Below are 72089 nucleotides of genomic sequence, written 5' to 3' on the forward strand. Positions count from 1 at the left end.
ACACTAATAGTGGAACTGTGAGAGTTGGAAAATTTATTTGACCCAAATGGGTATCCAGAAATGAAAACACACAAAATAGAAACTATGTCTAGGTACATTTTTTTTGGTGACACAGGATTGCCCTTATACCTCTGGATGCTCCTGCATTAGACACCCAAGGTAGATTGAAAAGTGACCCTGTCACTTTATGGATGGTAGAGGAAATCTCAAATGGGAAACCTTGGCTATTGATATCCAAGTTGAGTCCTCTATCAGCCATCATTTCCACTTAACCAAGTACTCTTCATACTTCCTATTTTTGGTACTCCTGCTCATACGACTATCCATAATCTCTGCTATCTCCTCCTTCTTAGAAACAAGAATTGGACATGGCTCGAGCATCAAACCCTCATCTGCACCATCATCATGATACTATGTTAAGTCTACAATGTTGAAGATAGGAGAAATGTGAATTCCATCTACCAACTCCACCTCATATGCATTTCCTGAGTTATGTTTCTTCAAAATTTTGCAAGGGCCAAATTTCTTCATCTTCAGCTTGTTGTAAGTACCTATTAGAAATATTTCCTTCCTTAAGTGTACCATGACTAGATCCCCTACTTAGAACTCCTTATGTCTTCTCCTTTGATCAGTCATAGCTTTATATTGTTGATTCATCTTGATAATGTGTGCCTGGACCTCCTCATGTAGGCACTTGATATGTTCAGCAAATTCTTCTGCTTCAACACTTGTCCTCTCCCCTTGCTCCATCTTCCTGAATTCTAGTGCAGTCCTTGGGCTACTTCCATATATAATTTGGAATGGTGATTTACCTATGCTCCTATTTATTGAGTTATTGTAAGAAAATTCTGTATGTGGTAGAATCAAATCCCATCCCTTGGGCTTATCCCCAACTAAACATCTCAGCAAATTGCCCAGACTTCTATTTACCACTTCTATCTGACCGTTAGTTTGCGGGTGATGTGTGGAACTAAATTTGAAGTCCGTTCTCAACTTCTTCAAAAATGTCCTCTAGAAATACCTCACAAATTTAGTATCTTTGTCAGAAACTATACTCCTTGGGAGACCATGTAGTCTCACCACCTCTCTGAAAAACAAGTCTACAATATGGATAGCATCATGAGTTTTGTGGCAAGGAATGAAATGTGCCATTTTGGAGAACCTATCAATCACCACAAATATTGAGTCATTACCCCTTTGTGTCCTCGTCAATCCAAGAACAAAATTCATACTTATGTCCTCCCATGGCTTTGATGGAATGGACAATGGATAATATAGTCCAGTATTGTGACTAAATCCCTTGTCCACTTGACAAACCTGACAACTTCGTACAAACTTCTTCACATCCTATGATATTTGACGCCAAAAATAATGTTCTTTAAGAATGGCAATGGTCTTATCTTGACCAAAATGTCCTGCCATCCCTCCACTGTGTTTCTCCTTAATTAGATTTTTCATCATAGAACTCCTTGGAATACAAAATTGACTTCCCTTGAACAACATACCATCCTGAATCTAATAGTCTAGCCACTTGGTTCTGTCTACAACAATAGGTTCTTTACAAGCTTTCCATGCTTTAACAAAATCAGGATCCTCAAGGTATAGATTCTTGAGTTCATCAAACCCAACTACTTCAACCTGCATTATTATAAGCAAAAACTACCTCTTACTTAATGCATTTGCAACCCTATTAGACTTTCCACTTCTATGCTTCAACACAAATGTAAAGCTCTGCAAGAACTCTACCCACTTCATATGCCTCTGGTTCAATTTACCTTGGCTATTTAGGTACTGTAATGCCTGATGATCAGTATACAAAACAAATTCCTTTGGAAATAAATAATGTCTCCATTTCTTTAAGGCCTAAACTATTGCATAGACCTCTTGATCATAAACAAAATACTTCTTCTTCGCATCATTCAAATTTTCACTAAAATATGCAATAGGCTTACCTTCTTGGCTCAATACAGCTCCAATAGCACTGCCACTAGCATCACAATCTACTTGGAACACCTTTTTAAAATCTAGAAGTTCCAATACGGGTTGTTCTATCACCTTCTTCTTCAACAATTCAAAACTTCTTGCAGCTACCACAGTCCATTTGAATTCTTTTCTATCCCCTCTTATTGTGTCAGTCAAGAGTGCACATATGCCACTGAAATTTTTAATGAACTTCCTATAGAAACTAACTAGACCATGAAATGATCTTACCTCAGTAGTAGACCTTGGAGTAGGCCATTACAAGATGGCTTTTACCTTTTTTGGATCCATTTTGAGACCTTCAGGAGATATAACAAACCCTAAGTAGACTAACCCCCTTTTTGCAAAGATACACTTCTTCAGATTAATTAATAGTTTCTCTTCCCTTAACCTTTCAAGGACACTACAAATATGCAATAAATGTTCTTCCAAAGTCTTGCTGAAAATTAAAATATCATCCAAATAGACAATAAAATTTTTTCCCAAGAACTTCTTAAGTAGCTCATTCATAAGCTGCATGAAGGTGCTTGGTGCTTTTGTCAATCCAAAGGGCATGACTAGCCACTCATAAAGACCCCTCTTGGTCTTGAAGGTAATTTTCCACTCATCTCCTTCTTTTATGTGTATCTAGTGATAGCGACTTTTGAGATCTATCTTTATGAAGTACTGAAGTCCACTCAAACAGTCCATAAGATCATCCATTTTTGGCAAAGGAAATCGATACTTGATGGCTATCCTATTGATAGCTCGAGAGTCTATACACATTCTCCACTCTCCATCCTTCTTTGGTGCTAGTACTATAGGTACTACACATGGACTTAGGCTCTCTCGAATCAAACCCTTCCTCAATAGCTCCTGAAACTATCTGTTTAGCTCCTCAGTTTTAGTAGGAGTCATCCTTTGAGCAGCCTTGTTAGGAAAACTAGCTCCTAAGATTAAATCTATCTGATGACTGATTTGCCTTACTAGTGGTAATCCTTCTGGAACATTATCAAAGATGATATCTCCAAACTCACTTAATAAATATAAAACTTCGAGTAGTATTTCACTACTACCTTCCTTATCTTTTCTAGGAATCAAAGCATACCACATACATTGACGTTTCATGCCATCTAAAAACTTTCTTCCATCAACAAGAAAAATCCTAGCACTACTGCATACCTTTTCACCTTCCTTTGTCATGGGCTTTAGTTTGTGGCAAACTCCATCTTTTGTTAGTGAGTATGTGTTTGCATGACTATCATGTACTGCATGCCTGTCAAACTACCATGATCTTCCCAAAAATAGATGGTAGACATCCATTGGAATAATATCACAGAGTACTTCATCATGGTAACGACCAATTTTGAACTTCACTAAACATTTTTCACTTACCAAAACCTTATTATCATCCTTCACCCAAGCGATCTGATAGGGCTGGGGTTGTTTCTCCCTCTTGAGCTTCAACTTAGAGACCATCTCTTCTGATACCAAGTTGTTAGTGCTACCACCATCAATGATCAGATCTCAACATTTATCCTCACACTTGCACCTAGTACAAAATAAACTCCTCCTTTGTCCTAGTTCAATATCACCACTTAGTAGGACCCTTTCATTAACTAAGGTCTCTCCTCTTTCTGTATCCTTTGAATATGATGACTGTGCATCCTCATCCACATGAGCAACCCTAGCTTGGCCCTTAGTTCTCCTATCTATCCTTCCTTGTCATTGAGGGCATTCGAAGGCTCTATGACCTTGTTCATTGCAATGGAAATAGGTACCATGAAAGCCTCCTCTTCTTGAACCTTGTACACGTCCTCTACCTCTTCCTCTCTAATCACCAAAGTTTTGATCACAAGAGCGGTTGAAATCCTCATTCCTCTGGTTCCTACTAGTACCCACATCTTCATTTTTCTTTTGGGTCTCATTTTGACCTCCTGATGACCTACCACTACCCCTTCTTCCTTGACTGTGCCCTCTTTGTCTCCCTTCAAACCTTTTGTTTAGCTTCTCTTCAACTCGTAGGGCAAACTGGTATGCCTCTTCAACGCTGGTCATTCTTACCAGACTTAATTCCTCCTGGATGCTAGGTCGTAACCCACTAATATAATGAGAAAACTTATCCTTATTTGCTTCTGCATGACCTAATCTAATCAGAAGTCAGTAAAACTCCTCGGTATATTCCTAGACTGATTTTCCTGGTTGCTTTAAGCCATGCATCTTCTTAAACAAATCAAGCTCATAGTCAATAGGAATGAATTGCTTCTTTAGTTTGTCCACCACGCGATCCCACCTTGTGATCTTATCCTTTTCTCTTCTATTTCTTTCCAATTGAACCTCTTGCCACCAGATTTTGGAATGGCCTTTCAGTTTGGCCTTTACAAACTTAACCCTATCTAGGTCCCTAATATCCTCATACTCAAAGTACTCCTCCAGTACATTGATCTAGTCGATCAACTCATCTGGTTTTAGATTTCCTAAAAATACACCCACATCAATTGTAGGTCTTTTTCAAAACTTAGTAATTTCTCTAAAAAGCCTCTCCTTTTCCTAATTCAGAACTTCCCCTTCAACTTCCCATTCCAGTTCAATTTCTTCTTCTTCATTGTCATCCTCACTTTCATTGCCTGCAGCAACATTTGTACCTCTACGTAGCTCCTCTTGCAATGCTTGAAACTACCTTTGGAGGGCTCTAACCTCCCCAAGATTAATAGCTTTGGCCCTTCCACCATGCTCTTTTTGTGGGGAAATCTTCTTAACTCAAACCCACAACCACAAAGTCCTGGTGCAAACTACCTCACAATCGGCGCTCTGTCTACACACTAAGGAAACCCTGCTCTGATACCACTTGATGGAGACACAAACCAAGTACAAAATGGACACAACTAGAAAGGGAAAACTTTATTAACTATGAAAATATGCTAATACACTTAGTATAGAGAAAATAGACTCCAAAACATGCCCTATGGGCTTACAATAGTATAAATCAAGAGATAATTTCTTCTCCCAGTACCTTCTCTCAAACTCCACTCCGAACTACCTTTTACAATGCCAAAAATGTCCTTAAATAGACCCCAAATGGTTAAGGATTAGGAATATAGTCTAGAAAGTGTTAGTTGGCATCCACCACCAAAATGGAAGGCTCCAGAAGTCACTTTAGAAGTCAGTGCAAAATTAGAAGATTCCAAAAACGGTAGCCGAACTTTCGGGAGGCATAACTTTTGAACCGTAGCTTCGATTGACAAACCGTTTACATTTTCAGAAAGCTCTCAAAGTTCTCTATAGCCCTATGGATAAGGTTTTCTTGTCCCCCCATCTCTTGTCCCTATTTGAGGTCATTTGATGCACCTAACCTAACTTTGAAGCATTCTTAGGAGGTCTCTAGAAACTGAAAAACTACAATAACTTTCAAATCGTGTAGCCTTTTGACCTAATTCTTTTTCTGGAATGCTCTAAATTACAATTATAGTCATCTAACCAATTTAAACCTTATAATTCACAAAAATTATAGCTCAATTACATACTCCTATTTTTTTGACATTTACACGTATCCCAAGGTGCTTAAATACTCTAACCTAGAACACTAATAGTGGAACTGTGAGAGTTGGAACCTTTATTTGACCCAAATGGTTATCCAAAAATGAAAAAACACAAAACATAAACTATGTCTAGGTAAATTTTTTTTGGTGACACAGGATTGCCCTTATACCTCTGGATGCTCCTACATCAGACACCCAGGGTAGATTGAAAAGTGACCCTATCACTTTATGGATGGTAGAGGAAATCCCAAATGGAAAACTTTAGCTGCTGATATCCAAGTTGAGTCCTCTATTGGTCATCCTTTCCACTTAACCAAGTACTCTTCATACTTCTTATTTCTGGTACTCTTGCCCATACAGCTATCTAGAATCTCTTCTATCTCCTCCTTCTTAGAAATAGGAATTGGACATGGCTCAAGCATCAAACCCTCATCTGCACCATCATCATGATACTCTATTAAGTCTGCAATGTTGAAGATAGGAGAAATGTGAATTCCATCTAGCAACTCCACCTCATATACATTTCCTGAGTCATGTTTCTTCAGAATTTTGTAGGGGCCAAATTTATTCATCTTTAGCTTGTTGTAAGTACCTGCTAGACATCTTTCCTTCCTCAAGTGTACCATGACTAGATCCCCTACTTGGAACTCCTTATGTCTTCTCCTTTGATCAGCCGTAGATTTATATTGTTGATTCATCTTGATAATGTGTGCCTCGACCTCCTCATGTAGGTGCTTGATATGTTCAGCAAATTCTTTTGATTCAGCACTTGTCCTCTCCCCTTGTTCCATCTTCCTCAATTCTGGTACAGTCCTTGGGCTACTTCCATTTACAATTTGGAAAGGTGATTTAGCTATGCTCCTATTTATTGAGTTATTGTAAGAAAATTATACTTGTGGTGGAATCAAATCCCATCCCTTGGGCTTATCCCCAACTAAACATCTCAGCAAATTGCCTAGACTTCTATTTACCACTTCTGTCTGGCCGTCAATTTGTGGGTGATGTGTGGAACTGAATTTCAAGTCCATTCTCAACTTCTTCCACAATATCCTCCAAAAATACCCCACAAATTTAGTATCTCTATTAGAAACTATACTCCTTGGGAGACCATGTAGTCTCACCACTTATCTGAAAAACAAGTCTGCAATATGGACAACATCATGAGTTTTGTGGCAAGGAATGAAATGTGCCATTTTGGAGAACCTATCAACCACCAAAAATAATGAGTCATTACCCCTTTGTGTCCTCAAAAATCCAAGAACAAAATTGATACTTATGTCCTCCCATGGCTTTGATGGAATGGGAAATGGCTGATATAGTCCAGTATTGTGACTAAATCCCTTGGCCGCTTGACAAACCTGACAACTTTGTACAAACTTGTTCACATCCTATGATGTTTGAGGAAAAAAATAATGTTCTCTAAGAATGGAAATGATCTTATCTTGACCAAAATGTCCTACCATCCCTCCACTGTGTTTCTCCTTAATCAATTTTTCCCTCGTGGAACTCCTTCTCATGCACAATTTACTGCCCTTGAACAACATACCATCCTAAATCAAATTGTCTAGCTACTTGGTTCTGTCTATAGCAACAGGTTCTTTACAAGCATTCCATGCTTCAACAAAATTAGGATCCTCAGGGTATATTTTCTTGAGTTCATCAAACCCAACTACTTCAACCTGCATTACTGTAAGCAACAACTGCCTCCTACTTAATGCATTTGCAATAACTTTCAAATCATGCAGCCTTTTGACCTGATTCTTTTTTTGGAATGTTCTAAATTACAATTACAATCATCTGACCAATTTACAACTTCTAATTTACCAAAATTATGGCTCAATTACATACTCCTATTTTTTGACATTTACATGTATCCCAAGGTGCTTAAATACTCTAACCTAGAGCACTAATAGTGGAACTGTGAGAGTTGGAGCCTTTATTTGACCCAAATGGGTATCCATAAATGAAAACACACAAAACATAAACTATGTCTAGGTACATTTTTTTTGGTGACATAGGATTGCCCTTATACCTTTGGATGCTCTTGCATCACTTTCTCCTTTAAACAAAACCTTTCATCTTTGTGAAAATTCAATTACCTTTCATATATAGCTACCCCCCCTCTTTCATCTTACATATCCCTATATGGGCATTATCCTTGTTCATTTTATTATCCTCCTATGGTGTCTTATTAATTTATTTTTTGATTCTCCCTTATCATATTTTTTCTCCACCTTTTTGTCTTTTCTAGATAGTCTCCTCCTTTTTGTTTCAATTTATACCTTATATTCTCCCCCTTTTTTCATCAATGAAAAAGATAGCTCACAACCTATCATATATTTATTTGAATTTTGACTTGGATCTCTCCATTTAATCTTCCAATGACTTCTTTAGATATGAAAATGTGGTTAAATTCGCATTCAAATCTAACCCTAGTTCTTCTATTGAATCCAATTAACTCATATATGGTAGACTAAGTAGTCTTATTGAATTATAAGCACTTTGTTATGCTTTCTCCAATATAGGGGATAAATAGGATTGTAGCTCCAACAATTTTTTTATCCTTTTCTTTCTTCATCTTGCATTAGCTTGATCTTTAAAGTAACCACCTTTACCTTTGAGTAGTATTCCAATGTTGAACTTGATACTTGAGAAAATTATTTAATTGATGGCTATATCTCCATTTTGTTGCATCTTTTTCAATATTGTCTTTGCATCATTGATATTGTTAGTTAATGTGGACATGTCCTTGTCTATTACATCCATTAGCATTTTTGTTTTATTTATCTCATAATTGTCTTTTGTAATTTTTAGTGTATTTGTTTCAAATTATGGTACCTTCTTTGCAATGGTTTTAATTGGCATGTCCATATGATAAATTATGCTTGCATTTAGATCATATAAAATTTTTAGAATTAACTCTCCAAGAATATCTCTTGTAGCTTCCATTATCCTACCTTTCTTCTTCCCAGCTTTCAATCTATCCTTTTTTTCCTTTCTCTTCAACTTCTCAAAATAGGATAAGTACACCAAAATGGTGTGCAAAAAGGGGGCATAAGTGGACACCTTTTTTCAAAAATCAGGTAAACTTGATCTTGGAAGAGCCATTCTAGGGCCATGCACTCAAAATGATAAAATGTGTAAAACATAAATAAATTAGTACTTTGAATCTAGTTTCTAAACTACTAAGATTTTTAAAAAATTTTTAAGACTAAGAGGGTTAAACCTTGCATGCATAGAAAATTGTTCCTATTATTTGTTGAAAAACATAACATAGTTTTTTTTTGCAAAAACCTTTAGTAGGATGAAAGGTAAGAGTGATATCTAGAATTTGTGTATTTTTTCATAATTTTTTGACAAGTATTTTTTTCTGTATGATTTCTTCAAGTGACCCCATCCTAAAATTCTATTACCTCTTCATGTGTTGGGCATAACTTGCATCAAAATAATGTAAAATCAACAAAAAAGTTTAAAAGTGTATGGAAGCAAGTTTAGAATAATAATATATAGTTTATTTTCTATTTGGGTAAGTAGATAAAAAATTATTTTAAAAATGGTAGAAGTTTGTCTGAGAGGACTTTCAAGGCACTGATAAAGAGAAATTAACTTCATAATGCTAATGTTATCCAAAAAATTATATGGTTAGAAAGCTAAGAAAATTGTGATATGATGGTGATAGTTTTAGATATACCCACTTTACCATTTGTAAACCTAATGAAGCCATATATGAGAATTGATCTTAGAAGATGAAAAAATGTCTAAAGAAATGAAAATGGAGAGAAAACATCAACCCAAGCCTTCGAGTTGTTTAAAAGGACTATTACCAAGCCTAAAAGCAATTGCGCTTTTGTTTTAACAAAATACATTAACGTTATACATAGTCAAACTAAATATTCATACTAGCCATAACACAATCTCTTAATAAGTAAAAAAGTGACCACATTATGGCTTGTTAATGAGCTAAGCCCTTTTTGAAATTTGATGAAAAGTATACATAACACGATCATGTTATGTGTAATTTTGACCTTTTTTTCATGGTGTCCAACTTTTTCCACACCATCGTGGTGTACACAGCCAATACTCACAAAGCTCCTTATGTTCAACTTTGTAATGTCAACATTCTCAAGTGTTTCATCTTCTTCATTTTCTTCTTCTTTATCTATAAAAGCCTTGGCAATAGGTCTTCTCCTCTTCCTTTCACTTGTAGCATTGAAACTTAGTTCCCTCTTCCTTGTTACTGAACGCTATACAACCTTTATACTTTGTTCAGTAACTTATTAGATCAATTTCCTCATAGAGTATATTCTCAATAATTATTGTATCATCACCAATTCATTATGCCTCTTTTTTGACCTTTTATTGTGTAAATCTATCATCATTAACTTCTAATGGTATGTCAGGTTAAGGTAGTATATGTTTATCAAATTGAGTCTCGACTATTTCATCCAATTTCTCTTTCTCTTTATCAAGTTCTTCATGTGTAGGAATCATTTATTTATATGATAACAAGTTGATTCACACCTCTTACAACCTACACAGTCTTCTATTCTTGGAGCTCATAGTTTCATCATGCACACCTTAAGTATCTCCAATAGTATTATTGAAACTATGATCTTTATACTGAAGTCTTGACTACATGCTTCTAACACTATTTTAATTTCTTCACAACTCAATTGAGAAGTTATTTCCACAAGTTTTTTTTCCATAATGTCCTTATTTAGCTTCAATATTGTTCTCCATATTGCATCAATCAACTATTAAAGATCTTTGGGTATTGATCTATGAATTTCACTTGGTGTCTTTTTTAAATCATGCATATATTTAATAATTTCTTACTCTATTCATTTAGCCTCCCATTATTTATTATGTCCTTCACAAAAAAAAAATATATCAGTATATGTGGTCTTACCACTCTCCTTGGCTTTGTCAAGCTCATCTTCACTAGTGGCCTTTGTACCTATCTCTACATCTATGTCTTGTTCATCCTCACTAACCTATTTTTCTTACACCTTTTTGTATTTCCTAGTCCTTGGGGGACCATGAGTCTTCTTTTACCCTTTCTATGATTATTCCTTTTAGTTGAAGGTGTATCTTTCTCTTCTTCTTCAGTAATCAACTCAATAGAGGTTATTTTATTAGGTTATTTACTTGTGCCCATTGATGTACTAGGTTTTTCACTTTCAAATATATGAGATAACATGCTCATCATCATATGAGAATTTCTTTGTATAACTAGTTTTTTCATCTCCATTTTGATTTTAATGAATCCTTCCTCACAAGTTCCAAATCTATGAGTTGCGACATATGGTCTAGATAATAGCTGATTAGCATATGTTCTTATTATCTTTTCATCATCTTCATATCCAATCTATGGTAACTGAAGTTTCCTAGGTTGAACTATTTTTTATACAATGTATTAGTGTTAACCAAAACATATATATCTTCCCTGTATTCCTCATAAATTTGTGCTATCACATGTTTGTGTTTAGATCATTAAGCCATTCATTTTCTTGGAAAGAAATTTTTTAGATAAAAAAAATGTACATACCAAAATGGCTCCAAAACTGATCATTTATCTTTTTTCTCTTCTAAGCTTGTCCTTGTTTGCAATTGATTCCTCATCATCTCATTCAGATCATAGACTAAATCCTACTTTATCATTCTAAATATCTCATGTATTACTCTACTAGGCATGTTATTCAGTCTACTAGATTGATAAACCATATAACCAAGTACCATAGATAAAAATATCATCATCAATGATACTAATCTTCATATCTCTCGACTTGGATTTGGCTTCAAGGTTATGTGTGTAACTAAGCTTCTACCTTTGTTTCTAGTGAATGGTAATTCACTATTTGTGTAAAATGTCATAACTACATGTTTGATTTCTTCATTATCACATGTGGTATGTCTAATCACAATATTTCTTCATGAAATCTGCTCAACACATATCTAGCCTATTCTTGTTGGATTTTTTTGGAATATCAATTGCATAACTAAAACCTTTCACTTCCAAATGTTTGTGCACATTCTTCAACCTATTGTTGTATACAATTATCCATACACATTAATTATCTCTTCTACTCCTAGTTCTTGAATATTACAATAGATATATGAACAACTATCTTCCATCAACAGTACTCCAATTGGTATCAAGGATAAGGCACATGCCATATTGTTGTACACTAAAAACTAGTTGTGGCTTCTTAATAGCATCAATAATAATAGGGGTATCCACTATGTGTCCATTTTTCACTATGATTGTGAACTTATTTTTTCACTATTCATGCCTTTGCAAATGAATCCTCCTTGTAACTTTCAATTTTTTTTAAAATAAAAAAATTATCACAATATTTGTAACAAATAACTTCTCAAGAGTATTTTCAAGATAGTAGTCTGATAAATGAACTCATTTTTCCCTTAATTAAAATTGAAAATACTCATTGCACCTCTTCCAATGGTTAAAAGTACTTTCCCATCAATTAAAGCTAGTAGCTATTACAACATTTATCTTAGAAAAGTTGAATTTTTTAGAATATTAAGAATAACTATGAGGGGGCATGAATCAATTATCCAAGATCTAGATGTACTAATTGAACAAATAAACTCTTAATCAACTTTAGATCTTATTATTCCATAGTTCGGTCTCTACAGTCAACTTTTAGTAACATCAATTAGTTGTCCACTATCCTAAATATAAAAGACTTGTTGAATGTAAACATTTATTAGTAAAACACCATGAATAACATCCACACAAGCTTCGCACTAGGATTTAATGTGGAAACCCAATTTAGGAAAAGCCACCAGCAACATGTCACTAATTTTCACTCTTTTGAAGTGAGCTCTATTAGGAGTCAAACCCTATTAAAGGTTACAAATTAAACTATTAAATGTGACCTTATAAAAGGATTTAATCACCCTATTAGGAGTGGCCTTTTTATAGGACTTTAGAACATTCCATTAGAATGTCATCCTACTAAAGGATTTACATATGATTTTTAGGTCAACCTTGATTAAAGAATTTTAAATATTGTTTACAATGGTTAGAAAGTAACAATATGTTTTGATATGTTAAGTGCAACTCACTTTACATGTACAGATCTCAATTTAGCTCATAAACTGATTAACTATATAGCCTCCATTGTCATCTCAGTCTTTGATTTTCTTGGAAACCCTTCAAGAAATCACTCTTTACTTTTCTTCTCAACCTTCTACTTAGATTCACTAGTCAAAAACATCAAAAAATACTACAACTTTCAAAAACACTCTACAATTGTTGAAAGTTTTCCCTTGTACCTCTTTAAATAAGTAATTTTGATCTTTTTCTGCTTAAACATCACTGTTGATCTTAGGGCTTATGATTAGATTCATCCCATAAAATGAATGGATTCTAAGATTGTTCCTCAACCAACACTGCATTCTAGCACTTGGTCATCACTAAGTTGGTCACTACTAATTATTGCTCTACACAACATTGTCACTTAGTCGATTCTAATTCTCAGTTAACACTAGTTGTGCTCGGCTTGTTTTGACACTTAGTTGAGACTAATATCACTCAACATATACTTCATGTTCTTTTATCTTCTTCTTTGTTGCTTGGTCAAGCCTATGCTTTTGATATGTCTATGATCATACCTTGAAGACTTGAGCATTATTGTCTTCTCCTTTAGTAATATGATTTAAATAGCCACTTTATCTTGTAAAAGTTCAAATAATCAAATATCTATTTATAGTTTATTCTTCATAACTCAACCTATCCTCTATAGATATTTTTGTTATGAACAACTTCTCAAATCCTCTTCATCAATAAAATAGATATGATACTTAGATAATATAGAAAACTATCTCACCAATAGGTTTGACATCAATGACAACATAACAATTATTCCAACAACCTCCCTCTTTGGCATTGATGGTAACACCTCACATTACCATCCAATCCAAAACTTTTCCTATCTTTAGCAACACCCTCAATGTATTAGATCTTCATTAATATCTTTAGTTTCATTCTAATTCTCATCTCTATAACTTTGTTATGTATGAACCCCCTCTTCGTAATATCTCCCTCTTACTTAGATATTTGTACTAGATTTCACTGTCTCCCTCTTTCATTTTGATATTCTTCTAAATAATCTTTCTCTCTGTTGGATAACCTTTTTTTTGGTAACTAGATAATCTCCCCCTCTTTGACAATAATTCCAAAGACACCTTCAACTCATGCATATTTTCATGTAGATACCTTTATGTTTTTCCTATGTTCATCTTCTATTATCTTTCATGATTGATTCATCATTATGTTCTTCTTCTTCACTACTTAGGAAAATCCTAAAGTAGAACTATCTACATTAATTTGTAAGATACTCTAATCAATACATTTGATGCAAAACACAATCTTTTCTTAAGTAGCTTTGCCTTGGGGGATCACCCCTAATTTACATCTAAGATATTGATGAGCATCTTTGGATAAATCTTTAGTGAATATGTTAGTTGTTTTCTCTTTAGTGTTCACACATTTCAAGTTTACTTCTATCTTGAACTAGCTCTCTCAAGTGATGATACTTAATAGCAATGTGCTTTGTCTTTGTGTGCATTACAGGGTTCTTTGTTATATTAATAGTAGTACTATTATCACAATAGATAACAATTGGATCAGTAATTTCTTCCTTCATTCCTTTCAACAATTGCTTGATCCATATGATAATTGAACAATTTACTATTGTTGTCACATGCTCATCTTCATCTATTGATGGGGAAATGCAATTTTGTTTCTTGCTTGTCCATGAACTTAGTCTCTTTCCTAGAAGTAATGCACCTCCACTTGTGCTTTTTTTGTCATCAACATTTCCTTCCCAATTACAATCAGTAAATACATTTAATTTAGACCTATCATTCTTCTTGTAATACATAGTCTTTTGTTCCTTTCAGATATATCAGTATTCTTTTTACTACCATCATATAGATTTCCTTAGGACTTGCAAAAGATATTGAAACTATCCCAACTTCTAATGGAATAATAGGTCCTCTATAAACAACATACTATAGTTTTCCAATGATTGATTTGTATAATTCCTAGTTCACATAAGTAGAATCATCATTCTTAGATAATTTGTGTCCAGTAACCATAGGTGTACTAATTGGTCTAGTACCTTCCATTCCAAAAAAAATTAGTATCTCCTTGATATATTTGGATTGAGTGATGAAGATACCTTGCTTCATTTTATATACTTATAAGCCAACAAATAATTTGATCTCACCAAATGTTGGGTAAAATTGAGGTTCAACTTGATGGTATATGATCAAATCAACAATACCCTAAAAATGTTAATTCGAGATTCGTAAACTTGTGAGAGATATAATGGTTGTTTGTACAAGGGGTGAAGATAATAAATCAAGAGGTTTATGAATGCAATTGCTACTTGCTAATAAATTGAATTGTCTAAATTACCACACATCTAAGATTACTTTTTCAAATGGATTCTAATCTAAAGTTCACACCTTTGAACAATTAAACACAATGTCTTTATGAATACTATGAAGGCTATTAACACACTTCTAAACAAATACTATTAACACTCCTCTAATCAACTAATCACAATGTCTTTAACAAATACTATTAATAATTCACACTATCATTATGAATACTATAGTTTTGTTTGATCAAAAGTTGATTTAATTAAGACTTGTAATCTGCTTAGATTGCGATAGAAGATTCAGTGGTGGTAGGAGGTTGTTTACAACAAGCTGGTTCAAAATACAGAGTGTGACAGGAAGTATGATAAGTGGTGATAGAGAGTATTATGAGTGGTGACAGGAAGTTATGAGTATTATGAGTATTATGGTTTGATAGATGAATGCATGTGATAAGAAGAATGTAGCAAATAGTATTATGAGTACTAAGGTTCAATACATAGATGGATACAGTAGCGAGAATGTAATATATAGTAATCTATAATAGATTTATATAGTAATAGAATAATGATATATATCAGATAATTTCTTCATAAGACTGTCGCAGCCAATTACTCCATCAAACAATTGAATCCTTGATCAATCAACAAGCTTTTTATAGATTTGATTAACAAACATACATATGGAAAACTTCTTATAAATGCACACAGTCAAATATGAAAAGAACACATGAAATTGATAGTACTAAAATACTTACAAAGAAAACTATAGTAATCTCACCAAGTTTTCGAAGAGGGGGCCCTTCCTCTGGTTCACAAGGTGAGCATTATTCTAAAAACTAGCTGCTACTGAAATGCCATGCTCTTAATATTAAAACTTCAGAGATAAAATAAATAGATTATTTTCATATATCATGTCTATCATGTCTTTTGATTCACATTTTCTTATATAGTCTAAAATGTTTAACCATATTGGTAACTGAACTAGGATGGTTGGTGGCCTACTCCCTAAACATAGATAACAATTTGTTTTGGCTACTAGCCACACATAATAGTTTACAAGACAACCTGGCTACGATAACACAAGGTCAAAACTGATCTATTTAACCATCCTGAACTACTTGCCTAAAATAATATAGCAAAACTACAATTTCAAAACTGTTCCTCCAACTAAATGATTGACCCCATATTCCCGCATCCTTAGTTCCTATAGCAGAATGAATCAAAATGTATCAATATTTATGCATTAAGCATCCACTCTTCAAGAAATATTTCAAACCTTAAGACTTTATTAAATGCATTATATTCTTTAGTAATTAATGGCATAATAGGTGTTAGGATAGACTTAAGACAAGGCAAAAATGTATAAAGAATATACAAAAACAAAGCAATTTGCACACACATCGTTCCCCCCAACTTAAAGGTTTTACATGTCCTCATGCAAATGAGGTGATTGGCTAGATCTAATAGGTTTGACATTCATTATCTTTGTATTCTCTTCAATTCTAGCTGCATCTATAACTCCATTTTCCTGAGAAACAAGTGCTCATAATTGCAACTAAAGCTATTGATTGGATTGTTGGAGTTGAGTGACAATCTACCATAATTATGAATTAGAGAAAAGTGGCATACCCTATTCTATGGCAGGAACTTCATGAAGTTCACCCATTCCTATAGCAATTGGATTATAATCACTCTAAACTATAAGAGTGACAGGAGGTGTATCACTACTGACATTAATCATTGCAAGGGTAGACTCATGAAGAAGATGCTCACTTTGTGTATCTTGGTAAAGAACCATTTCAGTGCTAGTGGTTAGTTGTTCCTTCATTACATCCTTATTTTGTTGAATACATCTCTCATGAGAAATAGGGCATACCTCTTCAGTTATTTGATGAACATCTTCTGGTGGGTTTTCAAGATTCTCTTGTTGGTTTCCTATAATGTACTCTTCTTCATTAGTCTAAGTATTCATGTTACATGGTAGAGTCTCTTCCCCAATTTCTTCACCAATTTCCTCACCCAACTAAGTAATTTCACATTCTTTCATTTCCTCCTCATCTCTTTGTGCAGGGGTTTCTTCTTCTTCTAGAATCAAATGATCAGCAAGGTCTTCTTTTTGTTGTTTTTGGTTTTTATTTCTATGTCATTGGCTTCTCAACCTCCTTAAGAGCTAGGCATTTTTTTTATGTGGTTCTTTTATACCCAAAATTTCCATGTCAGACATAGATTCTACTATTTCTACTAATCCTTGCAACCTATTAGGGGTATGTTTCTTCTATCGAGTGACCATAGGATGTGGGCTAGGCTTTTGTGTGTCACTACCCATTTTATTTTTGGGATTTAGGGATTTTTCTTTTAGTAGACTGAGAGGTTTCAAAAATCACTTCTTAGAAGGGCTGGATTTGAGGGTATTATAAGTGGCAAGAAGTTAAGGGTCTTCAATATGGGTTTGGTTAATGAATGCGTCCCATTCTAGAATAGGTTGAGCCAAATGAAGATTATGATTAATAATGAGCTTACTTAACCCATGGTGATCCAAGGAATCAACATGCCCCTGATTATACTAGTCACAAGACCACTTCAGGGAGAAAAAGAGGTAATATGGAAGATTAACGAGAACACCATATCATAAATGCAACATGAGGTAGAAATGGTGGACAAATACATACTTGTAACATCCTTCACAGGTGATATAATGGATTAAAAACTTTGCAACAACATCCCATGGTTTTGGAAGTGACTTTTGTGCTACCCCTTGCCCTTGGACATTCTCAACTAATTATCCTCATTGAAGAAACTAATTTTGTGGGGTTTTAAATCTGTAACCCTTGAGGATGGATTAGGAAAGAAATGGTCACCAATTTGGGGTAGACCAGTTACCTATGCAATACTCTACAAATTCACAGGAAATTGTAGTCCTCAAACTATAGCATGGGTTCCCTAAAATCCCATGGCAAACTCTACGACTATGGTTGCATAAAAAACACAAAACTATTCAAAGAAATTCATCCACCCAGCATGAGAAAAAATCTTCAAGGCTTTCTCATTGGCTTTTAACTTATCCAGGGATTCTGGTTCAAAGTGAAGATGTTTTCCCCCCATGATGACAAGTGACAGAATTTTGAATAAGCTTAGCATAGTAGGAAATAAGCAAAAAGCTATGGTGAAAATGATAGGAAGTATGAAATAGGTTTAGCAATAGAGAAATGAGGGTAATATCATCAAAAAAATAGTAATAATGGCGAGGTAAGCAAAATTAATTCTTAACAACAAGAGGGCTCATGTAGAAGTGACCTGGCGTAGAACGCTTAACAATGGAAAGGAGTATGTAATTAATGGCATGGAAATAATGACCCAATAAGGAATTATGTGTAAATGAGAACGTGGTATAAAACCCCACAACTTAAGCAGTTGATCCATCTTGATCATGCCTGTAGACACCTAAATTTGATTACACCGCTTTGGTAATCCTATTTAGCTATCTCTAAAGGCATCATTAATTAAATTCCTATTTATTTAATCCTTTGCCATCCCCTAGCTGATTAATTTAATTAATCATCTATAGTCCTAATTGATAAATCAAATAACTTATCATTTATCAATTAAATCCTATTCTTCTATCTAATTCCAAAATCCCCATTTATTAAATAAAGCTATTTAATAAATCTATCCCTCAAATCTAATAAACCCCTAACCTATTCCTAAATCCTCTATTTAGCCTAATCCACCCCATCCACCCATACTAACTAAGCTTAGTCACTAACTCACCCAACCTCATTAAATGCCATCCACTTGCAAATCTCTAACAAGCCTAATCTAATCCTAAACTATCTCTAATCCCCCCCTAACATTGTCACATTCCCTAAGCAAGCTTAACACTTTCCTAAGCCAAGCAAAGTCAACAATCTCAACTCCCTCCAAAATATCCCAACCACTAAGCCTTCAATGCTCTTACAAAGCCATAAAGACTCTTACAAGCCCATTCATTGCTCTTACAAGCCATTTATGAAGGGTCTTTATGAAGATATTATCCCTTGAGCCTCCTTTTTTGACTCATCCTTTCCCTTTCCTCCATCCACTCACCCTGTGACATGTGTCACTCCCTAGTTGGTGCTAAACAAGCACAATCCATGTGCTCCCCTTTGAGTTCATCCTAGCCCTCCTTAAGCTCTCATCTCTCCTTGTATCCTAGCCCTCCATCCCTCAAGCCCTTAGCCTATAAATTAGATCCCCTCCCAAGCCATATCATCACAACCTTGAAGCTAAAAATATAATGCTAGTTTGAGAAACAAAGCCTTAACCATACCCTTATAATGCCAAATTGAGAGCTCACAAAGCTACCAATTTTCTATTACCCATCCATTTCCATTGAAGCTAGTTTTGAGAAGCCTTGAGCATACATCCCAAATCCTATCAAATAGACTCATTCCCGAAACAAGAAAGACCTCTTTGAGACAACCTCTTAATGGTTCATATTCTCAATTGAGGGCTTCTCTTAGTCTCTCTTAAAGTTTATATTAATCTTTGTTAGTTAATGCTTTGTTTTCTTTAAATAGATTAGTATTTCTTGCTAACATATTAGTATACACAATGCCAAGTAATTATCAAAGAAATAAAATAAATAGAGTAAAGCATAAGGTAAGAGAATACTTCCTGACATGGCGACAATGAGGAAGGAAGATCTGAAGTCATCAGCAAATCCAAGGAGATCATCTCAGTAAGGAAAGTGTCGCCAACCCTAAGGAGAGAGACAACAAGCACGTGGGAAGTAAATAAAATCCACCAAAAAAATCTGCAAATAAATGACCACCAAAGAAAAGAGACACATGGCAATATAGGCCTCCAAAAGGGTTAGAGTGACAGGAGGGTCACGAGGAAGGGACGCCAAGAGAATGGCGATAAGAACAAAGAAACCTCCTATCACAACCAATAGAATGAATTGGTGGAAGTTTATTTGCAGAGCTCTCTCTTTTTTTCTTTTTCTTTTAATTAATTAATTAATTTATGTATGACACTAGACTGTCAACAAATTAGTTTTCAAGCAAGTGTCACCTGGAAGTGCTAGTGAACCAGTTTTCACTACCAGGAAGTCTAACAATTACAAGTCATTGGATTACCCATTTTTCAACAAGTAGTTGGCAAAAAATGCCAGAGAACTTTTTTTCATTGTTGGATCATTTTTATTTATTTTTAAATTTATGTATGACACTACATGGCCAACAAATTGGTTTTCAATCAAGTGTCGCCTAGAAGTGCTGGCAAACTAGTTGTCACTACCAGGAAGTCTAACAACTACAAGTTACTTGATTACCCAATTTTCAACAAGTAGTTGGCCAACAATGCCAGAGAATTGGTTTTCATTTTTGAATCCTTTTTTAAAAATAATTTATATATAATGATATAGATACATTCTATCAATGTTGAAGGAGACCAAAGAAAACCATGGTGAGTTCCTTGGTAATCTCTAGAAAGAAAGCACCCTTCGAGAGAGGCTTCTTATATAGCTTCAATTGATGACCATTAATGAGGGGCTTGCGACATTCAAAGTCCATAGTGTAGAGCTTGACTGCACCATTTTCATATACATGTTCAATTTTGTAAGGTCTAAGCCATCTTGTATGAAACTTACCTTTAAAGTCTTGGAATCGGGAATCGTACAAAAGTGCCCAATCACCAGGCTAGAAAGAATGCTGACGAATGTGTTTGTCGTGTCACAGTGCTTGTTGATTTTGAATAAGTTTAGTATGAAGGAGTTCTTCCTAACATAACTCATCAAGGGAGTGGAGTTGTGTTAGGAATTCCTTTTCAGCATCAGAGAGACTCAATCTGAGTTCAAGTGCAATTCAAAGAGTTTTACTCGCTAACTCAATGGGAAGTACAAACTTCTTACCATAAACCAATTCATAAGGGGTCAAACTAGTGTTGGTCTTCCAGATAGTATGATAGGCCCAAACAACTTCAGTAAGTCATGTGGCCCAATCATGCTTATGAAGTGCAACAGTTTTGGTAAGAATATTCTCCAGTTCTTGATTAGTGACCTCAACTTGTCCATTTGCTTGAGGATGATAAGGTGACAATTTCCTATGTAAAATCTCATATTCTTTGATTAATGTAGCAATGAGGTTTGAAGTGAATTGAGGTCCTTGATCAGTAGTAATCTCACGTGGAACACCAAAGCAAGTGAAGATTTCAGAATATAGGAATTCAACAACTTTGGTATCTCTAGCATGCTTAAGTGCGACCACTTCAACCCTCTTTGTGACATAATTTTTACAAACACGAATATATTCCTTATTTTTGGAAGGTGGGTTAATTTGCCCAATGAAATTGAGACCCCATTTTTCAAAGGGTTCAATAGAGAGTTGAGAGTAAAGTGGCATTTCATCTTATTGTGTAGGATGAACCATACATTAGCACTGGTCACAATGTTGAACATAAAACTTGCAGTCCTTATGGAGCATAGGCCAATAATATCCTGTAGTCAAAATCTTTTAAGAAATTTGTTGAGTAGAAAAGTGTCCAACACAAGGTTCAGTATGACAAGCATGGAGAATATAAAAGGCATATTTCTTAGGAATACATCGACGCATGATGTTATCAATGCCAATATAAAATAGGAGACCACTGATTCAAATATATTGTCTATTGAGGCCTACCAACTTACAACGCTCATGAGGAGAGAAGTGTGGTGGAAACTTGCATGTTACCAAATAGTTGGTAATTTTAGCATACCATGGACTTTTGGCAGAAATCGCAAAAAGGTGTTCATCAGGGAACAAGTCATCAACAGGAGAAACTTCATTGTTAGACTATGGTAACTAGGACAAGAAATCTACAACCACATTTTCTTGACTAGGCTTATCAAGTATAGTGACATTAAATTCTTGTAATAAAAGCATCCACCTAATAACCATACCAGTTACTATAGGTTTATTCATCAAAAAATGAATTGTTGAATGATTAGTATGAACAAACACCTTATAACCAATGATATTGTGCCAAAACTTATTAATAACATAAACAACAACTAAAAATTCTTTTTTAGTTATCATGTAGTTTACCTTGACATGAGTGAAATTTTTGTTGATGTAGTAGATTGAATAGAAGAGCTTGTCCTCCTTTTGTCCAAGTAATACCCCCATTGAGAAGTCAGAAGCATCAGTCTGAATATGGAATGGTAATCCCAATTAGGACCTCTAAGAACAAGAGTAGTTACCAGCTTGGTCATTATGGTTTCAAAGGATTCTTCACATTCAGGGGTCCAAGTGAAAACAACATCTTTAGCTAACAAAGAAAACAAAGGAGAAGAAATCTTACTGAAGTTTTGAATAAATCTCCTGTAATATCTAACATGACCAAGGAAACTCCAAACATCTTTTTGTGTCAAAGGTGTGGGAAGGTCTTGAATTATTTGGATCTTTTAAGGATCAACTTGTATACCTTTGGATGAGATTAAATGTCCTAAAACAAATCCCTCTATCATCAACATATGACATTTCTCATGGCTTAAAGACAAATTAGTGTCGATACATTTCTTAAGCACTTTTTATAAGTTATCCTTAGCTTCATCAAAGGTATTTCCATGAATAGTAAAATCATCCATATAAACTTCTACACAATCATTAACTAGATGCTTAATACTACGTGTTGGAATGTCACAGGGGCATTACATAACCCAAAAGGAAGAACATTGTATGTAAAGGTTCCCCATGGACAAGTAAAGGTAATTTTTTCCTAATCTTCTGGTACAATGTGGATTTGATTGTACCCACTAAAGCCATCCAAGAAGGAGAAGAATTGCTTCCTGCAAGAGTATCCAAGACTTGAACAATAAAGGGTAATGGAAAATGATCCTTCTTAGTATCCTTATTTAAAGCTTGATAATCAACACAAATACACCACTTACCATTTTTCTTTGGTATGACAACCAAAGCAGATACCCACCTATTGTCCAAAATTGGATAAATGAAACCAACATTCAAGAGATTTTGGAGTTCTTCTTTGACAATATCATGCAGGGCAGGATTGAGTCTACATTGCAGTTGTCAAATTGGACGACTTCCTTCTTCAATGTAAATGTGATGGATACAAATATTAGGATGAATACCTCGCATGTCTTGATACTCCCATGCAAATGCATCTTTATGTTCTTTAAGCATACTTATAAGATCTTTAACCTGAGCTGGTGTTAACTGTGGGTTAATATTAAGGGCATTCTCAATTATGATCTCCATAGGTGGTGAAATAGGAACACTAGGGAGGGGTCTTGATGATGTTTTTGGTTTTTCCAAGGACAATAATGGACTATACAAATATTGATGTGGCTGAACCTGATGTAATGTGAGGAAGTGTTGAATGGATCAAGGATTGCCAACTAAAGGAAAATTCCCAAAAGGACAATCAACAGTCACATGAGAGGGGAAAACCATGGTTTCTAGGATATCATTAGACTCATAAATATTATGAAGAAAGTTTACTAAAATGGCCTCATCAGTCGGGTCTTCAAAATATTGTACTTGCCTAATGGTAAGGACTGGAGCATAATTGTCTGAATCACTGCTAACCCAAGTTGGGTCTTGATGCAGGAGCATCCAGAGGTATAAAGGCAATCCCGTGTCACCCAAAAAAATATACTTAGACTTAGTTTTTTTTTCATGTGTTTTCATTTTTGGATACCCATTTGGGTCAAATAAAGGTTCCAACTCTCACAGTTCCACTATCAATGTTCGTCTAAATCCTGAAAAAATAGGAGTATGTAATTGAGCCATCATTTTGGTGAACTAGGAGCTGTAAATTGGCTAGATGAATGTAATTTTAATTTAGAGCATTCTAGAAAAAGAATAAGGTCAAAAGGCCCCACGGTTTGAAAGTTATTGCAATTTTTTGGGTTGTGGAGACCTCCTAAGAATGCTTCAAAGTTAGGTTAGGGGCATTAAATGGCCTCAAAAAGGGCTAAAAAATGGGGAATGAGTGAAGCTGGTCCATAGGGATATAGAGCACTTTGAGAGATTTCTAAAAATGTAAATGGTTCATCAATCGGAGCTATGGTTCAAAAGTTATGCCTCCTAGAAGTTCGATTACCATTTCTAGATTCTTCTAGATTTGTGTTGACTTCTAACGTAGCTTCTGGAACCTTCTATTTGGTCAGTGGATGCCTACTAGCACTTTCTAGAATGTACTCCTAGTCCTTAACCCTCCGAGGTCTATTTAAAGAGATTTTTGGCATTGTAAAAGGCAGTTCAGAGTGGAGTTTGAGAGGAGGTACTGAAAGGAGAAATTATCTCCACATTTATGCTATTGTAAGCCCTTAGGGCATGTTTTGAACTTTATTTTCTTTGTACTGAATGTACTGGCTTATTTTTCAGTTAATACAATTTCCCTTTTCTATTGTGTCCATTCTCTTCTTGGGTTGTGTCCCCATCAAGTGGTATCAGAGCTGGTTTTCCTGAGTGTGTAGACAGAGCACCATCTGTGAGGTAGTTTGCACCAGGACTATGTGGTTGTGGGTTTGAGTTAAGAAGATGCCTCCATGAAGAGAGTGTGGTAGAAGGGATAGAGCTATTAATCTTGAGGAGGTTAGAGCCCTCCAAAGACAAGTACAAGCATTGCAGAAGGAGCTCCGTAGAGGAGCAACTGTGGCCGCAGGTGATGAAAGTGAAGATGACAATGAAGAAGATGAAATTGGACCAGAACGAGAATTTGATGAGGAAGTTCTGAATCATGCTAAGGAAAGGATTTTTAGGGCCATTACTAAGTTTGGTAAAAGACCTACAATTGAAGTGGGTGTATTTTTAGGAAATCTGAAACCAGATGAGTTGATCGATTGGATCAATGAAATGGAAGAATACTTTGAGTATGAGGATATCAGGGACCCAGATAGGGTTAAGTTTGCAAAGGCCAAACTGAAAGGCCATGCCAAAATATGGTGGCAAGAGATTCAATTGGAAAGAAACAGAAGAGGAAAGGATAAGATCACAAGATGGGATCGCATGGTGGACAAATTGAAGAAGCAGTTCATTCCAGTGGACTACGAGCTTGATTTGTTTAAGAAGATGCATGGGTTAAAGCAAGTAGGAAGATTAGTCCAATAATATACAGAGGAATTTTACCGACTCTTGATTAGAGCGGGGAATGTAGAAGAAAATAAGGAGAAGATTGCTCGTTATATCAGTGGGTTGTGACCTAGCATCTAGGAGGAATTAAGTCTGGTAAGAATGACCAGCATTGAAGAGGCATACCAGTTTTCCCTATGAGTTGAAGAGAAGCTGAATAAAAGGTTTGAAGGAAGACAAAGAGGGTGTGGTCAAGGAGGAAGGGGAAGCGGTAGATCATCTAGAGGCCACAATGAAACCCAAATGAAAAATGAAGATGTGGCTACTAGCAGGAACCAGAGGAATGAGGGTTTCAACCGCTCCCATGATCAAGACTTTGGAAATCAGAGAGGAAGAGGTAGAGGACGTGGACAAGGAAGAGGAGGCTTCCGTGGTACCTATTTCCATTGCAATGAAAAGGTCATCATGCCTTTAAATTCCCTCAATGACAAGGAAGGACAGATAGGAGAGCTGAGGGCCAAGCTAGGGTTTCTCATGATGATGAGGATGCACAATCATCACATTCAGAGGATGCAGAAAGAGGAGAGACCTAGGTAAATGAAAGAGTCCTACTAAGTGGTGAGATTGAACCAGGACAACGGAGGAGTTTGTTTCGTACCAGATGCAAGTGTGAGGATAAATTTTGTGACATGATCATTGATGGTGGTAGCACTGATAACTTGGTATCAGAAGAGATGGTCTCTAAGTTGAAGCTCAAGAGGGAGAAACATCCCCAGCCCTATCAGATTGCTTTGGTAAAAGATGATCATAAGGTCTTGGTAAGTGAACAATGTTTAGTGAAATTCAAAATTGGGAGTTACCATGATGAAGTTCTCTGTGATGTTATTTCGATGGATGTTTGCCATCTATTGTTGGGCAGACCATGGTAGTTTGATAAACATGTAGTACAGGATGGGCATACAAACACATACTCTTTGACAAAGGATGGAGTTCGCCACAAATTGAAGCCCATGAAAAAGGAAGGTGAAAAGGTATGTAGCAGTGCTAGGATTTGTCTTGTTGATAGAAGGATGTTTTTAGATGGCATGAAACATCAGCATATGTGCTATGCTTTGATTCCTAGGAAAGATAAAGAAGGTAGTAGTGAAATACCACTTGAAGTTTCAGATTTACTAGGGGAATTTGGAGATATTATCTCTGATAATGTTCCAGATGGATTGCCACCAGTAAGGCAAATCAGTCATTAGATAGATCTGATTCCAGGAGCTAGTTTTCCTAACAAGGCTACTCACAGGATGACTCCTACTAAAACAAAGGAGCTAAATAGACAGGTTCAGGAGCTATTGAGGAAGGGCTTGATTCGAGAGAGACTGAGTCCCTGTGCAGTACCTACAGTACTTGCACCAAAGAAGGATGGAGAGTGGAGGATGTGTACAGATTCTTGAGCTATAAATAGGATAACCATCAAGTACCAGTTTCCTTTGCCAAGGATGGATGATCTTATGGACTGCTTGAGTGGAGCTCAGTACTTCACAAAGATAGATCTGAAGAGTGGTTATCACCAGATATGAATTCGAGAAGGAGATGAGTGGAAAATAGCCTTCAAGACCAAGGAGAGTCTTTATGAGTGGTTAGTCATGCCCTTTGGATTGACGAACACCCCAAGCACCTTCATGCGGCTCATGAATGAGGTACTTAAGAAGTTCTTGGGAAAATTTGTTATTGTTTATTTGGATGATATTTTAATTTTCAGCAAGACTTTGGAAGAAAATTTATTGCATATTCATCGTGTCTATTTGGGGTTTTTTATATCACCTAAAGGTCTCAAAATGGATCCAAAGAAGGTAAAAGCCATCTTGGAATGGCCTACTCCAAGGTTTGCTACTGAGGTAAGATCATTTCATGGTCTGGTTAGTCTTTACAAGAAGTTTATTAAGAATTTCAGTGGCATATGTGGACCCCTAATTGATACAATAAGAGGGGATAGAAAAGAGTTCAAATGGACTGCACCAGCTGCGAGAAGTTTTGAATTGCCGAAGAAGAAGGTGACAGAACAGCCTGTGTTGGCACTTCCAGATTTTAGAAAAGTGTTCCAGGTGGATTGTGATGCTAGTGGAAGTGCTATTGGGGCTGTATTAAGCCAAGAAGGTAAGCCTATTGGATATTTTAGTGAAAAATTGAATGATGCAAAGAAGAAGTATTCTGTTTATGATCAAGAGTTCTATTCAATAGTTCAGGCCTTAAAGAAATGGAGGCATTATTTATTGCCAAAGGAATTTGTTTTGTATACTGATCATTAGGCATTATAGTACCTAAATAGCCAAGGTAAATTGAATCAGAGGCATATGAAGTGGGTAGAGTTCTTGCAAAGCTATACATTTGTGTTGAAGCATAGAAGTGGAAAATCTAACAGGGTTGCAGATGCACTAAGTAGGAGACAATTGTTGCTTACAGTAATGCAGGTTGAAGTAGTTGGGTTTGATGAACTCAAGGAATTTTACCCCAAGGATCCTAATTTTTCTGAAGCATGGAAAGCATGTAAAGAACTTGTTGCTGTAGATAGAACCAAGTGGTTAGACTATTTGATTCAGGATGGCATATTGTTCAAGGGTAGTCAATTATGCATTCCAAGGAGTTCCATGAGGAAAAATATGATTAAGGAGAAACACAGTGGAGGGATGGTAGGAATTTTTTGTCAAGATAAGACCATTACCATTCTTAGAGAACATTATTTTTGGCCTCAAATTTCACAGGATGTGAAGAAGTTTATACAGAGTTGCTAGGTTTGTCAAGTTGCCAAGGGTTTTAGTCACAATACTGGCCTATATCAGCCATTTTTGGTTCCATCAAGTCCATGGGAGGACATAAGTATGGATTTTGTTCTTGGATTGCCAAGAACACAAAGGGGTAATGACTCAGTATTCATGGTGGTTGATAGGTTCTCCAAAATGACACATTTCATTCCATGCCACAAAACTCATGATGCTGTCCATATTGCAGACTTATTTTTCAAAGATGTGGTAAGACTACATGGTCTTCCAAGGAGTATAGTTTCTGACAGAGATACTAAATTTGTGGGGTATTTATGGAAGACATTGTGGAAGAAGTTGAGAATAGACCTAAAATTCAGGTCCACGCATCACCGGCAGACTGACGGCCAAACAGAAGTGGTAAATAGAAGTTTGGGCAATTTTTTGAGATGTTTAGTTGGGGATAAGCCCAAGGGATGGGATTTGATTCTACCAAAAGTAGAGTTTGCTTACAATAACTCTATAAATAGGAGTACTGGAAAATCACCATTCCAAATTATATATGGGAATAGCCTAAGGACTACACCAGAATTGAGGAAGATAGAACAAGGGGAGAGGACAAGTGCTGAAGCTGAGGAATTCGCTGAACATATCAAGCATCTACATGAGGAGGTTCAAGCACACATTACCAAGATGAATCAAGAGTATAAAGCTAGGGCTGATCAAAGGAGAAGACATAAGGAATTCCAAGTAGGGGATCTAGTCATGGTGCACTTACGAAAAGAAAGATTTCCAGCCGGTACTTACAACAAGCTGAAAATGAAGAAATTTGGCCCCTACAAAATTTTGAAGAAACATGACTCAGGAAATGCATATTAAGTAGAGTTTCCAAATGGTGTTCACATTTCTCCCATTTTCAACGTTACAGATTTAACAAAGTATCATGATGATGGTGCAGATGAGGAGCTGGTGTTAGAGCCATGTCCAATTCTTGCTTCTAAGAAGGAGGAGATAGAAGACATTCTAGATCATCATGTGGGTAGGAGTACCAAAAATAGGCAATATGAAGAGTATTTGGTCAAATGGAAAGGACGACCGATCAAGGACTCAACTTGGATTTCACTAGTTGAGGTTTCCCATTTGGGATTTCCTCTACCATTCATAAAGTGACAGGGTCACTTTTCAATCTATCCTGGGTGTCTGATGTAGGAGAATCTAGAGGTATAAGGGAAATCCTGTGTCATCCAAAAAAATATACTTAGACTTAGTTTCTATTTCATGTGTTTTCATTTTTGGATACCCATTTGGGTCAAATAAAGGTTCCAACTCTCACAGTTCCACTATCAGCATTTGTCTAAATCTTGAAAAAATAGGAGTATGTAATTGAGCCATCATTTTGGTGAACTAGGAGGTGTAAATTGGCTAGATGAATGTAATTTTAATTTAGAGCATTCCAAAAAAAGAATCAGGTCAAAAGGCCCCACGGTTTGAATGTTATTGCAATTTTTTGAGTTGTGGAGACCTCCTAAGAATGCTTCAAAGTCAAGTTCGGGGTATTAAATGACCTCAAAAAGGGTTGAAAAATGGGGGATGAATGAAGCTGGTCCATAGGGCTATAGAGTGCTTTGAGAGCTTTTCAAAAATGTAAACGGTTTGTCAATCAGAGCTACGGTTCAAAAGTTATGCCTCTCGAAAGTTCAGTTACCATTTCTAGATTCTTCTAGATTTGCGTCGGCTTCTAACGCAACTTTTGGAACCTTCTATTTGGTTGGTGGATGCCTACTAGCACTTTCTAAAATGTATTCCTATTCCTTAACCCTCCGGGGTCTATTTAAGGAGATTTATGGCATTGTAAAAGGCAGTTCGGAGTGGAGTTTGAGAGGAGGTACTGAAAGGAGAAATTATCTCCACATTTATGCTATTGTAAGCCCTTAGGGCATGTTTTGAAGTTTATTTTCTTTGTACTGAATGTACTAGCTTATTTTTTAGTTAATACAATTTCCCTTTTCTGTTGTGTCCATTCTGTTCTTGGGTTGTGTCCCCATCAGGTCCTCGGTGTCCAATAATGGTTGAGCAGGAGGATATAAGGTCAATTCTCTTTTTTTCTCACTATTAGAAATAATCATGTCACTTGACTGACAATTAATGTGGGCATTGGTTGCTGCTAACTAATGTCTTCTAAGAATGAGATGATATCCTCCCAACTTAGCTTTAGGCTTCAGGATCATAAAATTGGTTGGATAATGATGCAGGAGCATCCATAGGTATAAGGGCAATCCTATGTCACCCAAAAAAAAAGTACTTAGACTTAGTTTCTATTTCATGTGTTTTTATTTCTGGATACCCATTTGGGTCAAATAAAGGTTCCAACTCTCACAGTTCCACTATCAGTGTTCTAGGATAGAGTATTTGAACACCTTGGGATACATGTAAATGCTAGAAAATAAGGATTATATAATTGAGCCATAATTTTGGTGAATTAGAGGGTGTAAATTGGTTAGATGATTTTAATTGTAATTTAGAGAATTCTAGAAAAAGAATCAAGTCAAAAGGCCCCACGGTTTGAAAGTTATCATGATTTTTAAATTTTTGGAGACTTCCTAAGAATTCTTCAAAGTCAAGTTTGGGGCATTAAATGACCTTGAACATGGCCTAAAATGAGGGATGAGCAAAGCTTGTCCATAGGGCTATAGAGCACTTCAAAAGCTTTCTGAAAATGTAAACAGTTCGTCAATCAAAGCTACGGTTCAAAAGTTATGCCTCTCGAAAGTTCGATTATCATTTTTGGATTCTTCTAGTTTTGCACCAACTTCTAACGTGGCTTCTGGAGCCTTTTATTTGGTCGATGGATGCCAACTAGCACTTTCTATAATGTATTCCTAATCCTTAACAAATTGGGGTTTATTTAAGAACATTTCTGGCATTGTAAAAGTTAGTTCGGAGTGGAGTTTAAGAGAAGGTACTAGGAGAAGAAATTATCTCCAGATTTATGCTATTGTAAGCCCATAGGGCATGTTTTGGAATCTATTTCTCTGCACTAAGTTTACTAGCATATTTTCATAATTAATAAAATTTCCCCTTTCCTATTGTGTCATTCTATACTTGGGTTGTGTCCCCATCAGATAATCCCAACTATCAATGGCAAGAATGACATCTTCTATAACCACTTCTCGTCTAACTAAAGAGTGATCAGCCATATGAAGCACTGTAGGAGTAGGTCTAAGTCCCTCTAAGGATAATTTTATTTTTGATTCATTTGTAATAAAATTTATAGCAGCACCTAAATCCACAAGTGTATTAGGAATAACAATTGTACCGATACTTACCTGGATGATAGGACTACTAGGATCTGCATATTTTGGAATGTTGATAGTTCCCAACATTAATTATACTAGTTTTTCAATAACTTGAATAGTTTTTGGATCCTTCTTTTTCTAGTGTCAGGTACATAATTCTCGTATTGTCTTGTTGTATACTGTCACATCCTTGAGAGCCTACAAAAGAGGAATTTTGATGTTAACATTGCATAATTCATTTAAAATGTCAAACTTAGAATGTGTTGGTTCTTTAAGCTCTAGCTTATGAATGAATTGATTGGGAGAGGGGGGTTCTTTTTTAGACTCCTCTTTAGGTTCATCTAGGACCTTTGTAATAGTAGGTCCTTTAAGAGCTTTCTTAGATATGAGGTGTACACCATCCAATTCAACCATATTAACAGGATAGGTGGGCAAATTAGTCACCTCACTATGATAGATTGGTTGAGGAGGTTTATTATTAGGATTTGGATTTGGTTGAGTAGGTATGGATGTGGGTTTAGGTGGTGGATTTGAAGACAAATTTGAAGAAGATGGAGAAATGGGAGGAAGAAATTGTTGAGGTTGTTGATAGGGGCTTATTATTGGTGGTGGAGGAAAGGAATATTGTGGAAGGTAGGGTTACATATAAGGTTGTCAAGGTAGATACAATGATTATGGAGGTGGATATAAAGGTTGTGGTCTCCATGTTTGATGCCATGGTTGCATATTAGGTTGAAAAATTTGGGGCCATTGTGGATAAGGTTGAGGTTGTTGATAACCTCCATACCATGGACCTTGGTTAGGGAATTACATAGGTGATCTAAAAAGTATTCATTAGATAATCCTCTAGGTAAAAACTAGAATTATGGAGCCATATAATAAACTCGTTCTTCAACATATTCCATAGGAATCATCCTTTTAGGAAGAGGTCATAGCATTGAAGTCTTACTAGCTTCCTTGAGTGATGCTACATGAGTTCAATTATAAGGGAAATCTTCCAGTCCATGCTTCTTACGAAAAGTTGGACAATATACTACCAAGGCCTTTTGGGCTTCCTCATCTTTCCTACAAGAATACAATGTGTCAATTTGTTTACCCATATGATTTAATAAGTTAGTTTTAAGATCTTCAAGTAAATTACCAATTTCATGCTTAGAAATACCCGATGTATTACCAATAGTGGAAAAATTACTTGAATTTTCATGAATAGATCGATGAGACTGTGAATAATTCTTGCATATATTGAAAATGTATTCAAAGGAAATTTTAGAAATATTGCCTTTTCCAATAAAATTTAAGGTGTCCATGGTTTCATCCTGAATCTCTCTTAAGAAAACCATCTTGATAGTTTTTGAAGTTAAATCAGCATGTCTTGAATGTTGTAAGCTAAAGGTAAACTATTCCAAGAAATCTTCAATTGACTCTTCTTCTCATTGAGTTATGCAAAAGATTTCATTGCATACTTCCTTGGTCTTACAGTACTCTTGATATTTTGATAGAAAAGCATCTTTCATTTGGTTCTATGTTCTAATGTCCCTAAGACTCATAAACCATTGTAATGCATCACTTTGATAATCATAGCTATTATAAAGGACATCAAATTCAAATAGGAACATATCAAGATCTTCAGAGGTTGATCCTCTAAATACGGGAAGTGTAGAGTGAGGGATGTTTTTAATAGGGGCATCATCTATAAGAGGTTGAATAGGGAACTCAAAGGTCATATTATGTTGCACAATTTTGTTCGTATTGTTTCCAACATTATTTCCTCCTAAATTGTTGTCTTTGACATTGTTAGCCGTGACTTCTTCCAAAACTTATTTTGCCCAAGGTGTAAAATATGTTTTAAAGGGTTGTTCCTAAGGTTCTAGAGGCTTACTACACCTAATTTTGTATGACTTTGCAAACTGTTCAGCAATTTTGGAGGGTGTAGTAGGAGAGGTGAATTGAGAAGATGGCTGGATTTTAACTTCATTGCTTGGTTTGATTTCAATAGTTGATGGATTTTTCTCTTTTTGTGGTTTTTGATTCTTTGAGCTACCTACAGATTCCTTCTTAACAAATCTACCTTGACTATCGCTAAGCCTATTCATGCACCTAAGCAAGGTTGACAATTGTTCAAGACTTCTCAAGGGCTCACTATTCCTATCTTGACTTATTATAGTTTCATGCCTTTAATATCTCTCCTTGGCAACAATACCAAAAATGTTGGGTAAAACTGAGGTTCAACTTGATGGTATATGATCGAATCAATAATACCCTAAAAATGTAAATTCAGGATTTGTAAACTCATGAGATATATAATGGTTATTTGCATAAGGGGTGAAGATAATAAATCAAGAGGTTTATGAATGCAATTACTACTTGTTAATAAATTGAACTATTTAAATTGCCACACATCTAAGATTACTTTTGCAAATGGATTCTAATCTAAAGTTCACACCTTTGAACAATTAAACACAATGTCTTTATGAATGCTATTAACAAACTTATAAAAAAATACTATTAGCATTCCTCTAATCAACTAATCACAATGTCTTTAAAAAATATTATTAATACTTCACACTATCTTTATGAATACTATAGTTTTGTCTGATCAAAAGTTGGTTTAATTAAGAGTTGTAATTTGCTTAGACTGCCATAGAAGATTTGGTGGTAGTAGGAGGTTGTTTACAAAAAATTGGTTCTGAATATAGGGTGCAGTAGGAAGTATGATAAGTGGTGACAGAGAGTATTACGAGTGGCGACAGAAAGTTGTGAGTATTATGAGTATTATGGTTCGATAGCTGAATGGATGTGGTAGGAAGAATGCAACAAACAATATTATGAGTACTAAGGTTCAATACATAGATGGATGTGGTAGGGAGAATGCAATATAAAATAATCTATAATAGATTTACACTATAACAAAATAATGATATATATCAGATAATTTCTTCATAAGACTGTTGCAACCAATTACTCTATCAAACAATTGAATCCTTGATCAATCAACAAGATTTTTATAGATTTGATTAACAAACATACATATGGAAAACTTCTTATAAATGCACACAGTAAAATCTAAAAATAACTCAAAAAATTGATAATACTGAAATACTTATGAAGCAAACTACAGTAATCTCACCAAGTTTCCCAAGAGGGGGCCCTTCCTCTAGTTCACAAGGTGAGAGTTATTCTAAAAACCAGCTGCTACTAAAACACCATGCTCTTAATATTGAAACTTCAGAGATAATATAAACAGAGTATTTTCATATATCATGTATGTTGTTTCTTTTGATTCACATTTGCTTATATAGTCTAAAATGTTTAATCATATTGGTAACTAAACTAGGATGGCTAGTGGCCTACTCCCTAAACATAGATAATGATTTGTTTTGGCCATTGGCCACACATAATAGTTTACAAAACAACCTAGCTAAGATAACATATGGTCAAAATTGATCTTAGCCATCCTGAACTACTTGCCTAAAATAATATAGCAAAACTACAATTTCAAAACTATTCCTCCAACTAAATGGCCAACTCCATATTCTTGCATCCTTAGTTCCTGTAGTAGAATGAATCAAAATGTATTAATATTTATGCATTAAACATCCACTCTTCAAGAAATATTTCAAACCTTAAAAGACTTTATTAAATGCATTATATTATTTATTAATTAATGGCATAACAGGGGTTAGGACAGGCTTAAGACAAGGAAAAAATGTATAAAGAATATACAAGAACAAAGCAGTTTGCACACCCATCACCAAACATTGACATTTCAAATTCATTCTACATTTCATCAAAAAAAGATTTGCATAATGCTTCCTTCCCTCCAAATATAATATGATAAAAAAAATAGATCACAATACATCATTGTTCTTGCCCGTCTTCAATTATAGATTGTTGTTATCATTAGTTCTTACAAAACCAATCTTCACCAAGTAGTTATGCAGTCTTTCATACTATTCTCTAGGAGATTTTTTCAAACCATATAATTTTTTTTGCATCTTGCACACCATATTTTTCTTTCTAGGATCCACAAATTCTTTAGGGTTCTCTATGCATACTTCTTCTTCAAGTATCCCATTCAGAAATGTAGATTTGACATCCATTTGATATACTTTAAATCCTTTATAAGAAGAATATGCAAGTTTTATTCTAACTCTTTCTAGTCTTGCCATAGGGGAAATGTATCCCCATAATCAACACCTTCTTCTTGTGCATATCCTTTATATACCAATCTACTCTTATTCCTTGTGATCTCACCATTTTTGTTCAGCTTGTTCCTAAATACCCACTTTATTCTAATACCATTTTTATCTTTAGGTCTAGGTACTAGTGTCGATGTTTTGTTCTTTTCAGTTTTCTCAATTTCTTCATTCAGTGCTTGTATCCAATATTCATTTTCCAAATCATCTTTCAAAAATTTGGGCTCAAACTCACAAAGTAAGCATCTATTACTTTTGACTATTTTTCATGTCATTACACCAGATTCTTTATCTCTAATGATTTGTTCAGGTGCATGATGTCTTCTCACATATTTTTCTAGTGCATTCTCTTTTCTTTACTATTCTTCAACAAGTTTATCTTGAAAAATGATTTCGAGCTCATTGTCTCTCTCTGGCTTAGGTTCTTATTCATGTTCTACATGCTTGACATTGTCTTCTTGATGTTTAGCTTCCTCAATCTATTACTTGACATCATTGCTTTTGTTGCTTGACACCCATAGTATATTGCTTGAGAAATAGCTATTGCAACTTAACACTCCCAATCTGTTGTTGATCTGCATCTTTGATTTTTTGTTCAAGTGGGGTGCTAGGAGTACTATCATTCACATATATGAATGAACTACAATCTTTAGGTTTTTTATTGAATTCAACTTCATTATTTTCTATATACTCATCAACTTTCTCATTTGTACTTTTCACAACTTTGTTAGTGTTATACGTCAAACACTTAAAAGCTTTGCTCTTAGTGGAGTATCCTAGGAATATGCTGTCATGACTTTTAGCATCAAGTTTTATGTTTCTATTAGCTTTAAGTATATATCATTTTCTTCTAAAGACTTTGAAATGCTTAACATTAGGTACATAACCATATCATAATTCAAAAAGCGTAGCATTTGTACCTTTCTTGTCTTTCACTTTGTTCAGGATATAAATAGTTTTACTTCTAGCTTCTCACTAGTATTTCTATGATACATTTTTCTCCATCATCAATGTTCTAGAACAATCCATGATTGGTCTATTTCTTCTTTCAACTATCCCATTTTGAGGAGGGGTCTTAGGTACTGACATCTATCCTTTTATTCTTCTATCATTGTAGAATATGTTGAACTCATTGGAAATGAACTCTCTACCTCTGTTAGACAACAAGTACTTCAAACTCTTACCTATCTCCTTTTCAGCTCTAGCCAAGTACAACTTAAATGATTAAAAAGAATTAGATTTTTCTTTAATAAAAATTGCAGTCATCAAAAAATAGAATGAAATATTTGTCTCCACAATAGCTTTGAACACCAATAGGTCCACATAAGTGAGTATGAACTAGTTTGAAAACATCATTTGATGAGTATGTCTTGATCTTGAAAGTAGACTTTTTATTTTTCCCAATTGACATTGTTTACACATAGCATTATCAGGTTTCTTTACTCTTGGAAAACCTCTAACTCTTTTCATTTTACTAATGCTAACCAAATTGTCAAAATTTACATGACATAAACTCTTGTGCTACAACCAAATATCTTCATGTTTTGCAAATAAACATGTCTCATCAGATAAATCCTCATAGAACAAGTTACCTCTTGTTTGATCTCCACTTCCAATTAGTTTACCATCAACATCAAATATTTTGGCCTTTCTATGATGGAATTAAACTGTATAACCTGATTTGTTTAATTGTAAAACACTCAACATATTATAGTTAAGTCCTTCAACACAATAAACATTTCCATATTTGATTGTATCAGTCAATTGTTTTGATCCTTTACCTTTCACAATATATGGAACATCATTACTAAATTTAACATAGCTACCCTTGTATGGTCCAATATTATGAAACATACTTCTATCACCAATCATGGGATTTGAAGAGCCACTGTCAATTATCCATCCATCACTTTTATTCACAAAAGAGCTTAAGGTAATTTCCCCATCTTCATCAGAATCTTCTTTTGTAGTAGCATAAACTACTTCTTCATAATTACTTTTAGATTCAGTGCTAGTTTCTTCTTCAACAATAAAAAAAAAATTCTTACCTTTTCCTTGTAGTTCTTGTTCTTCTTGTTGTCTCAGTCATCTCTTCTTCCTTTGTACATGATTTCCTTTGTCTCATCCTTGTCTTCTTTTTTAGGACATGTAGAATCAATATGACTAACTTTATTACATGAAAAACATATTATAGGAAGATTACCTTTGTATTTTCCTTTTCCTCTTCCAAGTCCTCTAGCCATCTATGCCTCAAGTTCATCAAGTTCACCATCAAAAGTATCATTGTCACTTTTCACATGTTTTCCTTTTCCTTTCTTGCTAAGAACTAATTGTGATATAAAAGAAAATTCAATAGTATTAGGAGTGTAATTATCAAAATTAGGTCATTACTTGGTGTACATCTCAATTCTTATATTGCAAAAACCCTAATAGCATAGATAGGAAATAGAGTTATCAATACCATGTTGATTACTGTCTCTTCCTCAATATTTCCATTTACACCTTGAATAGTATTGACAATCTCTTTTATTATTACACAACACTGAACTATGTTCTCACATTTTGTAATTCTCATTTCATCAAATTTTTCTCTCAAACTTTCTGATTTGGCTCTCAAGACATTTCATCTCATCCATATATGGTCTTCGGTTTATCCCACATTTCCTTTGCATTCTTGAACTCTTTTATGTCATCAAACTCACCATAGCTTAGGATTGAATTAATCTCCAACATTGCCTAATTTTGTTCTTTCTTTTCTTTTAGTTGTTGAGAGATCAGAGGGACTATTGTTATTGTCACATATGCATTGTCCAAAAACTCTAAAGGGAAATCACCAATACCAGCTATATGTAGCCTCATCAATATTTTCCATTGAGGAAAATTCTCTTTATTCAACTTTGGTACCTCCTTTTTGTACATCATGATCTTTAGCATTGAATACCTTCAAACTTTTCTATAAGCATTAGTGCTCTAATATCAATTGTAAGAATATTTTGAATAGTTGAGATGGGAGGGGGGTGAATTAGTTATCCAAGGTCTAGATGTACCAATTCAAGAAACAAATAGTTAATCAACTTTAGATATTATCATTCCATAGCTCAGCCCTATAGTCAACTTTTAGTAACATTAACTAGTCATCCACTATGCTAAATATAAAAAACTTTTTGAATCTAAGCATTAACTAGCAAAACACCATAAATAACATCCAAATAATTTTGGCACTAGAATTTTGTGTGGAAACCCAATTTTGGAAAAACTACCAGCAAAATGTCAGTTATTTTCACTCTTTTGAAGTGAGCTCTATTAGGGCCAACCCTATTAAAGGTTACAAAACACACTGTTAAATGTGACCTTGTTAAAGGATTTAATAACCCTATTAGGAGTGGCCTTGTTATAGGACTTTAGAAAATTCCATTAGAGTATCACCCTACTAAAGGATTTACATATAACTATTAGTTAAAACTTGGTTAAAGAATTTTAAATATAGTTTACAATGGTTAGAAAGCAACAAAAGCTTTTGATCTATTATGTAAAACTCACTTTGATCGGCTTGTTCTGGCACTCAGTTGACACTAGAATCATACATCATATACTTCAAGTTCTTTTATATTCTTCTTTATTTCTTGGTCAAACCTACATATTTGATATGTCTATGATCATATCTTCAAGAATTGAGCATTACTATCTTCTCCTTTTGCAACATGATTTATAAAATCACTTTATCTTGTCAAAGTCCAACTAATCAAGTGTCCATTTATAGTTTCCTCTTCATAACTCAGCCTATCCTCTAGATACTTTTTTTATGAACAACTTCTCAAATAATCTTCATCAATCAAATAGATATGATACTTATATTATATAGAAAATTTTCTCACCAATAGGTTTGACATCAATGACAACATAATAATTGTTCCAATCATAGTTTCTAGCATAAGTGTCTATCTTTTATTTCTATCTCTTTGTAATTTCTCACCACTTATTCATTTTGACTTTTCAAGGCCTATTCAGCTCATTATATCTCTATATGAAAATTTAAATGACTTTCCATACCTTAAGGGGATCAATTAAGAATATTATTTTAAGTACTCCCCCTAATTTGACACTTAGTTTTATGATGAAGAGTCCACCACAGTTGAGGTTGATGGCTTCTAATCCTATGTCTTGACCTCTTCCTTTCCATATTATATCTTTTATCACATCTTTTTCATCTCAATGCATACTATTTCTACATCAACAACTTTCTTCCCTTTGTTCTCCTCTATCCGGTTGGATGACTAATTATTCATAGCCTAGTCTTTTTTGCAAATGACCAATCTTGTGACACATAAAACATGCCATACAAACTGACCTCCATGGTCCTATATTACTTATCATTTTTATCATTCAAAAATTAATTTTCATATGTCCATAATATCGACATACTAAAAAAGTGACATCAAATTGTCATTCTCTAGCTAGTGTGATCACCAATTCGACTAAGGACCAAGAAAATTTTGTTCTTGACTTGCAATCTTTAACTTTATGACTGTAATTTTTTTATACACAATGGTAACCATAAATTCTAATTCCACTTAACTTTCTTCTTATGTTGGATCTACATTCATAATCTATGTGAGCATACTTTGCACAATTATAGGAATGACTATTCAAAGCTTGAGGCTTAGTAGTCATCATGTTAATAAGTAAATACAACACACAACTAAGAGGTAGGATGGAAAATTAGTTTTTGCAAATTAAACTTAAATCCAAACTTACTAAATTCCAAATTCCAACTCCAACAACTAAAAAATGATGCATAAGAGAAAACCATACATTATAAAACAATGATTTTGTTGACAAGGGAAACCCTTGATCAAATGAGAAAGCCTAATGGGGATAGCATCCACAAGGTAGTTTATTAATGTATATGTTCCTTGTGATAGGGCATGACCCTCTTAGGAGAAAAATACAATGCATTTAGTGCAATAGTCCTTGTTAGAGGAAACATTCTTGTTAGGAGACCTTGAACCCTTGTTAGAATGTTCTAACCTTGTTAAAGCTTAATAAAAAAACAATAGAACCACTATACACATTTCTCTATCAAATAAAAAGATCAATATTTAAGATTAAAAATCCAAGTTAATTGAACTAACAAGTTTGCAACTTACTTGCAAAAATAGTTTCTTTAAAGCCCAACACAATCGACCAAATTAATCTCTACTCTTCTATGATCATCTAGCATGAAGGCTCACATCCATAATACCCATAATGATAACACAACAATCTCTCAACCAAGAAAAAAAAGTTTCCTTTTATAACATCACATTTAATTAATTAGGTCAGCCTATTAAGGATTCTCCAACGTACATTTAATTACATATGACCTATAATCACTGAAAAATGGTATAGTAAACTATAAGCCCCCTTTTCAACATTTTTAATTTCTATGTTAGATGATATCTAATGCTTAGTAAATTTTGTATAATTATTTCATCTTTTATCTTTGATCAAGTCATGAATTTAATCATTTAATTCTTTTTAACCTATGATTTGACCACTTTATCCTAAGTTTTTATTTAATTAGAATAACATGCTTCCTTTTAATTCAATAAATACCCTTTATCCTATGTGTGCACATGAAAAAGAAATTTCATAATTAAAAAATATAAGAAATTTATACTTTTTATCTATACATTGAATGCACAATTTCCAAGGAAATGAAATCTCTTTTCCCTCTTACTCTCCTCCATTCATTTTTTTCCTCTTAAACACGATCATTGATTTTTCCTCTTGAGAATGTTGTACACCAAAGTCAACTTGAGAATAATTCTCCACCCTTGATTTTCAATCTTTATCTCTCACATTCCTTTTCTCTTTAAAAGGAGGATCTATCCTCACTCTCTCATAATATTATATTTTCATGTTACTATCATGCTATAGGTCTCATTCTAGAGCTATTGGATCACTTGAGCACTCTTGTTGCATTATCATTTAGTTTATACTTGCATACTAGTTTACTTTCATTCTAGCCTAAATCTTGCATGTTAGCTTAGTTTCATTTTTGCATTAGCTTACATCACCTAGTTTAATTAAGAGGAAAATAATATTTCTCATCTTTTTAGCTTATCTTCTTTATTGTTATTGCATTTGCATCTTATATTATCTTGTACTCTCATCTCATTTCATTTGCACTGGCATGCTTACTTGATTCTTGGGTACTAACACTCTTGCTCTAATCTTTAAATCTTCTATTCTAGGGTGTATCTTGCAAGGGTCTCTTGTTGAGATTTATTTGAAGCCCTATTTATCCTATTTAGATTCTTTTACATCATAGATAGGAAGCTCTAAGTTACCATTCAAGGTTCCTAATTAATTAGATCCCTTGGATAGAATGTTTGAGAGAAGTTTGTCAAATTTTTGGAATACAAGACCACACTAAGGCATACACACTTTCATAAGCATCTTTAAAATCAATACATTAAGGTTTCCACATGTTATAATACAATTTTTATAATTTACAATGATAATGCACACATTTCCTCAACATAGTTAGCTCCCAATAAAATGTACTACATGGTTCACCTTCATGACCTTTACAAATAGGGCTAAATGAACATTTCTTTTACCATGATCCAATCTCATTGATTTTAATTCCACCTCACTAGTAATATATAACATATGTTATATCATCTATCTCTAGCACAATTTCCTACACATTCATCACTCATCACCAAATAACTTGTCACTTTTAAAGAATTCAACATTACATCTAGCAAATAGAGGTATGATATCTATATTCATTTGTGAACACAATCCTAATCTTAGATATCTTAACCTATTACACTCAAAATTTATTGTTCTCATAATTACCTTGTGGTATATAAAATATCTATCTATTATGAACACATAAACATATGTTATCATCAATGATTAAACTTGTCATTAATATAACACAAACATGTTGATCTTAGATTGTCATTTACTTAGTTCATGTCAAACTAGTAATACATGTCAAGTACAACATATAAATATTAGACCATGATGAGTTGTAATGAGTGTTGAGTCACTCATGTACCAAGTCACTTAGGTACCAAGTAGATAAACCATGCTGAGTGATTCAAGTGCCGAGTGAATAGTAGATGCCAAGTAGTTTAGGCGTCAAGTCAAAAGCAGAATTATAGTATATGCCAAGCATCAGTAACTACATATGTTGAGTAACATAGATTGGACATATTTATTTGTTATGGAACAAACAACTATGTAAACTATTTTTTAGCCAACCTAAGGATAGTTTTCGATCTTTTAGAGATAAGGATGAATCTACATGCAAATTCCCTATGCAATTACATTTGGCCAATCAGAAAATGGGAAGAATTAAGTGGTAAAATGGATGAATCTTAGCATACCTAACCCTAAGCCACGTCATTCTTCTTAAGGAAGACAAATCCCTAAATTTTTAAGAGAGTTTAGAGCATTTTAAATGGGTGAATGATCAAATTGGAGGAGTGAACAAGAAAATTTGTAGAGCATTCAAGGTGACCTAGCAATAAGAGTGAATTGAAAAATAAGTTAAGTGAAGAATAGAGGATAGAGGATACAACATTGATACACGAGATCATGAAGGATTAATTAGATATTGGATAGAGGTGATCTCTTATCAAGCAAGTGCTAACTACAAGATCTATGCTAAGACATTTTGATAGGTGATTTCAGTTAAATCTCCTAGGTAGAGTAGTCCTAATAGGCTTTAGAAAATCCTTTAACAGGGTGGCATTCCAAGTGAATGACCTAAAGTCCTTTAACTAGCCACACTTCTAACAGGGTGTTGTCCTCTAACAAGGTGGGACTTAATAGTCTTTGTAAGCCTTTACCAGGGTAGGCCTTTCATGGGGTAGATCATGATTCATGTTCAAACCATTGTAACCTTAACTGGCTACATTTTATTGTTGCAGCAGTGAAGATTTGTGGGTGTCATCCACACCTCAGTTTTACCTTCTTATTTGGAGGGTTTCTAGGTAATCATATCTATTGTCAAGTGTGTGTGTTTGAATACTTACATGTTTTAGATCCATTTACTTTACATGTTATTTTAGTTTATATATTGAATGTAGCTAATGAATGGTGAAAGTTTTATGGGTCCAGGTTTAAACTCTTGATTCACACCACCCCTGCCTTCCCTCTCCCGCCCCCCAAAAGTTTATCTTTCCCACTTTTAATTCCAAAAATTGGTATCAGATCCAAGTTATTTGAAAGAGAAGCTTTACAACTTAGAGGAAAGATCTTGAAATGAAAGTCTACAAATTGGGAAGGACTATTGAGAACCAAGAGAATGAAATATATCTTATACTACATAACCTAAATGAAGCTAGAGATGCTTTGAAGAGTTCCTTGAGGAGAAGGAAAGAAATTACTATAGTAGAAAATGACACACAATACAAAGAGATCAATACTACAAAGCTATTTTCAGATGGTAACTCTAGTGAATTTGATGCAGTAGTTGCAAATCTAATGGAGAAGAACAAAATCCAAGCTAAAGAAATCAGAAATCTCAAGTTGGAGTAAGAATCACAAGCTATACTACTATGTGAGGTGATTGAATAAAAGAAGAAAGCTATGGAAGCCATGATTGAAGAAGACAAAAAAATTAGAAGAAAAGTCTATAGTGCTAATTAGAATCTCAAGCATGCAATTGCATACCTTGAGCCAAATGATGAATGCTCATCATGAGTTGAATGTCAAGGACATTGAGATAACTACAATGAAGTTGCAAAATGACCTAAAAAGAGAAAAGGAATTTGTTTAAAGTTTCAACAAGCCAAATGAAGTCGTCAGATACTTCGAGAAATTACTGAGATCCCTTAGATCCAATAGAGATGCATCAGGATTGGGCTACACAAGAACTAAAGAAGAAGAATCATCCAAGGTTGCTGAAGAAAGGAACAAAAAAGGTAAGAATTCCAAACCTACTTTTCATAATTTTAGAAAGAAAGGACATAGTGCTAATGTGTGCAAGAACAAAAATAAAAATCATAATGCTAAGTCTAAGAACATGGTTCACTATCATAAGTGCAATAAATAAGGTCATAAAGCACATGAATGCAAAACCAAGACCATGCATGAACACAAATTTAAAGGATATTGCCACAACTATCAGAAATATGAACATAGAGCCTTTGAATCTAGATCCAAGTCCATGTTGTCATCAAACATGCCAAAAAAGGTAAGAAGCTATGGAAACTCTTATAATTGGGATTACAATACATGAGCTATCACTATTATTAGGAATATGGACATATTCCTGAGAATTGTATTAGGAATCACTTTAGTGAAATCTACAAAAGGTGGTTGAGTCAAACCATATGCTTTAGCTATTTAAAGACTAGTCATATTAGTAAGCATTGTCCAACTAGGTCAAAGGCACCAAGTTGTGAATTTGATAAAGGAAAAGGAAAGGCAGATGTTGAACATATCAAGAATGAGATGAATAAGACATGGAAGAAGAAAGATGGTTTCATACATCAAATGGAGAAGGGACCACTTCACCCAATGGGTCAAGTGATCACACCTCATCAAACTAATCAAGAAAGAGGTATGTGGCAGTGATACTTAAAGTATTATATCATACATCAATTCTAAAAGAACTTAGAAATGAAAGGACTACATTAGCATGAATGAAGATGCAAGATGTTGTTGAAAATTCAAGATTATACTTTAAGTTTTCATGTTGTTGTCGAGCATGAAAAGTTTTTAATGGATGCCAAGTGGAATACTAGTTAGTGTCATGCTACTAGGCTAGCTAGTTGATACTAAGTCTATAGTAGTTGTCGTGTAATGGTAATATCTATAGATGTTGAATGATTCTAAAATCAAGTTGATGTTGAGTTTACAGTTGTACAAGCATTAAGCATTAATTACAAGGGTTTTTTTTGAAGGGTATATGATCATTTTCACTCATTTTACATCATTTTGAATTCAAGAAAGAGAAAATAGAGTAGAAGGCAATTAGAATTTTGTTTGAAGTGATTGCAAGGATCTCAGCAATGATTTTGCTCAAGTTCTTTAAATTTTTAAAAGGTATTTATCATAAGCCAAGCTACGCAGTTTGCATTTACAAAAACCCTAGTTTGTCACAATGGAATCTGGCTCAAGAAATGTTGAAAGGAAAGAGGCCTTGAAAGTCCAATTAGTTAGTAACAAGATGAAATAGCTAGATTTCAAAGAAATTCTAGATGTTTCTTACAAACAATATCCTTTAGGCACGTTGTCCATGATTCCCTAAAAAGTCATTATGGTTCAAGATGTCAGAAAATGCTACAATTGTAAGATAGGAGGAATAGATGGCATGGAAATTGTAGACACCTAAATTTGATTACACAGCTTTGGAAATCCTATTTAGCTATCTCTAAAGGCCTCATTAATTAAATTTCTATTTAATTAATCCTTTGCCATCCCCTAGCTGATTAATTTAATTAATCATCTATCGTTCTAATTGATAAATCAAATAATCAATTATTTATCAATTAAACCCTATTTTCCTATCTAATTCCAAAAACCTCATTTATTAAATAAATCTATTTGATAAATAAATTTCTCAAATCTAATAACCCTCAACCTACCCTTAATCCCTCATTTAGCCTAATCCACCCCATTCACCCATACTAACTAAGCTTAGCCACTAACTCACCCACCCTCATCAATACCATCCACTTGCACATCTCTAACATCCCTAATCTAATCCTAACCCAAGCCTAACCCATCCCCTAGTCATTTGCACATTCCTAAGCAAGCTTAAAACTTTCCTAAACCAAGCCAAAGTCTCCCCTCAAAATACTCCAACCACCAAGCCATGAATGCTCTTACAAAGCCATAAATTGCTCTTATAAGCTCATTAAACTTTGAGCCTCCTTTGTTGACTCATCTATGCCCTTTCCTCCACCCACTCTCCTTGTGACAAGTGTCCACTCCCTATTGGTGCTAAAAAAGCACAATCCATGTGCTCCCCTTTAAGTGCATCCTAGCCCTCCCTCACCATCTTGCCATTCTTGCATCTTAGCCCTCCATCTCTCAAGCCTCTTGCCTATAAATTGGATCCCCTCCCAAGCCATTTCATCACAGTCTTTAAGCTAAAGTTACCATGTTAGTTTGAGAAGCCAAATCCATACTTTTACATATACCCACACCAAAAATTCCAAATCCACCTCCATTGAAGCATCTTGAAGCTTAAGCATACATCCCAAATCCATATCAAAGGACACCTCTACAAATCAAGTGATCATCCTCATTGAGAGAGCCTATCCATGGCTCATATTCTCATTTGAGGACCTCACTTTGTCTCATCTAAAGTTTATATTAGTTTTGTTAGTAAATGTTTAAAAAAAAAAGAAGATTAGTGTTTCTTGCTAACATATTAGTGTATACATTTTGGCATGCACGGTGTATATATTAGTGTCTGAGGAAAGCTATATCCTACAAGGATCTATTAGAGAGTACCTAAGCTAAGGGATCGGGATGAGGGATGTAGCGGGCAAGTTGAACTAGGAAAGATAACACTTGGGTGATAGGAGATCGAGCAAAAGGATGCAGTGAAAAAGTTAACCAAAGGATGTAACAAGTGGACAAAGGGGTTGTGCAAATTGTGGGGGTGAGTGGGGAATGTTTTGGAAGGTTGGGATGACCAAGAGGGGTGGGCAGGGCATCGGGGTGGGCTATAAGGGGTGAGGAGGGGACTAGAAGGGGTCATTTGCAGTCAGATTAAGGAGGAGATATTGCTAATTAGGAGCTCTACAGTAGAGAGTATGATGGCAAGTATTGGATGACCAGAGCATTGAGCGGACATAGTGCAACGAGTACGAGTACAAGGGACACCCGATCAATCGGTAGGGTCTAAAACCTCTTTGTGATTGTTGTTTATGCTTTTGGTAGATTATTCCCCTGAAGGCAGAAATGTGATCCCGTAGGCATGGGTCCAACAGGATTAGCGAGATTGCAATCTTGCGAAAAGGAGCATCGGGTGGGATGATGCAGGGGTTTAAACAAGAATTTGCGAAAAAGCGATCCAAAGATGGGAAGTCATGCGAGAATGGGATAGAGTCAGCGAGATTGCATCCTTGCGAAGAGTAATGTGATTCATGTAATGGGGACACGTCCCCACAGATTAAGGTCATTGCATAGCGAGAAAGTGGGAGAAAGGGGCATAGCGTAGGAATGCAATCCCATGAGATCAAGGATTGGCGGGATCGACAGTTGGGGAGAGCATTGGGTTCCTGACATTGTTACAGGTGTGGGCATGGGAGCATATTGCTGTGCTTATGCCATTAGGACACAGGGATAGGCAGTTAGAGGAGCCAGTGTCATACAGCTGGGCGAAGCCTTTGACATATCACCACATGGATTCAGTAGATTACTAGAGAGTGCGGATTGATGAGATAGTGGCAATAGTGTGGAGGCCATACATGGGCCTAGGATGAAGGGCAGAGGAGGGAGAGTAGCTCCCCTACACCATTTCTCCATGTTTTGTGTTCGAGAGATGGGAGCACATTGCAGAGCAATACAGGCCAAACAGGGCACTACGGCAATTCGGGTGGTAGCAGGTGGCAGTAGGAGATCCACACTGGTATCAGTGGGTTACACATGAGCTGGTGTCAATGTATAGGTCATCCCTATGGAGGGATGGGTTGTTGAGGGCATGGCAAGACTCGGAGCCGTAGCAATGGGATTAGTTTGACGAGGCAGCAGATGTGGGCTCCACACAGGAGTACCGAGATACTTTTGTGAGGCCAAGATCAATGGGGAGAGCACAGGGAATGAGGGAAGTAGAAATGGCAGGGGAGCTAGCTTGAGCAGCCCGAAAGGGGTGGTATGTGGCAAGGGGGTTGCGGCAGCATGCAGCAGCGGTTGCATAGGAGAAGGAGCCCACCCATCAAAGGAGGAGGGTGGTGGGGGAGGAGAGGAGAGCTAAGCTAGAGAGGAGAGCAGAGGAGAGGGGAGCCCAGCCAGAGAGAGGACAAAAGGAGGCATAGGAGTGATAGAGGGTAGCAGGGGGAGAGGCAAGAGGATCGTCAATTGGGGGAAGAGATGACAGATTGGCAGGCCGGTACGCATCGCTAGAGCAGGCACACGCAATGATAAGACAGCTGCTTCGTGACACTCAGCAGGAGAGAGATTAGCTCCAGGTAGAGTGAGATCAGTTTAGATAGGATTAGGATATAGCCTATGGGCAGGCAGATAGGGAAGGTGTGGAGGTGGGGAGGCTACAGACAGAGGTGGGCTGGTTGGAGGGGAGGTTGGATGCCATGACGATGGAGCGGTAGGGGGTGCAGGTGAGACTAGATGCCCTCTAGCAGGAGCGAGATAGGCTGGTGGTGGAGGTGGCTACCTTATGGGCATAGGTGGAAGTGGGAGGGTAATTGGATGAGCTATGAAGACTATGGGTAGAGATGGAGGAGTTGAGGGAGAGGGTTGGGTTCTACTAGGGGAGGTACCATGCTACAGTGCCAACATCATAGATTGACCATTATAGGTGGCCGACTCTGTCAAGCATAGTAGGTACCCACACAAGGATGTAGGGACGAGGGGAGAGTGGATGGAGCACTAGGGGTGAGAGTGTAGGTAGGTCCCAGTGCATAGGGCATAGTCAGAGGGTAGGGCCGAGCCGGCAGCATGGGATGGGAGAGGAGGCAGAGAGCTCTAGGATAGGGGGAGGACTGATGGGGCCACCACCTCCACCACCACCAGCACCAAGGGCTAGGAGAGGGGCACAAGAGGAGACTGATGATGCAAGGATGATGGGTTGACCATCGATGAGTAGGAATCTTTTTGGGATACTAAGTACTCCAGATATATATAGGCTGTTTTGAGACACGTGGATATTTTATACAGGCTCAGACCTGTTTGTATTATATGGACATTGTATACTGATGGAATTTTATTCTTTCATTGATTATATAGATCTGACAATTCTAGTGGTATATGTGTAATGGACTAGTGATGTTATGTATAGTGGTTGATAGTGATTTTTTGATGGTATTACTGATGATTGGTGATGCAGGATGTGATATGTGTTATGCTTTTATGATTGTGCTGACAGTTTGTGATGCAAGATGTCATTTTTGATGACATTGTATACATGATATAATATGATTTTGATCTGATTCAACTATGATAGTGCAGATATGATGTGATGTGATTTTGATCTATAATATCACAAATGTGATGTGATTTGATGTGATCCTTGATGATATGATTTTATTTATGATATTGTAGATGTGATGATGATGATATTTTCTGTATGATAGATATCATGTAGTATGATAGGTTTTTGATATGATCCTGATGATGTGATGTTGCTTTATGATAGATGTGATGTGATTCTCGGGAAATTGATTGCTTTGGAGAGTATTTGATATGATGTTGTATGATGATAAGTACAAACTATAAAATAGGTGACAAATGTAAAATGAATCAATAACTAAAGGATAATCAACAGATTTATGATATAGAAAAATGAATATAATGTCATGACATTTTATCACAAACTAAAGATGGATAAAAGATTAAAACAAATGAATTGACAAAATAAAAGATGAAAATAAAAAATGAAGTACAACTTTAATGATGAACCTCAATGCTAAAATGAAACCTAACCTAATGATAAATGACTATAATGCTAAAATGAATCACAATCTAATGATGAGTGACTACGCTAAATGATTGATAGTCTAATGATGAATGACAATGCTAAAATGAACCATAATCTAATGATGAATGACTATGCTAAAATGAACCATAAGAGAGAATAGTGAATTTATGATATGCTAAAAAGAACACAAACTAAAAGATACACCTAAGATTTATGATAAGCATGCGAGAATATCATAAAAGACCGAATGCAATGATATTTTGTGATATGATAAAGGATACACGCTATGATAATGCAACATGCGAGATTCTAGGAGATGCAAGACAAAAAATTATGGTGGAATAAGATAACCAATGTTTTGACTTATGATAGCATTCTATGATATGAAAAGTGTTCATAGGAGATACTGACTCTAAGGAGAATAATGTTGGAAAAAGAGTGACCTACAAACTCGCAGGCAGGAGGATAACAAAGATTTTACAGCTAGGATAGTAACTTATGATAGGGATCATATTATGATGAGAATGAATAAGAATTGATGTTCAAGTCTTAGAATCAAATGATTCTAAGGATGTAAAAAGTGATAGTTCAAGGGAGAGGGGTGATGATAAGGAGGAAGATACCCAGGGGTTTCTAACAAATAAAAGTGATGCATAGGGGAAGCTTGAGCATGGGGTACTTCGCGAGGAAGTACCACTATGTAGTGTAAACACTTTAGTTGATATAGGATTGTTAGGGATCTGCCAAGGTTACTAAGAACATCATGGCCTTTTCCCCACAAGTCCATAGGACTGACTCAAACAGACACACAAGGATTGCCCCAGCATCAGACATGAGTCTCAGAGAGATCATTGTTGGAACCATCAAATCCACCACCTCAAATCCCAGAGGAACCACGATCATCCATAGATATTGAGGCTTTCATGAACCAACCTGGTCATGCTACCATCATAAATGCCATCATAGATCGCAACAAGGAAACCATCATGAAAAATTTCTTACGAGACAATGTTGGTGTCTTTGAGTTTGGACGTCCATCGCCTATCAACATAACAAATCCTACTCACCCATTGTTTGGATGGCAACCACCTCAGGTGGAACCAGTAGACCCGAATATCCCCTTGACCCAAGTTCTGGTCCCCATTCCAAAAAACAATCATCCCATTCTCACTCAACCATTGGCACATACTACATCTCAACCAACCTCAAGTATGCCATTTGCATATGTTTCCACCACTCATTTTTCCGCTCCACCAAATCCTCCATTTGCATCTAGCAGCACTACCTTTTTGCTTCCATCCCATATCCCATCTAGTCTATTTGCTACTCAAATACCACCATTAGGGTCCAATTCCTCATCTTCCATCCCACTAAACATCACTATCAACCCCTTCGTAACTAGCTAAAGATCTTCAACCACTTTTCCTTTGGGACCTTGGAATGTTGCTGCAACACAAACACCTATCATTAGTCTTCCCCTTGGCACTATAGTCATGTTCATACCTTTGACACTATCATCCACTACTTCACATAGCTATTCACTCCCACCCCTCACCAACTATTTCTCCATGCCACCTCTAGGCAATAGCCCAAATCCACCACCACTGTAGTTCCCTACGATAAGAACTTTGCCACAAACTAACTACCTTGTGCCTACTCCAAATCAGTTCTACTCTCAAGCAAGTGCACAACCCACATATATTGGGCATGGTATGTATTCCCAGAGCATAGCACAAGCATTATTTGCATTACCACCATTTCAGCCACAATCTTCACATTAGCAGTATGCCCAAGCACCCACACAAAACTATCTCATAGGGCAACAACCTCATAGTTATCTACCACACCAACCTCAACAGATGCAACAGTATGCACAACCCACATTCCAACAAACCATAGCATCCACTTTGCTAGTTATGAAAACTATTTTTCAACAGATGTCATATGGTCATCAGAGTTCTCCATATCACACTTCAAATTCTAGCATGTATCCTACACTGGGGGCACCTACTCCTCCACCTATAAAGTTTAAATGGGAAGAGATGAAGAATGCTCTCAAGGCCCTCAAGGATGGGACAGACACCAAAACTTTCAAACTTGAAAATGATTTCCCATACCCTTTTGATAAGGCTATCACCCTGACTCCATTTCCTAAACATTTCAAGATCCCCAAGTTTGAAAAATTTAGGGGGAAGAGTGATCCAGTCACTCATGTTAAGGAATTCTATATGCATTTTCAGGAGGTAGCTTATAATGATGTGTTCCTCATGCGGCTCTTTCCCAAGAGCTTAGTAGGACCAACCTTGGAATGGTTCTATCATATCCCTCAAGGTACTATTAAAACATTTGCAAAACTTTCTGAGGCCTTTGTTTCTCAGTATACCCATCTCATCAAAATAGAATTATCTAAAGTAGACCTCATCCACACTAAAAAAAAGGGAGGGGAAAGTCTTACAGAGTACTTGCAACCCTGGCAGATCCTCACAACAAGGATCTCTTGTACCATCCCTGAGTGCCATCTTGTCAAGATGTTCATAAACAATGCACACCCTAGCCTTTCTCATCATATGGTTATGAACTATTTGCAAACATACAAGGACATCAAAGAAAAATGAATGAGCCTCAAGCAAGGCCTCATTAAGGATGGTGTCATCAGATTATACAAAGAAAACACCTAGGACCATGGTTCAAGCAATGACGAAACCCGATATTGGAACAAAAACAAGAATACAGTGATAGATGGTGCCACTAACACTTGATAGGTCCATATTGTTGGGGTGGCTACCAATGTTCCCACCACATTTTGCCAACAACAAACTTATCAACAACAACCTCATGCATATCACCAGCCACCTATGTAAACTCATCAACAAATACCTATTCCTCATGATCAAACTAATGCTATCACACTAGCGGCAGGTAGTAAACCCCGTGTTCATAGGAAACCATGAACATACACCCCATTGGGGGAACCTCTTGATAAAATCTTCAAAAAATTGGCCAAAGATAACCTTGTTTAGTATCCACAAATGCAACCCTTGGAACCTAATCAGTCTAGAGCATCTTGGTACAAAGATAATGAATATTGAAAATTCCATCGTGTCAAAGGGTACACTACCCTTAAATGTATGCAACTTAAGGATTATGTATAGGACCTTATTGAACGAAAAGAGATCATAGGGGGGGCACAACCCTCACCTAAAGCAGGATTAATGATGTATCAAAATGCTTTCCCTCCTCATAACACCAACCCAGGAAAGGCACCTACAAACCCTCATATCAACAAACCTAACAATGCTTTAGGTAAACAAGGTGACAACCAAGACACATCTTAGAATTATACCTCAGCATACTAAGACTATGGTAGCTTAATTGGTTGCATATCCCAAGTTGAACCCTCTGTCAATGTCATCAATATCAAAGGCCCAGACACCCAGTGTGCAGTTGTTACCTATTGAACACGGCTCAATATAGCTCATCCACCTGTGTCCACACAAATCAGACCACCATCAGCACAACCACCTCCATCTCGAGCATCCCCATCAGAATCACCTTCACTAGGGCCATAGTATAACATCTTGAAACACCTTGGAAACATGCCAGCCCAGGTCTCCATCTTGGATCTCTTACAGACAAGCCCACTTTATCAAGAGATCTTTGACAACACTCTACATGAGTCACACATCCCCTCTGACATAAATGCCACTGAGATTCACAGCTTGGTTGGCCATCTTTCAGCCTCCTATGCCTTATCTTTCAAAACCACTGATATCCCAACAGTTGAACCCGATTACATCCTCCCACTTCACATCACTATTATGGTTTCTGACTTTGCAGTTAAATGTGTCATGATAGATAATGGATCAGCTCTAAACCTATGTACTCTAAAGTTCATCAAGCAAGCAGGATATACTGAAGTAGACATCATCAATGAGGTGATCACCATCAAGGCATATGAAAACTTGGAGCCTACTACTGAAGGAACCATCTTGCTCCCTATCAGAGTCAACCCAACCACTTGAGAAATACTTTTTCATGTAGTTGATCTTAATCTTCCATATAACATCCTCCTCGGTCATCCATGGATTCATGCCATGAAGGCCATTCCATCCACATATCATTAGTGCATCAAATTTTTGCATAATAGCACTGAGATAACCATCCACACAGATCCTGAACCCTTTGCTTATTGCAATGCAGTTGAAGCTTCATACACCAATCACTGTCTTGGGATTGAAATTGGCACCACCATGGCTAGCTCCTTTGGCACCTGCCACAATTTGGACACCATTTTAGCCTCCACTCTCTCCACAATTAAGATCAACTACCAAGGTTGTGGCAAGTATAGTCTCACGGATGCTTTTTCTATTGGCGCTCTACCACTTGACCCACATACTCAAGGATGCCCAATACATCAAGGGCCTATACTAGGAAACACCTCTCGACTTCACTAGTTGGGGCCTACCACATTTTTCACCAAAGGTATCCTTGATGGAGTAGAGAATACACTAGATATTAGCACATGTTTATACAAAGAGCCACCCCCTAAGAGTGAAGCACTTCTTTATTACTTTAAATAGAAATATCCCTGGTCACATTGGTTGGCCACGGAGCAATGGGATTATCAAGGAGGTGGTTTAGGCTACTAGGAGTCAGGTATGAGATAGCCTATAGAAGCACACCAAGCGTAGAAAACAAAGGCTTGGGCTATGGACTCCCTTCAACTAGGGGCACTACAACAGAAGGCCACACCTTTATGAACATCCAAAACACTCTTGTTGAGGTTGAAGACATCCGTAAGGAAGTTGAAAAGAAAGATTACAATGATATTTTCCTTGACGAACTAATTCTCAGAGCCTCGGTGCTCTACCAGTTATCCCTTAATCTCATCGACCTCCCCCTCACTCATGCTGAACTCATAGATTGGGACCAACCAAGTGTCATTCATGTTGACAAGTTCTCTACTGAGCACACACTCCTTAAATTCATGGGGGCAAAAATGCCACATAAATGACCACCTCCACCATTGGCGTATGTCTACAAGCTGGATCCTGCAGGTTACTTCGAGGAGGAGGAAATCTCTAGTTGCAAAAATGAAATGCTAAAAGAAACAAAAAAGCAAAAGGATAAAAGAAAAACATCCCATGGTGAAAACTCCTGTGGAGCGCCATTGGGTGACTCAAAAAATGAAATAAGAATAAAGGACATATCCAACAGTGAAAACCTCTCAAAGGCACCTGAGGATGGAGATTTCATCCTCCCCCCATAGGAGCATCGACCTCCTATATCTTCAATTTTTACAGAAGAAACTCGACCTCTAAATATCAGTTTGATATACCACATATCATATATATCGCAGCCTCTTTACCCCGTGAGCAAGTAGACCTTCTTCTTGAAGTTCTCTATGAAAATATAGGCCTCTTTGCATGGTCATATCAAAATATGCCAAGGTTAGACCCCAAACTAGTTGTACACCATCTGGCAGTGGATCCAGGGGCCAAGTCTGTCAACCAAAAACTTTAAAAAATGCACCCCAAAGTGGCTTTATTAGTCAAAACAGAGCTATAGAAGTTGTTAGAGACCAAAATCTTTTAACCAATAGATTATTCTGAGTGAATTTCTAATATGGTACCTATTACCAAGCCCTCTGGTGATATCAAAATTTGCACCAATTTCAAGGATCTTAATAAAGCTTGTCCAAAGGATGACTTTCCCCTACCAAATATCGACATGATTGTAGATCTCATCGCAGGTCATGAACTCTTGTCACTAATGGATGGTTTCTCTGGATATAATCAAATTCATATAGTAGAAGAAGATCAGCATAAGACAACATTTACTACACCTTGGGGCACATTCTGCTACAATATGATGCCATTTTGGTTAAAGAATGTTGGGGCAACCTATCAACGCGTGATGACGGTCATCTTCCATGACTTAATCCATAAGATACTTGAGGATTATGTGGATGATATTCTATTCATATCTCTCAATGCTTTGGATCACTTATCTCACCTCGAGGAAGTGTTCAACCAACTGGAAGAATATCATCTCATGCAAAATCCAAAAAAAGTGTGTCTTCGGTGTTACCTCGGGAAAGCTCCTAGGCTTCATTGTGTCACAACGCAGTATTGAGATTGACCCTAAGAAGGTCAAAGCCATCATGGATATGGCACCTCCTAAGACACTCAAGCACCTTCATTATTTGCAAGGAAAACTCTAATCAGTCTGGCGGTTCATTTCTCAGCTTGCTAATAAGTGTCAACCTTTCACTCACCTACTTAAGAAAGATCATAATTTCAAATGGGACTCAGTTCGCCAGTGCAATTTTGAGCTCATCAAGCAATACTTAGCTAATCCACCTTTTTTGGTTCCTTCAGTTGTAGGGTGCCCACTCATATTGTACATCATACCCACTCCCATAGCATTAGGAGCTCTGCTGGCACAACTTGACGATGCAAGAAAGGAACAAGCCATTTATTACATCAGTCGAACATTAGTGGGCTATGAGGTCAACTACACACCAATGGAAAAGGCATGCTTAGCAGTAGTATTTTCCACCTAGAAACTATGTCACTACATGTTGAGCCATACTGTACAACTGATATCAAAGATTGATCCATTAAAATATATGCTCTCTCGTACAGTACTCACTGGATGCCTGGAAAAATGGGTTATGCTCCTCAGTGAGTTTGACATTCAATATGTTGATAGAAAGGCCATCAAAGGCCAAGCTATTGCAGATCACTTGGCTAATGCCCCCTTAGTTGCATATCACCCACTCATCATGGAATTTTCAAATGAATACCTCTGTTTGATAGAAAAACAATCACTCTAGAAGCTATATTTTGATGGCTCCTATACATCTCATGGCTTCGATGCAGGCATACTCTTGGTTACACCTCAAAGCAATTATATCCCTAAGTCTTTCAAGCTACAATTCCAGTGTACTAATAACATTATAGAGTATGAGGCCCTTGTTGCAGGACTAAAAATTGCCATTGAATGGAATATCACAGAGCTTCAGGTCTATGGTGATTCTCAGCTTATCATCAAACAAGCTTTGGATGAATATCAAACCAAGGATGACAAGTTACTAACTTACAAAGATCTAGTTGATCAACTAAAGGATCATTTCACTCAGATCCAGTTCATACAGATACCTCAACTCCAAAATAAGGCAGCTGATGCTATGGCTACTATTGGTTCTCTCTTAGAAATACCACATGAAGCTACGCAATATGAATTCTTGGTTGAGCAGCTATACAAACCCGCATATGAGAATGATGAATCAACACAGGTCTGTATCTTGGTTGGTCCCCAATCTCCATGGTACCATAAAATTCATGCTTACCTACTAAATGGTATCATATCTCCTCACCTCACATGAACCCAATGCCAAAACCTTATTCGCAAAGCTTCTCGTTACACTATCCTCGCCCAAACCCTATATCGTCATGGTTATCATGATACTCTCTCTTGATGTTTAGATCAAAATGAGGTTGCGATGGCTCTCAAAGAGGTACACACTAGACTTTGTGGTGCTCACATGAGTGAGATGGTGCTAGCAAAGTAGATCCTTTAGGCTGGATATTATTGGCCTACTCTAGAATAGGATGCATGTGAATTTTTGAAATGATGTTTACCTTGTCAACAACATGCTAATTTAATTTGGGCTCTAGCACATTACTTGCAACCCATTGCACCACCATGGCCTTTTGCCTGCTGGGGATTTGATCTTGTTGGTCTTATTGCACCACTTTCTTTAGAAGGGCACAAATGGATAATCACTGCCACTGATTATTTCACTAAGTGGGTTGAAGTAGTTCCCCTTGTTACTACCACAGGAGTTCAGGTGTCCAAATTTATATTGTATCATATCATATGTCACTTTGGCATGCCAACTACCATTTTCACAGACCACAGAGGTAATTTTGAAAACTTAAATATGGAAGAATCGTACACTTCCCTCTGCATCCATAATCACTTTTCTAGCCCATATTTCCCACAAGGTAATGGTCAAGCTGAGGCAACTAATAAAACCCTCCTCAAAATTCTCAAGAAAGTTATCAATGACTCTGGCCATGATTGGCATTTGCAAATTAATCCCACCCTATGGGCATACCACACTTCATTCCATACTGCCACTGGCACAACTTCATACTCCTTGGTCTATGGTGCTGAAGCAGTTCTGCCTATTGAGGTTGAACTCCCATCACTTCACATTTCTCTCCGAGGATAGATATCTGATGAGGAATATAGAGTGGCTCAACTTACTCAACTTGATCTACTTGATGAAAGAAGACAACAGGCCTACAATCATCTCATGGTCTATCAAAGTTACCTCAAGCACCATTTCAACAAGAAAGTCCATCCACATAGTTTTCAGGAAGGTGACATGGTCCTTAAAGAGAATATGAAGGTTCAAGCTGACCGAGAAAAGAAAGGCAAGTTTGAGCCCACCTAGCTTGGTCCTTATGTGGTCACGGAATATTTTGGCTCAGGAGCCTATCAGCTATCTACCCTTGAAGGTGAAGTCCTAAATGATCCTACCAACATTATCCACCTCAAGAAATTCTATGCCTAAGGATAGAATTTTCAAATCAAGGAAAGAAAAAAGGCATAAAGTAAAAATAAAGCATCTAATGGTGAAAACTTGGCAATTCAAGCACCTTGGATAGTTCCTTGGTGAAAACCTAGCAAATAGGTGCCAGGTGTACTACAACTCTTCCATTATCTATCACCGAAACATACCCCTTTATCACCCCTCCATATTTTGTCACTCATCCCACCTGCTTTTCCAAGGTGTTCCTTATCATTATTTTCCATACTTCACAACATCATCCTCTAGCACTTTGCACTATGTAACATCCCATCTCATTTATAGCATCCTATGTACCATACTTAATATACCCTACCATTGTACTCTACTAGATCTACCTTATCACATGATTTTTATCCTTACCATATGTAGCATATATAGCCCATATAACGTGTGTCTCATACCCCCTGCACTAACCCTTGTCTCCCATATACTGTACCTATGTGGATACAACAATATCTGGACCCCTTACATAAATCACACTTTACATAATCTCACCTAAGAAAAACCATGTATTATAACAACGCTGTCCCCTTTTCTTGAGCTTTCCCCCATCATGCATATGTCTACTATGTTTTAATATCTAGTCACAAATTCTCATATCCTTAACGAGTCTTACTTTTACATACTAACCGCATTTTGTTGCAACTCGTTAGTTGATTTCCTTTGACAAAAGGTTCCTTTTTCACTTTGTGAAATCTTTTGTTGTTTCATTTTTTTTTTGGTTAGTTGATTGTTTCCATGTATCTTTTTTTGTTTCCTCCTCAAGATCGCCATGATCATTTCATATCATGGTGTGTTTTTCCTGGGACAACTAAGGAGGTTGGTTTCGATCATAGTCTTTTGTTGCTTGTGAGTCAGTTTGATATTATCCTTGCATATTTATAACATATTTTCATCTTTCGATAAAACATGATGCACTTGGGTAATCTCGTTTGCTTGTGGATCATCCGGCATCATTCCAACACTGATATCTTCAAGACTCATGTGTGATGCTGGGGCAATCCTTGCGTGCCTATTCGAGTCATTCCTATGGACTTGTGGGGAAAAGGCCTTGACGTTCTTAGTAACCTTGGTAGATCTCTAACAATCTTATATCAACTAAATTGTTTACACTACATAGTGGTACTTCCTTGTGAAGTACCCCATTCTCAAGCTTCCCCTATGCCTCACTTTTATTTGTTAGAAACCCCTGGGTATCTTCCTCCTTATCATCACCCCTCTCCCTTAAAATATCACTTTTTACATGCTCAGAATCATTTGATTCAAAGCCTTGAACATCAATTCTTATTCATTCTCATCATGATGTGATCCCTATCATAAGTTACTATCCTAGCTCTAAAATCTCTGTTATCCTCCCACCTGCGAGTTTGTTGGTCACTCTTTTTCCAACATTATTTTCCTTAGAGTCAGTATCTCCTATGAACACTTTTCATATCATAGAATGCTATCATAAGTCAAAACATTGGTTATCTTATTCCACCATCATTGTTTGTCTTGCATCTCCTAGAATCTCGCATTTTGCATTATCATAGCTTGTATCCTTTATCATATCATGGAATATCATTGCATTTGGTCTTAGGTGTATCTTTCAGTTTGTGTTCTTTTTAGCATATCATAAATTCACTATTCTTTCTTATGGTTCATTTTAGCATAGTCATTCATCATTAGATTATGGTTCATTTTAGCATCATCATTCATCATTAGACTATCAATCATTTAGCGTAGTTGCTCATCATTAGATTGTGATTCATTTTAGCATTATAGTCTTTTATCATTAGATTAGTTTTCATTTTAGCATTAAGGTTCATCATTAAAGTTGTACTTCATTTTTTATTTTCATCTTTTATTTTTTCAATTCATTTGTTTTAATCTTTTATCCATCTTTAGTTTGTGATAAAATGTCATGATATTATATTCATTTTTCCATATCATAAATCTGTTGATTATCCTTTAGTTGGTGATTCATTTTATATTTGTCACCTATTTTATAGTTTGTACTTATCATCATACAACATCATATCAAATACTCTCCAAAGCAATCAATTTCCTGGGAATCACATCACATCTATGATAAAACAACATCACATCATTAGGATCATATCAAAAACCTATCATACTACATGATATCTATCATACAGAAAATCTCATCATCATCACATCTACAATATCATAAAGAAAATCATGTCATCAAGGATCACATCAAATCACATCACATTTGTGATATCATAGATCAAAATCACATCACATCATATTTGCACTATCATAGCTGAATCACATCAAAATCATATTATATCACGTATATAATATCATCAAAAATCACATCCTGCATTAGAAACTGTCAGCACAATCATAAAAGCATAACACATATTGCATCCTGCATCACCAATCATCAGAAATACCATCAAAACATCACTATCAACCATTATACATAACATCACTAGTCGATAACACATATACCACCAGAATCATCAGATCTATATAATCAATGAAAGAATGAAAGAATAAAAATCCATCAGTATGCAATGTCCATATAATACAAATGGGTCTGAGCCCGCACAAAATCTCCACGTGTCTCAAAACAACCTATATATATTTAGAGTACTCAATATCCCAAAAGGATGCCTGCTCATCAATGGTCAACCTATCGTCCCTACATCATCAGTCTCCTCCTGTGCCCCTCTCCTGGCCCCTGGTGCTACTGGTGGGGGAGGTGGTGGCCCCATCAGTCCTCCCCTTGTCCTAGAGCTCTTTGCCTCCTCTCCCATCCCATGCAGCTGGCTCAGTCCTGCCCTCTGACTATGCCCTGTGCACTAGGACCTACCTACACTCTCTCCCCTAGTACTCCATCCACTCTCCCCTCCTCCCTGCATCCTTTAGTGGGTACCTATTGTGCCTGACTGAGTCAGCCACTTGTAATGCTCAATCTGTGATGTTGGCACTGCAGCATGGTACCTCCCCTGGTAGAACCCAACCCTCTCCCTCAACTCCTCCATCTCTGCTCGCAGTCTCCATAGCTCATCCAATCCCCCTCCCACTACCACCTATTCCCATAAGGTCACCACCTCTACCACCAGCCTATCTCACTCCTACTGGCAGGCGTCTAGTCTCACCTGCACCCCCTGTCGCTCCACCATCACGGCATCAAACCTCCCCTCCACCCGGCCCACCTCTATCTGTAGCCTTTCCACCTCCACACCTGTCCTGTCTGCCTACCCTTGGGTTGTATCTCGCTCTTTTCTAAACTGATCTCAATCTACTTGGAGCTGATCTCTCTCCTGTTGAGTGTCACGAAGTAGCTAGCTCATCACTGCGTGTGCCTACTCTAGCGAGGCGTACCAGCCTACCAATCCGTCATCTCCTCCCCTAGCTGATGATCCTCTTACCTATCCCCTTGCTACCCTCTGTCACCCCTATGCCTCCTCTCCTCCTCTCTCTAGTTGGGCTCCCCTCTCCTTTACTCCCCTCTCCTCAGCTCTCCTCTCTGGCTCAGCTCTCCTCTCCTCCTGCAACACCCTCCTCCTCTGACGGGTGAGCTCCTCCTCCTGTGCAACTGCTGCTACAACCTGCTCACAACATACCGCCCCTGTTAGGCTACTCGGGATAGCTCCCCTACCACTGTCGTTTCCCTCGTTCCCTGTGCTCTCCCCACTAGTCTTGACCTCACAAAAGTATCTTAGTACTCCTGTGTGGAGGCCCCAGTTGCTGCCCCACCGAACCAATCCCACTATGCAGCTCTATCTCTCGCCATGCCCTCAACAACCCATCCCTTCGTAGGGATGGCTCGTACATCAACACTGGCTCATGTGTAACCCATTGATACTAGTGCGGATCTCCTACTGCCACCTGCTACCACTCAAACTGTCGCAGTGCCCTGTCTGGCTTGTACTACTCTGCAATGTGCTCTCATCTCCCAAACACAAAACATGGAGAAATGGTGTAGGGGAGCTACTCTCCTTCCTCTGCCCACGGTCCCAGGCCCATGTATGACCTCCAAACCACTATCACTATCTCATCAATCTGCACTCTCCAGTAATCCACTGAATTTGTGTGGTGATATGTCAAAGGATCCACCCAATTGTATGACACTGGCTCCTCTGGTTGTCTATCCTTACATTCCAATGGCCTAAGAACTATAATATGCTCCCATGCCCACACCTATAATAGTGTCAAGAACCCAATGCTCTCCCCAATTGTCGATCCCGCCAATCCTTGATCCTGCCAGATCGCATTCTTGTGTTATGCCCCTTTCTCCCACTTTCCTGCTATGCAATGACCTTAATCTACAGGGACGCGTCCTTGCTATATGAATCACATTCCTCTTCGCGAGGATGTGATCCCACTGACTCTATCTCATTCCCACATGACTTCCCATCCCAGGATCACTTTCTTGCAAATTCTTGTTTAAACCCTCGCATCATCCCACCCAATGCTCCTTTTCATAGGATCGCGATCCCATTGATCCCACTCATGTTCTCGCTGGATTTGTGCATGCGAGATCATGTTTCTTCCTTCATGGGAATGATCTACCAAAAGCATAAACAAAAATTACGAAGAGGTTTTAGACCCTATCGATTGATCGAGCATCCCTCGTACTCGTACTCATCGCACTATGTCTGCTAGGTGCTCTGGTCGTCCAATACCTGCCATCGTACTCTCCGCTGCAAAGCTCCTAATCAACAATATCTCCTCTTTAATCTGATTGCAAATGACCCCTTCTAGCCCCCTCCTCACCCCTTATAGCCCACCCCAGTGCCCTACTGACCCCTCTTGGTCATCCCAACCTTCCAAAAAATTCCCCTCTCACCCGCACAACTCGCACAACCCCTTTTTCCACTTGTTACATCCCTTGGTTAACTGTTTTGCTGCATCCTTTCACTTGATCTCCTATCACCCAAGTGTTATCCTTCTTAGTTCAGCTTGCCCACTACATCCCTCATCTCAATCCCTCAGCTTAGGTGCTCTCTGATAGATCCTTGTAGGATATAGGCTTCTTCCTATCTGATCTTGGTTAGTTAGTACCTCATCCTACACATCTCTTTGGCCCACAGTTCTCTTTTGGATTTTTGCATTCTTTTTATTTGGATTTTTTTCCCTTAGGTCTTATAGTATCTTTTCCAAGCAATCTTGTTTGTTCCCTCCTCAAGGTTGCCACGATCTTTTATATCATGATGTGCTCTGGATAGGGCCTTTTGAATGCACGTTCTTGATAAGATCTTTTGTTTGTTTTTCTTTTTTGCTTGTGGGTTACCCCGTATCGGTTCTATGCTAATTCCTCTGGGATTCATGTGCGATGCTGGGGCAATCCTTACATGTTTATTTTGAGTCAGTTTGTCAGTCCTCTAAAAAGTTGGTCAAAAGGCCATGCTGTTCTTGGTAACCTTGTCAATTCACCAACATTCCTATATTAAATCTTGTTCTCAACTACATGCTCGTCCTTCCCTTCCATTATCCCCCATCCAAACCACTTTATCTTCCCATCATCCATCCCCTCCTCCTGATCTCCTTTTATTGTGCTCCACCCCTTCATCCCCCCCCTCCACTCCTGGATCGTCTTTAGCTTGCTTTCACTTGTGCATCTGACCTCCTTTTATCATTCTCTCATCGTGAGAGTTTGAGCTACTTCTGCCCCTTCTCTTTACCAATCTGTGTCTTTGCTCATCCCATTTTCTTTTGCTTTCCAAGAAGCCATCGAGCCTTGTCTTCTCTCTCTGCCACCTTTTTGAGGGGGCATCTCTAAGTCTAGTCTCTCCTCTTCTTGTATGAGATTGGGGCAACCTTGTTGCTAAAATAGCTTCCTTGTGTCATCTCCATTCGAACTTCTTTGAAATAGTATTGTCTCAACACTATGTCAAAGAGGGGCAAAATGTATACATGTAAATTTGATTACACCACTTTGGTAATCCTATTTAGCTATCTCTAAAGGCATCATTATTTAAATTCCTATTTAATTAATTCTTTGTCATCCCCTAGCTAATTAATTTAATTAATCATCTATATTCCTAATTGATAAATCAAATAACCAATTATTTATCAATTAAACCCTATTCTCCTATCTAATTCCAAAAACCTTATTTATTAAATAAATCTATTTGATGAATAAAGTTCTCAAATCTAATAACCCCCAACCTACCCTTAATCCCCCATTTAGCCTAATCCACCCCCTTCACCCATACTAACTAAGCTTAGCCACTAACTCACCCACCCTCATCAATACCATCCACTTGCACATCTCTAACATCCCTAATCTAATCCTAACCCAAGCCTAACCCATCCCCTAATCATTTTCACATTCCTAAGCAAGCTTAAAACTTTCCTAAACTAAGCCAAAGTCTCCCCTCAAAATACTCCAACCACCAAGCCATGAATGCTCTTACAAAGCCATCAATTGCTCTTACAAGCCCATTCATTGGTATTACAAGCACTTATGAGGGCCATTTAAAGCCTTGAGCCTCCTTTGTTGACTCATCTATGCCATTTCCTCTACCCACTCTCCTTGTGACAAGTGTCCACTCCCTATTGGTGCTAAAAAAGCACAATCCATGTGCTCCCCTTTAAGTGCATCCTAGCCCTCCCTTACCATCTTGCCATCCTTTCATCTTAGCCCTCCATCTCTCAAGCCTCTTGCCTATAAATTGGATCCCATCCCAAGCCATTTCATCACAATATTTAAGCTAAAGTTACCATGTTAGTTTGAGAAGTCAAATCCATACTTTTACATATACCCACACCAAAAATTCCAAATCCACCTCCATTGAAGCATCTTGAAGGTTAAGCATACATCCCAAATCCATATCAAAGGACACCTCTACAAATCAAGTGATCATCCTCATTGAGAGAGCCTATCCATGGCTCATATTCTCATTTGAGAACCCCACTTTGTCTCATCTAAAGTTTATATTAGTATTGTTAGGAAATGCTTTATTTTTTAAATAGATTAGTGTTTCTTGCTAACATATTAGTGTATACAAAAATAAGGGAACCCTATGATAGATTATGTGAAAATGGTGTCTTGAAAGAAGAATTCAAAATATTTGAAAGGAAGAGTTTGACGTGTGCCCTAGAATTTCCTACCATTTTCAAGATAGAATGGATAAGAATATTATTGAGCCAAATACATGATGGATCCCTATGGTTGGAAGTGTTAGGATTAAACCACGGACAAAAATAAAAAAACTACATGCAAATATAACCAATAATAGAAAATAATAGATCACATATAAATGAACACAAGGCACCAAGATTTTACGTGGTTCACCCAATCCCTAGGCTACATCCACCAAACAACAAGTCTGATCTTATTACAATCTAGTGATTATAACCTGATTACAATTTGTAATCCCTTACAACTCAATACCTCCACAAGAACTAATTTTGCATCACATCATAATGAAAAAATACCTAACCCTAAACTCTTTTGTACAAGTATTTTATGTCATTTTAGGGTTATAATTAATAATTACATGTCAGCCCAAAATCTCGATAAAATAGGGCCCAAAATTTTTTTAGGGTGATGCCCCAAACCCCAAAGAATTATGGAGTATGTACAATACTTTCCTAATCAGTTACCACAATCTAACAATCTCCCACTTGGGGATTGATTAGGCTCCACACTAAACAACAATCTCCCACTTTGAGACTGATCCTATAGAAATAGCACTACCACATGGGGCTTGCACTGGATCAAACTGCCCTAGACTCTGCTATTCTTTTATTCATGTTCAGTCTAGAAGACCAGCTAAAGCTGAAGAGGAGTTTAGCTTCTCTCTTGTTACAACCTTTGTCAACATATCTACTGGATTGTCATTTGTATGTATCTTCTCCACCTTTAATTTTCCATCCTCCAAAACTAACCGAATGAAATGGTACCACAACCATATGTGTTTGGTCTTAGAATGCAAAGCTGAATGGCAGTCTGACTATTTGTGAACAAATAATTATCCTTCTAAGGATGTCCCAATTCTTTCAAGAAGAATTGAAGCCATATCATCTCTTTGGCTACCTTTGTAGCAGCAACATACTCTGCCTCTATAGTGGATAGAGTATTAATCTTCTATAACCTAGAAACCCAGCTCACGGCTGCCCCACCAATAGTAAAGATATAACCTATAGTACTCTTCTTGGTATCAATATCTCCTACCAAATTTGAGTCAACATAGCCCTATAAATTAGTAGTAGAGCCCCCAAAGTGTAAACACTTATTGGGTGTGCCTCTCAGATATCTAAGAATCCATTTGACTGCATTCTAATGCTCAATTCCTGGATGACTTATATACCTGCTAACGACTCCCATTGCATGTGCAATATCTGGCCTAGAGCATACCATAGCATACATCAAGCTTCCTAAAGCTAAAGCATAGGGTACCTTGGAAATCTTATCCTCCTCTTCTAGTGTCTTAAGACACATCTCCTTAGTCAATTTCAAATGACTAGGTAAAGGTGTGCTAACAACTTTAGCATTCTCCATAGAGAAATGTTGCAACACCTTCTCAACATAATCAGCCTAAGATAGCGTCAATGTTCTATTTTTCCTATCTCTAGAAATCTTCATACCAAGGATTTGTTTTGCTGCCCCCAAATCCTTCATAGAAAATGCATGTGCTAACTGACATTTTAGCCCCTTAATATGATCCATGTTAGTTCCAGCTAAAAGCATATCATCAACATATAAACATAAAATAATGTAGCTATCATCATCTAACCTCTTAAAATAAGCATAGTAATTTGAATGACACCTATTATATCTATGCTCATGCATAAAACTATCAAATTTTACATAATATTGCCAAGGTGCTTGCTTCAAGCCATATAAACTTTTCTTCAATTTGCACACTAAGTTCTCCTTACCTTTGACCTCAAAATCCTGTGGCTGAACCATATATATTTCTTCATCCAAATCATCATGAAGAAAGGTTGCTTTAACATCAAGTTTCTCTAAATGCAAATCTTCAATAGCCACAAGACTTAAAACAGCATGGATAGAAGTCATTTTAACAATAGGAGAAAATATCTCATCAAAATCAATTCCCTTTTTTTGTGCAAATCCTTTTACAACTAACCCAGCTTTAAATATTTTCTTATCTCCTTCCTCTTCTTTCAACCTATAAACCCACTTATTCTATATAGACTTTTTACTTGCAGGCAACTTGCATAAATCTCATGTCTTATTCTTCAACAAAGAGTCCATTTCATCTTTAATTGCAGACTCCCACTGAATCTTAGTATCCACCTACACAACTTCATCATAACTTTCAAGTTCACCAACATTAGTAAGTAAAATAGAATAAAAAGAGGGAGAAAATCTTTGTGGAGGTCCAATTTTCCTTGTTGACTGTCTAACATTCACTACTGTGTGTGGTATTTTTTGTTGCGGTTATTACACATCATGAGGAATGGCTGGAACATCAGCTTTTGGAGTATCATCCAGCACTACATAATCATCCTCTTTCTTCTCCTGTTGCTACAATAGATCTTTGTAAAATACTTTCTCATTGAATATGAAATCCCTACTTCTTATAATTTTCTAATTTTCAAAATCCCAAAGCCTATAACCAAATTCATTAATGCCATATCCAACAAATACACATTTCTTTGAATTAGCTTCTAGCTTGGTTCTATTTTTAGAATCTATGTGAGCAAATGCTTCACAACCGAAAGTTTTGAGAAAAGAATAACTCACCTTCTTACCAGTCCATGCCTCCTCTAGAATACCACAGCCCAAAGGAGTAGAGGGACCTCTATTAATCAAATATAAAATAGTATTGACAACCTCCACCCACATGTATAAGGGCAACCCAGCATGCAACCTCATGCTCCTTGGGAGCTCCATTATAGTCATGTTCACGTGTTCAACCACTCCATTTTTTTGTAGAGTCCTTGCAACAGTTTTTTGTCTATGAATACCATTAGTGGAGCAATAATCTTCAAATTCATGACTACGATACTCACCACCATTATTAGATTTGAGACATTTTAATTTATTACCAGTCTCATTTTCAACCAAGCATTTCCATTTCTTAAAAGTTTGAAATACATCAGATTTATGTCTAAGGAAATAAACCCATACTTTTCTAGTTGCATCATCAATAAATGTAACATAATAATGAGAGCCACCAAGGGAAGATACCTAAGCCAGTCCCCATACATCTGTATGCACAAGCTCTAATTTCTCCTTTTTGTTTTCCTTCTCAGTCTTTGCAAAACTCACTCTCTTTTATTTTCCATACACACAACTTTCATAGAAATCTATATTAACACATTTCAAATCTGGTAAAAATTTCTTTGAATGAAGTACTTTCATACCTTTCTCACTCATGTGCCCAAGTCTATTGTGCCATAGTGTTGTATTAGAATCTACAGTAGCTATTTGTTCTCCCTACTCAATTGTAGCAATTGTTCTTGAACATTCATTTTTCTCTAAAATAATCAAAGCACAAGGAACAATATGACCTATACAAAGATATAAGGTGCCTACTTTCACACCTTTTGCTACTACAAGGGAACCTTTTGAAACCTTCCAATTTTTATCATTAAAAGTAACTACACAACCCTCATCACCGAGTTTCCCTATTGAAATTAAATTCCTACTCAGCCTTGGAATGTGTCTTACCTCATGTAGTAGCCAATGATTCCCATTTTGCAACTTAATCATAATTTTACCCTTTCCAACAATCTAACAAGGTTCATTATCCCCCAAATAAACAAGCCCAAAATCCCCTTGGACATAATCAATGAAATTACCTCTATGAGGTGTAGCATGAAATGAAGCACCAAAATCTAATACCCATGAATCATCAACACTTTCTAAAGATAGAAGCAAAGCATCCTCTTTAGATTTGTTACTTACCACATTTTTCTCCTTGTCTCCATCTGATTTATCTCTTTAATTTTTCTTTCAATTCCAACAATCTTTCTTTTTGTGCCCTAGTTTTTTACAGTACCAACAATCATTCAGTCTTCTCAATTGAGACCTCTTTCCCTTTGACTTTCCTCTTGATTTCCCATGATTTCTAGAATCACTTCCTCTCTCAGTTGTTCTGCCCCTACTTTGTGCATTCAAAAAACTTCTTGATGTAGTTCCACTTGAGGTTTTCCTATGAGTTTTCTCACTTAAAATAACACCAATCACATCATCATATTTTAGGGTACTATATCCATAAATAGAATTACTCACAACCATTACCAAGCCATTCCAGCTTTTGGGCAAAGAACACAAAATCAAGAGAGTCCTAATTACTTATTCAAAATTGATACCCATAGAAGATAACTAACTAGTAATAGTATTAAACTCATTTAAATGATTTGCAATAGATCCACCTTCTACCATTTTCATGTTAAACAAATGCTTCATGAGAAATACCTTTTTTGAAGCAGAGGTCTTTTCATACAGTGTCGCTAGGGTTTTCATCAATTTTTCTGTCATCTTTGCTTTTTTAATATTAAATGCCACCAATGGTGCTAGGCATAATCAAATTCTTCCAAGTTCCTTTATATCCAAAAGATCCCATTCATCATTTGACATAGTTCCCTGATTCTTGGCTTTGCCTTCCAACAACTTCCATAAATCCTTTTGATACAGATAGTCTTCCATTTGCATCTTCCATAACTGGAAGTTCTACCCATTAAACCTATCAACCCTTAACTTACCCTCATCTACCATTGCTCCCACTCAACCGTGAAACTTTCCTGCAGAGGATAACTGAAAAACAACTAGGTTCTGATACCACTTGTTAGGATTAAACCACAGGCAAAAATAAAAAAACCACATGCAAATATAACCAATAACATAAAATAATGGATCGCATAGAAATGAACACAAGGCACCAAGATTTAATGTGGTTCTCCCAATCCTTGGGCTACGTCCACCAAACAACAAGTTTGATCTTATTACAATCCAGTGATTACAACCTTATTACAATCTATAATCCCTTACAACTCAATAACACCGCAAGAACCAATTTTGCATCACATCATAATGAAAAAATACCTAACCCTAAACCCTTTTATATAAGTATTTTATGCCATTTTAGGGTTATAATTAATAATTACATGTTGGCCCAAAATCTTGATAAAATAGGGCCCAAATTTTATTTTTTTGGGGCAATGCCCTGAACCCCAAAGAATTATGGAATATGTAGAGTACTTTCTTGATCAATCACCACAATCTAATAGGAAGGTGGACCAATAAAGATATCAAAGAGAATAATCCATAGGATGACTGGATACCCAACCCTAGATTGGCCAAAGACTCTGCAGAGTGATTCCAAAGAGGCAATAGAGAAGAATACAGGAGCAAAGTGGAACAAACAAGGAATGACAATAGAAACTATAATAGATCCACTGACAATTTTTGTAGTAAGGGTTATTTATCACATGTTTTATCAATCTAGTAGATAAAACAATGTACCCTATATTGCCATAGATGTTAGATATAAAATTGTGAAGAAAGATCATACATATGATCTAGTTGAGCTTCAATTACAAGAAATGATGGAAAACCTTGGAGCAGTAAGGAATACTAAGAGCACACAATGAAAATTTGGATCAATTCTAGTTTGCACGTATAGAATACATTCCCAATTTTTGGAAAAATAGGATGGAAGACAAACAAGTTGTTTTCTAATAAGATAAATGAGTACATTGAGCAGATGGGAGAAAATTTTGAAACTATCATGAAAAGTTACTTTGAAGACTTTAAGAAGTCTATGAAGCAAAGGATGAGGATACCTTTTTCTTTGGTTGAACAATACTAAAATGGTAAATGTTTTCTTGTAGATATTGATTACAAATATGTACAAACTATCACACCTAGGGCAAGATGGCTAAGACCCTTAGATTATGAGATCAATGTTGATGAAGCCTCAGTAGCCATCACTACACTTATAGCTAAAGAAGTTGACAAAACAAAAAAAATCTTTGAAAATTATGATTTAATAAAGTCAAAGGTAGAAATGGAATTGAAGACAACCTCTATACTAAAGAAGAAGGACAAACTAGTGAAGAAACTTAAGGCTAAATTTTATGAAGGTGTTGAAGAGGAAGAAGAGGAAGGAGATGAAGAGGAAGAATAAGAGAAAACCCAAGAACATATCACATTAAACCAAGGCATGGTGAGGACAAAGAAGAAGAGGAAATAGAGGATGCCAAGAAAGAAGAAGCCAAGGAAGCACCAGCACATGCCGAGACAAAGAAGAGAAAGGCCAAGGCACAACCTATGGCTAAAGTAAAGAAAGTTGCTAAACCAAGCCTAGAAAAGCCAATGAAACCTACCACTAGTGTAAGCACATGAGCTAATGCATAAAAGGCCATTGAGAAAACCAAACAGATAGAAAAAGGAGGCCAAGAGTAGAAGAAAGAAAGAAGGAAATATATTGCACAACCTGATTCAAATGAAGAGAGAACTAAATCAGATGATCTGAGCCAATTCAAAGCGATAAGTCATACACCACTTTTCTGATCTTGAAAATTTGTGTGAAAATCTCAAAACTAATGTAGATCTATCTGGCCTTAAAAATGTAAATTTTGATAATTTGGGAAAAGAGGAAAAAACATTAGTAGAAGAATCCCTATATGCAATGATGTCCAAATTTAAGACTACACCATTAGAATTTTCTAACTTAGTACCCAAGCCATTATATGATTTAGTTGAGAAAAAATGGCATTATT

The sequence above is a fragment of the Cupressus sempervirens genome, chromosome 3 (assembly GCF_028749045.1).
Source record: "Cupressus sempervirens isolate cs-2001-9-10 chromosome 3, ASM2874904v1, whole genome shotgun sequence".
NCBI classification, from domain to species: Eukaryota; Viridiplantae; Streptophyta; class Pinopsida; order Cupressales; family Cupressaceae; genus Cupressus; species Cupressus sempervirens.